General features: G+C 28.4%; 1 protein-coding gene across 3 annotated transcripts; it reads left to right on the forward strand.

The window, feature by feature from the left end:
- Positions 1-1,312: 1,312 nt before the first annotated feature.
- On the forward strand, positions 1,313-6,329 carry LOC122537610 (dynein assembly factor with WDR repeat domains 1-like). Of its 3 annotated transcripts, none has more exons than XM_043670907.1 (8): positions 1,313-1,591; positions 1,679-1,751; positions 2,569-2,772; positions 3,485-3,607; positions 3,903-4,087; positions 4,256-4,385; positions 5,256-5,554; positions 5,930-6,329. In XM_043670907.1, the coding sequence occupies exons 1-8, from the start codon at positions 1,552-1,554 to the stop codon at positions 6,124-6,126; spliced, it is 1,251 nt and encodes a 416-aa protein (XP_043526842.1). In that variant the 5' UTR covers positions 1,313-1,551; the 3' UTR covers positions 6,127-6,329. The 3 variants fall into 3 exon arrangements, with proteins under 3 accessions (XP_043526842.1, XP_043526844.1, XP_043526843.1); XM_043670909.1 differs by having other exon boundaries at positions 5,940-6,100; XM_043670908.1 differs by lacking the exon at positions 1,679-1,751.
- Positions 6,330-72,089: the final 65,760 nt, after the last annotated feature.

Consider the following 72,089-nt stretch of genomic DNA (forward strand, 5'->3'; position numbering starts at 1 on the left):
CAATTAAATTATTTCTACAATATTTCTAGACATTATTCAAAATTAATTTTCACAATTTTTATATTAAACGATTGAACAATTAAGTTAATCATTTCATTCAATAAGTCAAAGTCATTTCTCTTAAGTACATCGTTCAAGATTCTTATAAATTATTAGTTAAAAATTTTAAATAACACTTAGAAACATTACAGAAGAGAATTTATTATTTAATTGTTATAAATTATTAGAAATATTAGATAATGTTTAAATAATTTGTATATAAATAATTAGAATAGTAAGAAATGAGAATTTAAATAATTAGAATATTCAGAAATATTATTTAAGAATTTGCTTCTAAAATTTTCGTCGATGCGTACGCAACGAAAGTTTGATTTATACTGAGCTCTTATTTTCGTACCGATCGAAATTTACCTGGCCTCGTTAATCGGTCGACGAGAAACAGTTTATTAAAATTTCGTAGAAACGTATTTCTGGCTCGATCGCTATGAATGATCAACCAAAAGTTTTAAATAATCGTTGGAAATGTTATTAAAGAGTACTTATTGTTTAATTGTTACAAATAAATTATTAGAAATATTAGATAATTTTTAAACAAGTAGAATATTCAGAAATATTATTTAAAAACTCACTCATAAATTTTGGTCGATGTGCACACGACGAAAGTTCAATTGGTAATAAGTCTCCGTACACTTAATCTAATGTTTTGGTCGATAATGATCCGGAACAGTTGATAATTTTTTTTAGTATTTCAAAGAACTTTCTATTATGCTAATCAATAATTTAATAATTTTTACAATTCTATCGCAAAATTACACTTTCATGATATGTTACAATGTTAAATGTAATAATTTATTAATTTTTTATCGGCTGAAACTAAATTTAAATTTTGCACGACGTTAATTTTTAAGTTATAACTGCATTTATGTATGTCGTACGTTTAAATGGATATTGTAGTCGAATGGTCGAATATATGTTAAATTTTTCATCTCAATTTTCATCGATCTCTGTTTCAAATCGTTATATTCCTTCATTGATAAAGTACCACCACGTTCAATTCGGTAAATAATTGTCGAAACAGATCTGGAAACACTGTGTATATTTTTTGATTTTAATTCTCATCGCTAGTAGTGCTGTGGTGCATAATCTGTCTGAATCGGTACGACAGGACGTGACAGAAAAATGGTAATGAGGTTACGACAATCTCAAAATACATTGTACGCAATGTCACAAACATATGTCATATACCTCGTTTGTGCTTGCAGTTAGCGAGGGAATTTCACGAAAAGATTCCGGAAATCGACCAAACGTACCTTGGTAACAGAGGCGAGAGGTAACGCGATTCGGTTATTTCTGCAATTACGGCGAGAGAGGCAGTTAGACGCGGGCCACTGCATTGACAGCTGCGGGTAAAACTAACGTCCGCGTTTCGTGCGTAATTCACGTGCGTGCACGACATCCACAGTTTTATAATTAAATCAGTTACCGTGAAACAGCAGCGATAACCTAGCTGCCGTCTGAAACACTGGACGTCGCTGTAAATGCAATGTTCACATGAAGCTACTAAAGTTTTTGCTTCGTTACTTCCCGCCAGGTATACCAACCGAGCGACATCAAATTGCCACTTGAAATTAACGCCCTTTTGAAACCACCTTCTGTCTCTTTATCTGTCGTTTTCCAGGTCTCGCCTTGGAGTATACACAAGGTGGAGATGTCAAAACGAAGATGATCGATCTTCTCGATCTGTCTGCTGAGTAATTTACTCTTTTAATATATTTTCTTTCTTTTTTTTTTTGCTTCGTGCAAATTTTAGAAGTTTCCTCTTGCTTCTATATCTCTGTTGTCAGATTTGAATCGTCCTTTATCTGATAGTAGTAGCAGTCTGATTGTGACTATATACGTATATTTTTAAATGGACATTTCGAGAAATTGGGTGTTGAAATGTAGAGCATCTTTTCTTGGTAATTCATCTTTCATTGATACGTGACAATTTTCATAGAAACACATATTGTTACGTTGTATTTTAAAAAGTGGGGTAATATTCTATTAAATATTATAACAGTTTCAACTGGTACGAAGTAGTAATTTCAATTAAAAAGAAAAAGAATTTAAAGATAAAAATGATACTGCTTGAAACACCAAATTATAATACCTTGGTAAAATACTCAATGCTTCATCAACAAAGAAAATATATCAGATTCTGAAAAAAGGAACAAAAATATCAAAATTAACATCTCTTACTGAAGAAAAGTTTGTACAGCAATCCTTTAATTACCTTTAACATAGTATTTCGATATTACTTTTTATTTTATTCATGGGCAATCTGAAAAAAGGAAACAAGCGTTGAATTTCATTTTAAAATCCTTTCATTTGGAACGCAGTGAAGCGTAGAACACAGTCGAGGGAGAAGCATGTTATAATTAAATCTACAGTTCGTCGAATTATTATTAAAAAAAAAAAAAAAAGGAAAGAAGAGAGAGAAAAGGAAAACAGGGAAAAAAAGAAAGAAAGAGGAATAGGTGTATAATTACTTGGCAGGAAGTAAACGAGAGTGTACGTGTCGTTTTGCAGAACGGACATAAGAGCATTAGCGGAGAGCATAAAAGCGGCCGAGCCTGTAATAACCGAAAGTGTAATGGAGCAGTTAGTGGAGACCCTGCAGAAGCTGCAGGCCAAAGTTTGCGATACAAACGCGAAGCGCTACTACAAATACAAAACCTTGCAGACCCATCTTCTGCCCCTTACGAATATCGCGTTCGATAAATTAGGTAAAAGGTACTTCCCGTTGAAAATTGTTCGTGCGCAGTTGAAAATTTAATTACACCATTTATCGACTTTGCCACTCTGCTGCTCTGCTTTTGTAAGATTCTACTTGGAAGTCGATTGGCAAATTTTGAAACTGAAACAGGAAATGATATTTTTGAGAAAACAGAGAGAGAGCAAATATTCCACGTACATATGTATACATTGAAATTTGAATAAGTATAATGTTTTTGCCTTTGATGTCGGCCAATTTTAAGAAGAAATTATATTTTTTAGAAAACAGAGAGAGCAATTATGACATCTACGTGTACATCTGTGCTTTCCAACGTGGAGCCCATAGGGGGACAGTTTGATTTTCTGGGGGGTGAGGGGGGCAATTCGAGAATCAGTTATTAACAGTGAATTTCTTGTATTTCTTTAAATTTGACTTTCTAATTTTTTTTCTTTCATGCATGTCAGGTTCTTTGGAAGCTTGTTTAGACCAAGTTAATAGTCCTTCAGGCTTCCTCCACAAAAGTAAAAAATTCACTTTTTAAATAATAGGAATTATTGTGTCACAGGGGTGGGACTTAGGTTGGGCATGGCCAAAAAAAAAAAAAAGATTGGAAACCACTGATGTACATTTATATTGAAATATAGTAATTTAAATAGACATAAATATGAATAGAAAAATATGAATAGACATAATGTTTTTGTTATTAAAACTGTTAATAAACTTTTTTAGATGCTTGACAGGCAGCTATGACCGAACGTGTAAAGTTTGGGACATTGACAGTGGAACGGAGCTTCTTACTCTCGAAGGCCATAAGAATGTGGTCTACACCGTGTCCTTCAACAACCCAATCTCGTGCGTCTCGTTTGAGCATTACTCTTAACAATTCATCTGTATAGTGTGTCGTCGACCGGAAACCAGGGGGAACGCGAGAATAATCAAGTGTCTCTCGATTAAGAAAAGAAATTCCTTGTCTCTCACAAAGAACTGTGTGCTGAAAAAAAGTTGTATGATGTATAATTTAAAAACAGAAGTCACTGTCAGAGAAGAAATTTAATTACTCTAAAAAAATATTAAAAAAAATTTGTATTGATCATAATTTATTACCCTTGTTTTTAATTAATCCTTGATGTAATGCTTGTTTTTTCAGAGACAAAATAGTAACCGGTTCCTTTGATAAGACCGTTAAGGTCTGGTGTTCTCGAACAGGGCATTGCTTTCTAACTGTGTGGGGACACAACGCTGAAGTAGTTGTTGCTAGATTCTCGCCCAATTGTAACAGAATTGGAACAGGTTCTTTAGACATGACGTCGAAGATATTTGACTTAACAACAGGTATATTCATCACCCTCTGAATTTAGAAATAAAATTTTATCTTTAATCCTTAAAATAAATTGAAATCAGTTAAATTGTAAGAGTCAATGAATTAGAATTGTCGTCTTCCAAGTGTTTGATATTTTTACATAGAACGAGAAAATTAATTCAATTCTATTTCTGTCGTAGGTGAGGAATTAGGAACGTTAAGAGGCCACACGGCAGAAATAATTGCTCTACATTTTAATAATGATGGAAATCAAATGATAACTGGCTCCTTCGACAGTACTGTCAGTATTTGGGATGTGAGGACTTTCAGGTGAGTTCTGAAGAAGAAGAAAACAAATTAAAATGTGACAATTAGAATGTAACAAGAGAGCTATCAGTCATTTTTTCAAGGTAACTTAAAAAAAACTATTCTTTATAGTGAAGTATATACATGTAATAGTATTTTTAATTTTCAAAAAAGAGGTTTTTTTATTCGAATTTTGTTTATTTTCAAAAAATTTGACTAAAAATATCTGTAATATACATATATAATAGATACTCATATTGCCTAATGCAACAAATTCAAGTTAATATTAATGTAATTGATTTCTATTATTTCTGTTGTAATATGCCCATACATGATATTATAAAATTTCAAATTTGTAATGTACATATTTATATGTACATATAAGTATGCATTAATAATTATAAAATTCGTAAATGCATATTTACACGTATATTATAAATAATGTACATTTATATATACATATAAATATACATTCTGGATTATAATTATATATTATAATATATTATATAAATGTTATATATTACAATATTTATAATAATAAAATTTCAAATTTATTCCATATTTATTTATTTACTTACTACTGATTTCTATTATTTCTGTTGTAATATGCCTATATACGATATTATAAAATTTCAAATTTGCCTATATGTAATGTACATATTTATATATACTTATAAATATGCATTATACATTGTAATATTTATAATTATAAAATTTTTAAATGCATATTTACACGTACATTATAAATAATGTACATTTATATATACATATAAATATATATTCTGGATTATAAATATATATTATAATACATTATATAAATGTTGTATATTGTAATATTTATAATAATAGAATTTCAAATTTATTCCATGTTTATTTATTTACTTTCTTCTTCAGCCGCGCAAGCGTGTTAATTGGTCATCGGTCAGAGTTGTCCAACTGCGTCTACAACTTCGACTGTTCGTTGATCGGCTCGTCGTCCATGGACAAAACGGCCAAAGTTTGGGAGACGAGGATGAACTCTTGCCTGGCCACTCTCCGAGGACACGGCGACGAGGTCCTGGACCTGACCTTCGACAACAATGGGAAAAAGTTGGCGTCCGCCAGCAGCGACACCACCGCGCGAGTTTGGGATGTGACCAGCGACTTCCAGCAGTTAGCCTTGATGAAAGGTCATCGAGAAGAGGTCTCGAAAGGTGACTGTGTGCCTGCAATCAAATAATTCGATTCTGTTCTTCAGTTTCTTCAGAAAAAATGCAACTTTAAAAATATTAGATATTCGACTATAATAATCTATTTTATTGATATAAACAACTACTGTGATGTTTTTACTTTAGGATAAGTGTAAAGGATTTTACCAGTAGAATAATTCAGATGCATGTACTGTGTAAATTTTTCTATCTTCTGTCTTTTAAGTTGGAAACAAAATTTACTAGAAACAATAAATAACAATAATAGATAATAGTAATAACAAGAAGAGCAAAGTAATAATAATGAATAAGCAAAGGAATGAAAATAAAGTATGGAGAGTGTTTCTCAATTATTGGAAATTGACGACAAAATTGGCGCAGTCTGTTTCAGTCCAAATGGCCAGCATCTGCTAACGTCGTCCTTGGACAGAACGTCGAAATTATGGTCCTTGGAGAATGGATGCTGCGTACAGACACTGGATGGTCACACAGACGACGTCTTCAGTTGCGCGTTCTCGTACAACGGCGACACTATCATCACGGCGAGCAAAGATAATACTTGCACGATTTGGAGATGACTCGATTGGTTTCAGGTGTGTCCTTAGCTTTTGCTTGTCATCTTGTTCATTGCTTACGTTGTATACTTCTATGCAATTTAAACGAAGATTTGTTTCAAACGAAGCGAAATTGAATGTTCTTTTTTTTAAGATTCCGTTTATCTTCTGTAAATCACTTTCGACTAAAAAGAAAGTGATTGTACACTTTCGCCAGGATATCAAATTACTAGGTGTTGTTAAAGTTTTCTAGAAAATTTGATACAATTAAAATTAATGTTCAAAGAACTGGAATATCCATGAAATAAATTGTAACTTTCGTAATTTAGATCATCGTGGAACTTGACGTCGAAGCAAGGACAGTCAGAAATTATAAAATTGTAAAACTTTTGATAATCGTGAAATGTTAAGATTAATCATCCCACGAATTACACATGTTCATTCAATAATTTGTAAAATATTATCTTTTTCTTTGTCAATTTCGACGTACAAATTGCTAATTGTTAGTTCAGTGAAAGTGAGTTTTCTATGAATAACTTGCACAAAGACGTTTGGCACGAAATGAAAGTATAAGGAGAGCTTAAACTTATTAAATCGATTAATCCAGATATACATCATTATCCAATGTATAGTCTAATCCAGAGACTGGCGGCCAGCGGGCCCTTGCCTCTGCCTCTACTTTTCTCATCGCTGGCGCTACCCCCTCCACTGCGTTCCCCCTCCACATCGATCTCCCCACTACATTGAAATTTCCACGCCCCACTGACGCAGTGGAGGGGATAGCGATCAAGAAAGTGGGGACAAGGGCCGCCAGTTAGCCACCTCTAAGTCTAATCCTTCCACTCGTTGACACAATTACACAAGTACGTATTATCGATCAGCGCTAATGTATTACAAATTTCCATTAGGATTAATTAATAAAGGTTCAGACGTAGTAAGAAGTAATTGAATTAAATTAATTAAATAAAATGAAAAACATACTCAAGTTGAAAAGTATAAATGCACTAGCAGAATGCTCTGCTGAACGTGACAGCGTCAAGCAAGTGTCTTAGTTATTCTTGAGAAGATGGAGAAAGGTAATGGAAACGACGTAACGATCGTTGAAACAGAACTGTAATGTCACGAAATAGAAAACAATTGAAATATAAAATAAAACGTTACGACGATGAATGTGGTTCATATACGCATTGTACTGTATAATATTGTTCTCTTTCAATTCGAAGCGGATGTAATAACAATTGTAAATAAAATATCAAAGCGAAGGTTATTCGGTCGACGCGAGACGTCATGTGCGAATGAATTGTTTGCAATTTGTTGTTTAAATTAATCGAAACGTATGAAACGAAGGTTAATGCAACGCCGTGACGTTGATATTCGTTGGCAGTGTTCTTCAAAACGAAAGACTCAGCGAATTGGCGTTTCATAATGAAACGTGTGCCGGACACATTTAATTAAAAATCGCCTCTGGAATTGTACCGCGGCAATTAAAGCAGCATATCACGTTCGAAAAATTATGCAACTTTACACTCAGCATTACGAGCCGGAGCTCGCAGGAAGACAGTTTAATCTTTTTTGTAATTTGTTATTAACACGACATGAATAATCATGTTCTTCGTTTGTAAACGAATGTTCATGTATACTGTAAATATGAATGTTCATTTATACTATAAGTATAATCGGATCGTGGCCATTGTTTTTACTTTTGTGTTCGTCATTCTCTCGTTGTTCAAATGCGAAATAAGCAGCAGGCAGTGAAATTTTTGTTAAACGCTTAATTCCGTGTCGTTGTTTCGAAAGTGACTTCGAAATCAGCTACAGGAATTATGAAATTGTGTACAGACATAACTACTCGTAAAGAGATCAATTTATTATACATTATACAGGATGGGCCAAAAGTCACTTTCTACTAAAATAAGTCCGTAATATTTCTCAACGTTTGAAAGGAATAATTTTCAAAAGTTCCATTTGAAATTAATAGAATTTAGCTCTCTCTTGTATTTCGATTATTAAAAAAAGAAAAAAACTTTTCACACGCCTTGTACATTCGCGCGTTCAGTTCACGATTGACGCAGGTAGCTGTAAATTTACTGAGATTTGACGAGATCATCGTTGCGCAGAAACGCCGAATGCCTGGAAAGGATCGGCTCGAAAGTGGGAGAGACTGCCACGAAAGTGTCATTCCACGATTGTGTGTACTTACTTATGCGGACAGACCGGCTGCCACTGTCTCAGTTGTTGTTCCTTATCCAACTCGTCAACGAGAATCAACGAGAGTTCGAATCGATGTCAATTGAACGTGCCGAAAACAACGCCGTATCGCTCAGTTTTTTTACAAAATCTCTCAGTCGTTATCATTGAACAAGAAACTGGATAAACTGAAGGGACTGGAACGTCTGTGTTTTCGTTTCGGGTGATGAATTTTCGTTTTTTTTTTTTTTTTTTGCTCGAAGCAAAATGTAAAATGTGAAACAATAGATGTACATTAAAGTCAGTTACAGTGAAGAAGTAATACTTTTCGGGCAAACTATGACCCGATTTGTCGTGGACAGGCGAAACTTCTGTCTTATTGGTGAAAAAGAGTTTGTAGATAATGGTAATCGATTCGCCGTGTGACCCTCGCTCGAAATAACCAGTTTTGTGTGTAAAGAGATAGATACGCGTTTTAGTTACGTGCATGGTTCAAGGTTGAGCAATTTCATGTAAAAGTTTGCCGAAGATTGGAACGAGGAAACTGAGGGAACGAGTGGTAGACAAGTTCGAGGATAGATCACAGTGATTGGCGGACGTGAAGGTAAAGGTTTATCAACACACTGACAGAGCTAGTCACGAAAGCCCGTGCGTGTGCGTCGATTCGTAGAACTATTAAAATGGAAAGTTTCTATCTGTTATTCCAAGGAAGATTTTACAGTACAAAGTTCATTAGATATTAGAATATTTCACTATTGCACTGATGTACCATTTTTAAATTGCCCAATTGTTCGAAAACTGTCCATTTACAGAATTATTAAAATATAAAGTTTCTATTTATTATTCTAAGAGAGATTTTATAGAACAAAATTTATTAGATATTAGAATATTTCACTGATGTACCATTTTTAAATTGTCCAATTGTTCGAAAACTGTCCATTTATAGAATTATTAAAATATAAAGTTTCTATTTATTATTCTAAGAAATATTTTATAGTACAAAATTTATTAGATATTAGAATATTTCACTATTGCACTGATGTACCATTTTTAAATTGCCCAACTGTCCATTATTAATTCGAAGACTGTCCATTTATAGAATTATTAAAATACAAAGTTTCTATTTATTATTCTAAGAAAGATTTTATAGTACAAAGTTCATTAGATATTAGAATATTTCACTATGGCACTGATGTACCATTTTTAAATTGCCCAATTGTTCGAAAACTGTCCATTTATAGAATTATTAAAATATAAAGTTTCTATTTATTATTCTAAGAAAGATTTTATAGTACAAAATTTATTAGATATTAGAATATTTCACTATAGCACTGATGTACCATTTTTAAATTACTCAACTGTCCATTAATAATCAAATTATTAATTATTTAATAATCTAAATTTAGATAAAACGTGTATTACGTATTTCCGATTAAATACATAACGTAACGATAACAAACAATGATTCGTCGTAATTTAGAACAGCCAGTCTGATAAGGGGCCTGATCACGCGTGGAGTCGCCCACGCTCATTAATTAATTAATTCCTTTCATTCAAGTATCATCAAATATTACAATCGGGCTGCCAATTAAACTGCAGGTTAATTGCAGGTTAATTACACGCTCGACTAAAGTGATACAAATCACCGTGATTTCTGAAATACATTTGAAACACCAATCTTGCGTAATCGATAAACAACGATCTTCCCAGGTTAACAAATGTACAGGGTGGGCCAAAAGTTTCTTCCCACCTATTTTTTTTTTTTTTTTTTAATAAAACATAAGAGAGAATTTCCACCAATTTCATTAATTTCCAATTAAATTTAAGTTTGTTAATTTTTAATTTTTCTCGTACTCTGATCTGTAAGAAAAAAGAATTAATTTTTAAAAATTACGAATTTATTTTAGTAGTATGTGACTTTTTCAACAAAACATCAAAACACAAGACAGAACCAATTTCATTAATTTCAAATTAAATTTAAGTTTGTTAATTTTAAATTTTTCTTGTTCTCTGATCTGTAAAAAAAAAAACGAATTAATTTTTAAAAATTACGAATTTATTTTAGTAGGTAGTGACTTTTTCAACAAAACATCAAAACACAAGACAGAACCAATTTCATTAATTTCAAATTAAATTTAAGTTTGTTAATTTTTAATTTTTCTCGTACTCTGATCTGTAAGAAAAAGGAATTAATTTTAAAAAATTACGAATTTATTTTAGTAGGTAGTGACTTTTTCAATAAAACATCAAAACACAAGACAGAACCAATTTCATTAATTTCCAATTAAATTTAAGTTTGTTAATTTTAAATTTTTCCCCGTACTTTGATCTGTAAAGAAAAAAGAAAAAAAATTGATTTTTTAAAATGTTTCAAAATTTTTAATTTATTCTAGTAGGAAGTGATTTTCCGCTCGCTCTGTACATACGTAATAAGAAGTTTGTTTGGTTTGCTATTAAAAGAACTCATTCCACGAGTCGATATGGACGACAAACGATGCTTTAATTCACAATCTCGCTATTCCCACCAGCTGTATATAACGTTTCGAGGCAGACTGATAAAAAGGACAGCCGCGGGAAACCGGTTTTCTAGCCTTGCGCGTTTTCTCTGGAATTATGACACGGGGGGGCAAAGGAAATCTCTTTAGGCTCTCTTCAGTGTGTGCACGGTGTTCCACGGCTTGCAACCTGTTCGAATCGGTTTCAACGGCCTCGCTTTCGTCGATGCCTCTGACCAGCTCTGAACAATCGAAGAATGTTCTGGATCGAAGCGAGTAAAACACTGGGCGAGGCTTTAAGTTGACAATGTTTTATTATTTAGTTCAATTGGAAGAAAATGGAGGAATCGATCCTCGGCCCAAAGTGAATCGATCGTACCGCGAATTTAGAGTGAAAATCCTGACGACGTGCCAAGTTAAATTAGTTGGGGATGTCTGTTCCCGTCCTAGACCTTGAACCGAATAAACTTGAACCATCCAACTGTTGTTGGCTGCGATCGATGCCAGATCGGTATCGATTCGACGAGAGTTTGACGTCTGGATTCTGACGTCTCTGTGCTCCGTGGCTGTTACGCCTCTAATTAGCAATCTCGGCGGAGAGAAAAGGCAGAAGACACGGAACGGACGCGAATTAATTAACGAGCAATTCACGGTGGCGCTCGCGCGACGTGTAATTAAGAGTATCGCCTGTGAAAATTCCACACCGGCCACGCAATTTTGCGAAAATATCGCGCGAGTTTTGTTAGTTCTCTTTCTCTCTCTCTCTCTCTCTCTTTCTCCCCTTGTTCTGCCACTTTGCAATTAACTTTGAGATTGTTAATCAAGCAATTGATAATTACCAAGTTGGTGATAATTTGGAATAAATGTTGCGTTTGATTTGATGCTGTTTGATTTGCGGAAACCATTGTTGATTGCGGGGAACCGAAGAGAAAAATTGCGAGGTAAGGAGTTGCAGTGTTATTTTTGTTTCGTTTGGACTTTATCGATCGGACGATTAATCAATTTAATACCATAGGTAACATTCGTGTATCATTGAGGTCAAAGGAATCAGGTGAAAACGTATTAGATTTGATAGAGAGCTGTCTATATTATATAATTATAGATATAGTATAAATAGAGATATAGTATGTATAGAGATATAGCATAAAAATATTAATTGGATAGAATATCATTTGGAAGATGTAATATAAAAATAATTCAAGTTGGAAAGTTTGTTGTTGTTATTTGATAATAAATTTTTTAATTCAAACTGAAAAGTTTGCCGTTATTTGACAATAAATTTTATAATTCAAATTAGAGAGTTTATTGTTATAAGATGAGTAATTCAAAGTGGAGAGTTTATTGCTGACAATAAATTTTACAATATAATTTTATAATATAAAAGTTTATCGTTATAAGATGAATATTTCAAATTGGAAAGTTTGTTGTTATTTGACAATAAATTTTGTAATTCAAAATTGCAAAGGTTGTTGTTATTTGACAATAAACTTTATAATTCAAATTAGAGAGTTTATTGTTATAAGATGAGTAATTCAAAGTGGAAAGCTTATTGTTGACAATAAATTTTACAATATAATTTTATAATATAAAAGTTTATCTGTATAAGATGAATAATTCAAATTGGTAAGTTTGTTGTTATTTGACAATAAATTTTATAATTCAAATTAGAGAGTTTACTGTTATAAGATGAATAATTCAAAGTAGAAAGTTTATTCTTAACAATAAATTTTACAATATAATTTTATAATATAAAAGTTTATCTGTATAAGATGAATAATTCAAATTGGTAAGTTTGTTGTTATTTGACAATAAATTTTATAATTCAAATTAGAGAATTTACTGTTATAAGATGAATAATTCAAAGTAGAAAGTTTATTGTTAACAATAAATTTTACAATATAATTTTATAATATAAAAGTTTATCTGTATAAGATGAATAATTCAAATTTGTAAGTTTGTTGTTATTTGACAATGAATTTTATAATTCAAATTAGAGAGTTTACTGTTATAAGATGAGTAATTCAAAGTAGAAAGTTTATTCTTAACAATAAATTTTACAATATAATTTTATAATATAAAAGTTTATCTGTATAAGATGAATAATTCAAATTGGTAAGTTTGTTGTTATTTGACAATAAACTTTATAATTCAAGTTAGAGAGTTTACTGTTATAAGATGAGTAATTCAAAGTAGAAAGTTTATTCTTAACAATAAATTTTACAATATAATTTTATAATATAAAAGTTTATCTGTATAAGATGAATAATTCAAATTGGTAAGTTTGTTGTTATTTGACAATGAATTTTATAATTCAAATTAGAGAGTTTACTGTTATAAGATGAGTAATTCAAAGTAGAAAGTTTATTCTTAACAATAAATTTTACAATATAATTTTATAGTATAAAAGTTTATCTGTATAAGATGAATAATTCAAATTGGTAAGTTTGTTGTTATTTGACAATAAACTTTATAATTCAAGTTAGAGAGTTTACTGTTATAAAATGAATAATTCAAAGTAGAAAGTTTACTGTTGACAATAAATTTTATGATATAAAAGTTTATCGTTATAAGATGAATAATTCGAATTGGAAAGTTTATTATTTTTTGCCAAAAAAGAAAAAGAAGAACTGTCGAAATGAAAAATTTCGTCGACAGAGTTAAGTTTCTTGCGTGAGGTGCTTGACCATCGCACGTTTGGTAATCGTAAAAACATCAAAACGACAGGGTGGGGGACTTGCAATGGGTAACGATAAATAAAGTGTCCTGTCAGCAAGGCGGCGTACACGCTGCTTTTGCAACGTCGAATGGTGTTCCACGTTCGTGATAAAGCACGAATTCGCGCGACGCTTCCTTCGGTATAATAAAAAGAAAAAAAAGAAAAAAAGATAGAGAGAGAGAGAGAGAGAGAGAGAGAGAGAGAGAGAGAGGGAGACACAGACTGTCCTGAAACTAGTGGATGGCTTTATGCATTGAGAGACTCGTTTAACGCGCGCGGAGATAAAGCGGCTTCTCGGCAGTGTGATTCATAGGCTGGTGCATTTCTACGGTTGAAATTGTAAAAATAATTGGACTTCGGATAAATAGATAAATAGAGAATTTTGTATTTCTCGTAACATGTACGTAACATATACACTGTATAGTATGTAGATATACAGGATGATTCACGTAACTTGCATACCTGACAAATAACTTTCAAATTATGCGTTTAAATAAAAAATTGCTTAATACAAATGTTGTGTATGGTTTTAGGGGATGCAAAATATGGTGTATCAATTATACTTGCGTTGAGTGTGTGCCGAAATTTTCAAAGTCGTCTTCACTTTTTTTCTAACTGGACCACAATAGATACTTTTTTTCATCATAAATCGAGAGGACATTAAATTCCAAATAAAAAAGTATTAAGCCACATTGGTCCTAAATCTAATAGTTAAAGAGATATTTTAGGATAATTTGTCTCGTTGTATAATACAGTATGACTAACTATGATTACTATAGATTTATATATACTATAGATTTACATATACTATAGATTTATGATATATACTGTAGATATATTACTGATTACTAATATTAGATATACTATTAGTACTTATATGCTACAGGTATGTACCATAGATGCACTATAGATTAATAATATAGTATCTACGACCAACATACTATAGATTTATAATATGCTATCTACGACCAACGTAATATAGATTTGTAATATGGTATCTACGACCAACATATTATAGATTTGTAATAGAGTATCTAGGACCAACATACTATAGATTTTTAATAGAGTATCTACGACCAACATACTATAGATTTGTAATAGAGTATCTACGACCAACAAATTATATATTTCTAATATAGTATCTACGACCAACATATTATAGATTTGTAATAGAGTATCTAGGACCAACATACTATAGATTTGTAATAGAGTATCTACGACCAACATACTATAGATTTGTAATAGAGTATCTAGGACCAACATACTATAGATTTGTAATAGAGTATCTAGGACCAACATACTATAGATTTGTAATAGAGTATCTATGACAACATACTACAGATTTGTAATAGAGTATCTACGACCAACATACTATAGATTTACAATTTATAATATAGTATCTATGACCAACATACTATAGATTTATAACACAGTATCTACAACCAACACAGAGGACATAGTTTCATTATTCTTCAAGTTTATTGCAACATCAATTCAACAATTTGATTGTAATATTGCTACTTCTTATTTGTATCTATATTATACTACTTCTATGTATATTATACTATATACTATACCGTATTATACCATATTACAACGTAATATACCATACAAGCACCGTTCCAAATATTCTACGCAATGCATTTAACATATTATACAATGATTATACAAATTATGCAGCAGCACAACTTACTATGCCAAGTCACTATTGCCACATATAATCTATTGCAGCGTGTATACATAAATTGCTATATACAAGTCCAATAATGGTTGTGTCACGTGGTGTAACAGCGTTTAACTGCCGTGTCTAATCCTCGGATGCTTCAATTTGTCACATCGTCTCGGGACATTATTATAAATCAATATCTATCTTCGTGATACGTACAGTTAGGGTACGTAGTAGTATTAAATTCACCACCACGTAAAGGAAAATGGATCGACACGACTTACGGATCCGTTCAAAGCGTGTTGAAACCCCCCCCCCCCCCCACATTTTCTTTCTATGCATGGCGAAGCCAGCCAGGAAATAATAGTTTTTACGCGGCAGCTTCTGTGTAGCAGCGAAAATTTTCAATTTGCGTTCGTACGCAGCTGTCTAGATGGGAGAGTGATGGGGGAAGAAATAAAATCGTCGAAATTAAAAGCAGCCTCTGTTTCTCTCTACGATCTTTACGTTTCTCCCGGGGGCGTGGGGGGAAGGGGGGGGGGGAGAGGAGAAGAGAGGGAGGGAAAAGCAAGATATTGCGTTTCTGAGTGAGCTGTACGTTGCTCGTACGAAAAGTGCAATTAAGTTTATCGATTGTATGCATGCATTTGCGATCAGCAAACGGAACGCTGGCTGGTTCGTGTTGTTTTTAATATTGGCGCAATTACTCGGCACGTGTTTCATATTGCAATAATCGTGATGAACGTCTTGGTCTTGCGTTAGGTCCCCGGAGAAAGCGAAAGTTTCACATGCATGTGACATATAACTAGGAGGTGACTAACGTATGTACGTGTTATCTTCTTATTATCACAGTATCACTGTATTATCTTCTTTTGCCATTAATTGCACGTGTTTAGGAACCTATGTTCCTCATCTACGTAAAAACTTGCATTTTAAATATTGTCGCAGTAATAATTTCTGGAATTCGCGAGGCACGATGTTTATTTATTTATTGAACGATAAACTATTATATTTGTTGGCGATACTATCGAGTTTTTCTACCTTCTTTTCTCTGCCGTACCCCTTGATCAGGCTCTTCATTTATGAGCACTGATAACTGTTGCATCGATTATACGAGACGATATTTATTATTAAATAATAAACATTCTATTTATTATATTTTACGTACTAAATGTTTAATAGATGGTTCCCAATCAGCGGTTCTCAACCTGTGGTACCGCGTATCTCTGGGAATCAGTTGGGGGCTACGTGAAAAACAATATTGATAATGGCAGAAAGAAAGGAGTTAAAGCAAAAACACAAAAACAAAGTTAAACAGAGTTTCGACTTGCTTTAAACTTACGCTGTTTTTCTGTTGGTCCTGACGTTGCGTTAGACTGCTGTTATAAAAAATTAAGATGTAAAATTCGTTATAGAAAAGTAAAATGTAAAATTAAAAGTTAAAAGCCTACAAATGTCAATTTAGTTGATCTGAGTCGTTTAATTGTTTAACTGACCTGAGAAAATTAAAAGGGAAAAACTTTTTTGAAGAACTTTTTGCAAGTTTGATGAGAGGAGGAGGTACTCACAAATGAAGAGCCTAATCAGAGGGTACGGGAGAGAAAAATGGTTGGAAACCGTTATTATTATATTATTATTAATAATAATAATAATAATTATTATTATATTATATTAATAATAATTATTATTATATTATATTAATAATAATTATTATTATATTATATTATTACAGTTACTATTATCACATTATTATTAATAATTATTACATACTATTGTTATCAAACAATAAATATCATGTTTGTTTGACACCATGGACGTTAAAGTTTTTCGATATCGATGAAGAGCCTAATCAGAGGGTAGGGGAGAGAAAAATGGTTGGGAACCGTTATTATTATATTATTATTAATAATAATAATAATTATTATTATTACATTATTATATTATATTATTATAAATAATAATTATTATTATTATATTATTATATTATATTATTATAAATAATAATAATAATAATAATTATATTATATTATTACAGTTACTATTATCACATTATTAATAATTATTATATACTATTATTATTAAATAATAAATATCATGTTTGTTTGACACCATCGATGAAGAGCCTAATCAGAGGATACGGGAGAGAAAAATGGTTGGGAACCGTTATTATTATATTATTATTAATAATAATAATTATTATTATATTATTATTAATTATTATTGTTATGTTATTATTAATAATAATAATAATAATTATTGTATTATTACAATTACTATTATCATATTATTATTAATAATTAGTATATACTATTATTATTAAACAATAAACATCATGTTTGTTTGACACCATCGACGTTAAAGTTTTTCCACATCGATTCTACAGCGATATACGTATAATCAGATGCTTAGTATAATTATTTTTTTTTCGGACCATCCTCTGAGAAAGACACAAAAGGACAGTTTGCACCACGGGGAAACTCGGTGGCGGTACAGATTGCAAAAATCTTGGGTAACTAAAGTCTCCATTATCGTCTCGCAGAGTTGAGCAGAATAATGTGAATGGATCGTTCGTGCCGCGACCGTTTCGTGTTTCGAAATTCTTGCGAATACGTGCATACGTATGCATACGTGAAAAGTTTTCATCCGTCGTGCATTACGCTACCACTGACTTTCCATTACGTCACGGTCCTGTCCACATTTCTACAGTACATCACGGAACATTTTCATTAAACGAGAACACGAACGAAAACGTATAGATAATTGAAGAATAATCACTCAGTAGCGTGAAAAATATTCTGTTACGCTCGTCACTTTGTCGTTTGTCTTGGAGGAGCGCGAACGATTCAAGACGAAGCTTCGCCCGAAGACATTTCATACCCGGCTGCATAAATTCAACCGAAGCATCTATTACCTTGTTAGTTCGATTGTTGCCAGCCCCCCATTATCGTTCATTCGCACTTCTCAACGATTTGTCTTACCATTTGAGAATGCGTTGAATTTATTATTTGTTTCGTGGACGAGGCGATGCGAGAAAATAGCGAGATGACACTTGCGCTCTGAGGAACGAACTAGCCGTGATTCTAAAGTTGCTTGCATTGTTTTCTATTCTTTTTTTAGTTGGAATGACGACCGGGGTCGACAATCTGGCGTACGACGCTGCGGACAACACGGTGAGTGAACGTCAATAAAACTAATATTCTCGGAGAAGTAATAGGACTATTCCTATTTCTTCCTCGCGTCAACAAAGTTAAAACAGTTTCGAAATGTCGAAAATGTACTACTGTGCATTTTCTGTGAACATTGACAATTGAATTATTAGTCTGTTGTGGCTAGTTGCAAGAGTTTAGGTGAAAGTTTCTGCGGGCAAGCATCGTTTGGCTAGCTTTCGTTGATCGACTACAATTTTCGAGAATTTTTTTAAATAACATAGCAACATCTTCGATAGTGCTTTGCAATACATTGTTATTCGCTGTTATTGCATTAAGTGCACGGAGGAAAGACGTAAACGATGTATTTTTGAATAAATTCAAGATCAATCGTGTTAGATTACTTTAGGGTAACAAAAAAAAAAAAAAAAAAAAGAGAACATTCGACGTTGTTTTCAACTATATTTAACATCACTTTAATACAGGGTGAGCCAAAAGTTTCTTTGCACCTATTTTTGTAACCACTTGCGCTGATATACCGATTGCGGACCGTAACGAGTGACCAAACCGTCAACAATAATTCGTCGCTTTCTCTTTGAACTCGTCGGTGTGACGTCACTGGATAGAAAAATCATTGAGAAGTAATAAATTTATTATTTGTTTTGCCTATTTTGTTTTCACTTAAATATATTTACTTAAAATATTATTATATTTATATTATAATAATAAGTATATATCTACTTGGATATATTTTATATGTATTTATTTATTTAATTATATTACTTAAGTATATATTTACTTAAATATATTATTATATTAAGTATTTATTTACTTAAATACAATATTATTGTATTAAGTATTTATTCACTTAAATATAATATTATTATATTAAGTATATATTTACTTAAATATATTTTATGAGTATTTATTTGTTTAATTATATTACTTAAGTATATATTTACTTAAATATATTATTATATTTATATTATTATATTAAGTATATATTTACTTAAATACAATATTATTATATTAAGTATATATTTACTTAAATATAATATTATTATATTAAGTATATATTTACTTAAATATATTTTATAAGTATTTATTTATTTAATTATATTACTTAAGTATATATTTATTTAAATATAATATTATTATATTTACTTAAATATATTTTATGAGTATTTATTTACTTAATTATATTACTTAAGTATATATTTACTTAAATATAATATTATTATTTTAAGTATTTAATATTTAAAATATTACAATTTTGGAGAAAAAATTCTCAACGTGCGTAGCACGTCATTCCAGCATAAGAGGTTAACCAGTTGCTCTGACAACCGATTGCGGACCATAACGAGTGACCGAACCGTATACAATAATTCGTCGCTTTCTTTTTGAACTCGTCGGTATCACTGGATAGAAATCATTGAGAATTAATAAATTTATTATTTGTTTTGTCTGGGTTATGCTGAAATATACTTAGAACTGAGGAAATATTGCAATTTTGGGACAAAATGATTCTCGACGTGCGCGGCGTAAGAGGTTAACCACCTGCGCTTGCGGACCATAACGAGTGACCAAACCGTACTCAATAATTCGTCGCCTTCCTTTTGAACTCGTCGGTGTGACATCACTGGATAGAAATCGTTGAGAAGTAATAAATTTATTATTTTTTTTGCCTATTTAAATATACTTAAAACTGAGAAATATATTACAATTTTAGAACAAAAGAATTCTCGACGTGCGTGGCAAGAGGTTAATAAACCATCAAGGCACAAGAAAAGACCAATTTTATTAATTATTTCCAATTAAATTTAAAGTTCAAACGTAATGACTTGTTTACTATGTTTTAAAAATTTGTAAAAAAAGAAATTACGGACTCGTCACATAGATAGGAAGTGACTTTTGTCCCACCCTGTACATACAGACAGAAATATGCACAACAATGGAACATACGATGGAACATACATATTTTTTTTGCGTTTGAATTTTTTTTTTTTTTTTTAAACAAGTATAGAATTTAAGAAAATATATACACGCTTGTGCAAATTCGAACGAGGATCGGATGTAAATTTTTTGCGCAAGATAAAATGGGGAAATGGGTATAAGATATTGCAGTTGCTTATTCCCGCGGGATAGCCGATGAAAGGGCGCCGCGACGAGGTTACTTTGCCGGCGCAACTTCCGGTTTATCGACTGCGAGATTAGAGCCAACTTCACGCTGTTGTGCTCGGAATAGAAGAAAGAGGGGAGGAGAAGAAAAGAAAAAAGAAAAAAGAAAAAGAAAGAAGAAGTAACGTGTAAAAGCTGCTCCCCGTAGGCAGGTTGAAGGGAGTTTTAAAGTTGGCAACTTGGTTGAATCATTTTCACTGTAATCGCCAGAAACCACCACCCTTTGCTTCGAGTTTCAAACAGCCCCCGGTCCCCCTCCCACCGGGGAGTTATTTAATTTGCACGTTTGATCGTGAGCCTGTGTTTACGGTACGGTTTATTAGAATAGAAAATTGTTGCAAAGGGATGAATTTTCATCGCCTCATCCTCCTCCTTTCTTTCTTTTTCTTTTTTTCCTTTTTTTTTATCCCTCTTTGTGGGAAATTCCGTGGACTGTGCCTTCAGTTTCGTCGAATCGAGAAACCTTTGCTTTCACTTTGCAAAAGCGACGTGAGGGTTTTTCAAAAATTACAACTGTGGAAGTCTAATTTTTTACTGTGGAATAATAACTTTTTGAACAAACGCGTGCATGTACACAGGCTGGGCCAAAAGGACAAGTTCCTTCCCACCTGTTTCTTTTTCTCTTTTTCAACAAAATATCAAAACACGAGGAAGTATTAATTTTATTCATTTTTAAATTAAAGTTTTACTTTTAATCGGAGGTGATTTCTGACCCAACCCTGTACGCACATCTCGTAACAGCGGAATTTAAAGTTTCATTCGAACGTTCCCTGTTTATTTCGTTGTTCACTGTCTCGAATAACATTGTTTGAAAAATAACATGTTCAGAAGATGAATAATTTTAATATCAGCTACATTACAAATACGATTTTTAATTAAATTTATCAATCTCGTTGACAAAATGTGAGAAGAGTTTCATCAACAACAAGATAATTTAAATGTATCAATTTTCAATCGAGAGAAGCAAAGTCTGCCGATGTTACGTCTTTCGCAAGACGTCCGAGAAAGTCTCGGGGAAAAAGGGGACGCTGAGAAATCGAAAGATAAGAAGGGATCGACGACGATGTTTGCCGATGGAATATTGGCCGAGTGAAGGCGGTTTCGTACGGAAAGTCAGGCCGAATTCTTCGACGGCACGTGTGTATCCTGGGGAGAGCCTGGGCACAATACGTCGCGTGCAATGTAAACTCGTTCCGGTCTCGCGGAGGCCCTCTTTCATTCTCAACCGAGCTCACATCCCGATCGTGGTTTTCATTTAAAAGGGGCCCGCCCTCTCTGTGAAAGTGGTTCGCGCCATTTTTCGATACGTACCGGAAAACTGGCGAGCCTTTGTGAGAGGAAAAGGGCGAGAAGAGGTCGAGGTTGCCCTCCGTGGGAAATCTTGGTGTTATAAAACACATTGTTGACCGGATATTTTTTTCACACAGAAGCGTGATCGTCTCGTGTCACCGGCTGTTATTTCGTGATTGAGTACGAAAGTGAAACGGTCTAAATAAATTGCAATATACGTTACTTATACGGAAATTTAAATGAAACTTTGTATATCTTTTGTATATATTATAAAATAATATACAAAATAATATATAAATATATATATTATATTACAATAATAAAAACATATTATAAAATAATATATAATGTAATATATAAATATATATATAATATTATTAAAATGATATACAAAAATATACAAATATAATACAAAATAATATAAATAATATAAATGTAATACAAAATATTTTTATTATTAAAATAATATACAAAATAATATATAATATAATATATAAATATATATATTATATTATAATAACAAAAATATATTATAAAATAATATATATTATATTATAAAATATAATATATACAAATTGTAATATATTAAATATAATAAATTTATAATATATTTATAATATATTATATATTTGTACTATTATATATTTATATATTTATACTATTATATATTTATACTATATATTTAATATTACTATAAATTTAATATTGCACCAAAAAAATTACTTGCTAAATATATTTCACTTACTTAAAAAAAATTACTTAAAAAATATATTTTAGTAATTCTTTTTGGCGTGATAAAGCTGTATAGCAATCACTTGCGCGTAACACAACAGGTTTTGCAAATATATCTGGTTTCGCTGCGATTTCCTTTTGAAGAGTATACTCTACACGTTATAGTTGGATTCTTTTTTTTTTATACCAGTGCCTAGTTTTTCTAATACTGGTGGTCTTTTACTTCACCTGAAAAGGTGTATCAATTTTCTAGCACTAAAATTGCAATTAAAGCAAAATAACAACTCAAATATCAATAAAAGTAATTTTTAACTTTTTATAATAATAAAGTGAACACGGTTGAATGCGACGAAAGAAAGATCTCGCAATATCCTGCATTACCCTAAGTGTGAGAAATTAAAACAGCTAATGCAAGTCAACAATGTTAATTCCCTTTCAACCAGAGGAGGTTCTTCTTTACTTTAGCCTTATCGTTGTCAAAGAAAATCCCGTCAGGAAGAATTACTATTACAATCTGTCAGTCTTCGAATTTGCATCAGAAAAAGAAAGAAAGCGTTTTACCGAGAAGCTATTAATCGCTTATTCGCTGGCTCATTGCAATTATGATCGGTTTGCGGAGCGTGCGCGAGGCTGGTAATCGTTCATTTCCGTAGTTGCGGTGCCTGTGGTTGACGCGGGCTCGTTCGATCGAATTGCAATTTCCAGATGCAGTTTGCACGCTGCATTGCAACGCTGATCGAAAAACAGCTGTTGGAAAATCAACGACTGGCGAGTTTGCCATAATTCGGTTTCCGCTAATCGACGGATTTCAGAAAACAGACAACGTAGTTAGGAAGTCTGTTTGTCGCTTTCGTCGAACGTTGTTTCCATTGTTCGAAATCACAACTCGTTGCCTTTGAATTACGAAAATTGTACGAACGTTGGACGACATTCTGATAATTCTTAATAATTCTTAATAATCCTTAATAATTCTGATATTCTTATTTTCTTTCTGATTGTTAATACTTATTTTTCTGATAATTCTTACTTTCTTTCTGATTATTAATACTTATTTCTCTGATAATTCTTACTTCCTTTCTGATTATTAATACTTATTTCTCTGATAATTCTTACTTCCTTTCTGATTATTAATACTTATTTCTCTGATAATTCTTACTTCCTTTCTGATTATTAATACTTATTTCTCTGATAATTCTTACTTCCTTTCTGATTATTAATACTTATTTCTCTGATAATTCTTACTTCCTTTCTGATTATTAATACTTATTTCTCTGATAATTCTTACTTCCTTTCTGATTATTAATACTTATTTCTCAGATAATTCTTACTTCCTTTCTGATTATTAATACTTATTTCTCTGATAATTCTTACTTCCTTTCTGATTATTAATACTTATTTCTCTGATAATTCTTACTTCCTTTCTGACTATTAATACTTATTTCTCTGATAATTCTTACTTTCATTCTGACTATTAATACTTATTTCTCTGATAATTCTTACTTTCTTTCTGACTATTAATACTTATTTCTCTGATAATTCGTATTTTCTTTCGAATTATTCATACTTATTTTAATCGAACAAAGACGATCCACCATTAAAAAAGAAACTCACGCGCCTCACACCAAACAGATCTCCCACTCGAAACGCATCGAGCTAAATTTCCTTTGAACATGCGATATAAAACTGAACCTTGGGTGGGGGGGGGGGCGGGAAACACATACGAGGCGCATACGTTCACCGACGAGCCACAAATCACTCTCCATCTTCAATATCCCGGAACGAACGTCAAAAATACATCTCATGAAAACATATTCCCGCCATTCAATCTAACCGACTAACTCCGATAAATCCCATCAATCTTCCCTTTCCCCCGATCGCTCTGTCCGCTTAAAAGAATTAAAAAAAATTAAAAAAAAAAAAAAAAAAAAAAAAATAGAACAATAATTTTTAAATATTTCAAAAAAAAAAAAAATGAAATAAAACGTTGCTTTCACTGTTCTCCTCTTTTTGTTTCTATACTTTTGCACTAATCGTCCATTAATTATCAACAAATACACTTCGAACACAATCCTTGGATCATCGATCCTCACAAACATCCATTTCATTCGCCCATCTTGGCAGAGTTATTAACCTTCTCGTTTCGCGTGAGTCGAGCGAGAGAGGGGAGAATGTTTTTCTCTACGGTACTATTCGCTCTTATTGCCGGTGGAGGGGGAAGGGCGCGCGTGTGCCGCACCGAAACGATCTCGGTAAAAATATAAAGCGACGCAGATGTTCGCCGAAAGTGGCAAGAATTCGCAAGAAGAAGAAGTTTTCCTCTCCGGTTCGGCTTTTTCATTTACTTCTCAGTGAACTCGCGACACTTCTAATTTCTCTCCTCGGCCTGGTTTCCACGGTTTTCCTTGGCGCCGTTAGGTCGACGACCGTTTCTTTTCTTATCTTTTTTTTTTTTTTTTTACGAAGATCAGTGAAGTACACACAGCGAGGCACTTTAATGTCTCCGAGGACTGGTCTACATCCGTCGCGAATCGGGCGAACGAAGAAAAAGAAAGGGATTTCGTGTTTCACGATGAAAGAAAATATCGGCGCGTCATCTTACAATGATGTTATATATTTCAAGGATTAGAAGGGCTGTGGAAGTTTTTAATAAGTTCCAACACGCGTAGAACGTGGGACGGGAGATTTTTGAAAGAAGAGAAAACTCCAGAAGGAAGTTCTTGGAAGTGAATGTTTCAGCTTGAACGAAGTAAACAAAAGCGATGTAAAAATAGAAATTTTTAAAACATGTAACAGGAACGGATATTTGTACGTCGATATTGAAAAAGTTCTGGTAATTCAATGAATGGTATTACAATGATACTAAGTAGTTATTGTTGGACTGTGATGCAATCACTTCGTTTCTTTGTTCCTTTATGCAATCTCAAATTTCTCCAGAAGGAAATGTCATCTGAGTAGAATTCTGTTTCCGTTATTAAATACCATAACGAGTATATTTTATATTAGAAATATAAAATATTATTTTTATAAATATAAAATATTATATTTCATATTATATATATTATAAATATAAAATATTATATTTTATATTATATATATTATAAATATAAAATATTATATTTTATATTATATATATTATATATATATAATTTATATTATTTATATTATATTATATTATATAAGTATATTTTATATTATATATATTATATTATATTATATTATATTATAAGTATATTTTATATTATATATATTATTTATATTATATTATATATATTATATATATTGCTTATATTATATTATATATATTATATATATTATTTATATTATATTATATATATTATATATATTGTTTATATTATATTATATATATTATATATATTATTTATATTATATTATAAAATATTTTATATTATATTTTATATTATATTATATTATATTTCATATTATATTATACACTAGACATATTTCAGATATTTTCACAATATTTATACGCATACTGCAGATCTTAATGTTTCAAATTCTTTCCCATAAACGCATAATTCACATTTCGAACGTATCATTCGTTCGTGATGTTTATATACGTAATTCACAGTTTAAAGCTTGTTCCTCTTTGAAACGGATTTAAGAATCTACAAATGTCTAGAGTATCTAGATTTTCATTTTATTACTATATCTAGAATTTTATTTTATTTATAAAGTGTATGATTGTTGGTTTTGTAATTGCATTACGGGATGAAGTTCAATTTGAACTTTCAACAACATGATCGAAAGATCATTAGTTAATTGCAACTAATTTGCTTCAATCTAAAATCTAGAAGCTAACCGTTCGTTAGAAATAAGTTATTTGATATTATCGTGAATGTTTTAATAGCGAAGCATTTTTAAAACTGACTTTCAACGTTATAGAGCGATGATATAGAGGGTTGAAGACGTATCATCGATACTGTAAGTTATTCACGTCATCTATGACGCAATGTGACCTATACTTATTACACAGTTATTGTCATGGTGCACTCTTGTCATAAATCACTGAATATTTGTCAATGTCAAAGAAAATATTCGCCAAGGTGGATTTACGATAAAAATTTTAGAAACACAATCCGAACGAATGATTTAAACGAGTGTCTACTTCATTTTGTAAAATATTAAACATTAATATCGTAAAAGATCTGCTAAATACTTGACAAATAATTTCACCATGAAATATACAGGATCTGGCATTTACTGTTACACTGCGAATTTTTATACAAATTTATATTTTATTTATATTTTAAGGATAGAATTTCGAGAAATGCGTATAATTTATATGTAATTGATATGAACGATTATTTTATTAATTTGTATTATTTTATTATTTTACTATTTTAATTATTTTATTACTTTAATTTGTATTATTTTATTATTTTAATTTGTATTATTTTATTATTTTACTATTCTAATTATTTTATTATTTTAATTTGTATTATTTTATTATTTTACTACTTTAATTATTATTATTTTAATTTGTATTATTTTATTATTTTACTATTTTAATTATTTTATTATTTTAATTTGTATTATTTTATTATTTTACTATTTTAATTATTATTATTTTAATTTGTATTATTTTATTATTTTACTATTTTAATTATTTTATTATTTTACTATTTTAATTATTATTATTTTAATTTGTATTATTTTATTATTTTACTATTTTAATTATTTTATTATTTTACTATTTTAATTATTATTATTTTAATTTGTATTATTTTATTATTTTACTATTTTAATTATTTTATTATTTTACTATTTTAATTATTATTATTTTAATTTGTATTATTTTATTATTTTACTATTTTAATTATTTTATTATTTTAATTTGTATTATTTGTATTATTTTACTATTTTAATTATTTTATTATTTTAATTCGTATTATTTGTATTATTTGTATTATTTTATTATTTTATTATTTTATTATTTTAATTTATATTATTTGTATTATTTTATTATTTTAATTTGTATTATTTGTATTATTTTATTATTTTATTATTTTAATTTGTATTATTTGTATTATTTTATTATTTTATTATTTTAATTTGTATTATTTTATTATTTTACTGATTTGTATAACATTTAATATCATTAATATTTAACACAATAATAATAATTTAAAGGAATTATTATTTTAAAAAATCACAATCTAAGCTAATCGAAGCGTTACTACTTTAATAATAAAAAAATATAGCTCTTCTCTCGTAAAATTTTACTGCATGATATAATATATTGCATATCAGTATATATAATTTAATATAAATTTATTTATATATACATAATTTTAAATAAATATAATTTAATAAAGTTTTATAATAAAAATATATTTTAGTAACATTTAAAAATTATAATATATTAATAGTTGAAAGTAATGAAAACGTATTGTTTAAAAATAAATAAGTAAAATTAATTTTGTACCTTTTGTATCAGGGTTAATCAATTTATTTTAATAATTTTATTATCTCGAAAGTAAATGACCTAAATATATATATTATTTTTGTAAATAAATATATATTTAGAAATTAAATGTTTGTCGTACTTATATTAACATCTAGTCTTTTTTAAAAAAATGAATTGAATTTATACATAAACTCAAGCCACTTTCAAAATAAAGATCTTTTATCATTCTTTGACCAACTAATCTTCTCTGTACAAAATCTTAGCGATTTTAAATATATTAATTGCAATTTGTTTGATAAATGAAATCTAAAAATTTAGAAACAGCCAGCTTGATCCCTTTGGAAAATGGACTTATGCCACTTTCAAAATAAAGTTCAAGCGAATGCAGCTGTAATACCTTCGAGAGGAGAACATAATCTCTTCCTGACGTCAATCTGTTACGTAACGAGGAACTTGGAGCAGAAACACCATCTGCCCCTGAAACACAAAAATCTTCTTTCGAAGTTATCCACCCTCGAAAATTTCTCCGTCCCTTCATACATACGTATGAACCACATTCTTTTTACCCTTCGATTCGAATTCTACCCGAGAAGTCAGCAGCGGGTATCAAACGTACATACGAATTCGAGTTGAATTCGATATTTAAATTTCATTTCGTCGGTCTCGGACTCTGTACATAAGCATAAATATATATATCACCGAGCACACTTGAAATATATTTATTTCACACGAGTTTCTTTTGAATTCCGAAATGAATCTGAGTTTTCAATTCCATTTCATCGAACTTGGAATATTATTTGGAAATAAAAAAATATGTACTTGTACTACATTTATTTGGTAGAATTTCGTTTTAATAAGCACCAGAATGACGAAGCTGAATTAAAGCTCGATATCTGAGTTTTTATTTTATGGTTATTTCGAAAGTAAAAAATGTTTTAACGAGCTTGTTTCGAGCCTTGGGACACTGGAGTAAAATTCGATATATAAATTTCATTTCGTGTTATTTAGAAATAAAAACGTACCAGTGAGTACGCTTGTGATGTATTTATTTCACATCGCTTTGAAAGCTCTGAATAGCGCCTTCGATCGATCTGAGTTAAATTTGACATTTAAATTTCATCTGACCGATTTCAGACACTGTTTTGAAACTAAAAAATGCTTCAGCGCATAGACTTGAGACATGTTTATTTTATACACGTTTCGAACCGTACGAAACGTGTCACAGTCGATGTTTCTTGTTCTGAAAACTTTGATGACAGATTCGATTCGAACTCGCGAAGGAAAACATAATACTGAGCATTGCGACGAGGCAATCGCGATGTTAGAGTTTCGATAAATTCTGATTTCGAGGTTAGTGAAATATTTTCGAGTTTGGTCATTGAATCAAAACGTTCTTAACGGCGGTTTCAAATGGTATTGCTCATATTAATATTCGGACATTAATTATTTAAACTGATACAATTTCGTGAGACATGCATCAGCAAAGTTCATATCAAAGCTCGAAGACAGTATTCATTTTACTCTGAATAATTTACTATTCTTCATTTTACTCGCAAATATTTTTACATCGTACGGCGAATGGAAAAGCGAAGATACCTTTTTTTTATAATTAGTTAAATAATATATGAGTAATTATGATATGAATATATAAATAATTATATATGAATATATAAATAATTATATATTTTATCAAAATATATCCTTTTCAGACGTATTACTTTTGAAAAAAAAATTATTTATATGTTTACAAATAAATTATAAATTTATATATATATATTATTAAATTATTTATATATGTGTATTATTTTTATTATTAAATTATTTATATTTTTATAAATATATATATTTTTATAAATTTCTATATGTATTATTACTTTTGAAAAAAAATTATTTATATTTTTATAAATAAATTATAAATTTATATATATATTATTAAATTATTTATATATGTGTATTATTTTTATTAAATTTTATTAAATTATTTATATTTTTGTAAATATATATATTATTATAAATTTATATACGTATTATTACTTTTGAAAAAAAATTATTTATTATAAATTTATATATATATTATTACTTTTGGAAAAAAATTATTCATTATAAATTTATTATAAATTATTTATTATAATTATAAATTTATATACATATATTATTAAATTATTTATATTTTTATAAATATATTATTATAAATTTATATATATATTATTAAATGTATATATATACTATTAAATATATTATTATAAATTTATATATATATTATTAAATTATTTATGTATATATATATATATATATATATTATTATTATTATTACTCGACTAGTGTACGTAGAAACGTGGAAAAAATTTTTCCCCCCATTTGAAGCTTCCCATTTACAATAATCCCCATGGAACTCGAAGTACGATCGAACTCCGAATATTGAGACCCAGACGACGATAATTCAAGAAAGATGTTCTCAAAATTCAATAAAATGGCGGAAAAATATTCCACGTTGGAAATATTCACGCTTCGTAAAGGGGAAGCGTCGATTTTCTTCGTCTATTCTTCGAATTACGAAAAGAAATTTTTCAACAACCTCGCACAGCGTGGCAATTGCAATAAACATTCTCGGGATGAACTTTTCCACTCGCCGCGCGATGTGAAAATATATTAGAATGAAAGAAAGATGCGTTTCGAAAGTTTGGAGGCTGTAAAACGAAAAAGCTTTGTTGCGTGCACGATTTCATTTCGCGAGATTGCAACAGTTTTAAACATCTCTTCCGAATATTAACCGCTTCCAGTGAATGCTCGTTTAGATCAGCAAATTTGAAGGAAAATAGAAAAGTTTGGGACGAATCGAACGAGCTCTGCATACGTAGACTCTTGCTAATTCTCGTTCGGCTCACCTCTGCTTCGTCTCGCGAGGTTTCACCATGCTCGCCAGCAGGACAAATTTAATTTCCCCGCGCGGAGAATAAAACGCGCTCGCGGATTCTTCCGCCGTTTTTTAAAAAAAACCTCGTAAAGACCGCGACTCTTTTCTTTTCTTTCTTTTTCTTCCCTCCAAAGAGAGATCGTCGTAATACGCGACGCAGCGTTTTAACAGACATTCGTAACGATGACGCCCGCGAACGTATCGAATTCAATTCAGATTCTCCTCGATATTTCAATCGTTATCCTCGACATTTCGTTCGACAGGTTGTTCGAATTTCGACAATCTCCGGGGATCCGGAAATCTCTTTTTACATTTGAATCGGGCGCAAGTTTTATTTTACGTTAGACAGTATGTATGTGCAAAATTTATTTTATTATTATTATTATTATTATTATTATTATATATATATATATTTCTTTTTTATTTCTATATATATTTCTTTTATTACAAGGTATGCAATTGGTCACGTTAACCGCTAGTGCGCTGGCAACTGATTCGCGGACCTTAACGAGCGACCGAACCTGGTACAATAATTCGTCGCTTTCTTTTTGAACTGAAATCTTTGAAAATTTCTCTAATTTTATTTGTAACTTAGTACTTTAATACAGTTATTTATCTATAGTTCTATCTAGTAATAATTATTTAATTGTTATACAACTATTTATTCGGAATTTTTTGTGAAAATTTTCCGAAATGTTGTGCATGATCGATTAAATTAAAGACGTTTAATTAGTTGTTAAATTACTATACTGTTATTAATATTTATTATCACATGACGTTACGTTATGTGATAATAATTATTAATAACAGTATAGTAATTTAACGTAACGTTATTAATAATTATTATCACATAACGTAATAATATTATGATTAATGTTATGTGATAATAATTATTAATAACAGTATAGTAATTAACGTAACGTTAAAGATGATCAATTTAGGACTTTTCAAACAAATTTTACTGATCTGCACTTTAAATGATTCTTCGAATAAAATGTGAACCCATTATTCTATCAAAAACTTTCTCCTATTCTTTATATTTTAATTTCCCTGATAAAAATTTTTAACTTTAGTCATCAATAGTACTAACACTAATAGTTATTCAATTGCAGTTTGTCAATCGCATAGTTATTCAATCGCAAAATTCCATGCAATCGATTAAATCACAACATTGTGCTCCTTCTCGTCAAAAAATGTCTACCTGGTAAATTTTTCTACAAGTCAATTGAACCACTTGCGTCTGGCAACTGATTGCGAACCATAACGAGTGACCGTATACAATAATTCGTCGCTTTCTTCTGCTTTTGAATTTGTCGATACGATATCACTGGACAGAGATGATCAAGAAGTAATGTACCTGCCATTCGTTTTGCATTTAAATTCAATTGCAATTTCAAACAAAAAATTTTCGATGTGAATAGAAATGAGAGAAATTTAAATTTGAATAAAATATAATATAACAAAGTAAAATTGAAAATATGTAAAGTTAAAATCAGCATTAAAACTAATAATAATAATAATCTTAACAACATTTTTACATTATTTAAGTGTAATAATATTAATTTCCACATTGCCAGTGTTGAATTAAGTATTACAGTGCTTGGTTGGAAAAAATATTTTAATCATTGGATATTATGATGACTGTAGTAATTATTTATATACAGTAATTAGTAATTTATATATATATAAAATATAATATTATAATATTATATCTATACGTATTACATATACTTATATAAACGTGTACAGACATATACGCCTATGTATATATAATGTATAATATAATTATACTATAATTATTGTAACAATTATATAATACAAATATAACATAATATTACAATGATTACAACAATTATAATATAATTATATTATATATTGTAGTATTATGATTACATGTACATATTATGTATATACAAAAAGCGTGTATTATATATACATGTACATGTACATGTCCATACATAATATTTGGCGAATATGAACGAACACATGTTACTACTCATTCCGGAAATTAATTCCTCAGTATAACATTAACAAGATAAAATCCACTGTGCGAACTTACTTTACCTTTAGTCGAGGCGAACAATATTTCACCTCTTCTCTCTTTTTCATTCATTCTACACGCCAACGAGCGTTAAAAAGTTACACCCTCGATAAAATACGAGATCTCGCGTTCCTTTATGCTTTAAGTTTCTCTGTCTGCGGCTTTAAACCCTTTGCGCTGGCAACTGGTTGCGCGGACCATAACGAGCGACCGAACCGTATATACGACAATTCGTCGCTTTCTTTTCCTGTTGAACTCGTCGGCGACGATATCACTGGATAGAAATGATCAGGAAGTAATGTACTTATCGTTCGTTTTGCCTGTGTTACATTTAAATATACTTAAAACTGAGAAAATGTTGCAATTTGAGACGAAAACGTAGACAGTCATTCCAGCGCAAGAGGTTGAAATCATTCGTCCGCGATATCGATCCTCATACGTGTGAGGGCGTGTGAACCCACGTTTCCCTTACGAAAACAAAGAAAAAAAAAAAAAAAAAAAGAAAAGAACGAAAAGAAAGGAGAGAGAGAGAGAGAAAAAAGCTCGCGCGAACAATTAACAGCGTTTCGAGGTCAATCGCGAGAACCTTCAACTCCCTGGTCCCGGCTCGCCCCGGAGGCAAGTTCCCTTAGTCAGCTCGTCCCTTAATTGATCCTTCGATTCTCATCTCGGATTCCGAGCTGTCTACGGACAAAGGCCGGAGTCTGGGAAAGTTGCACGCCGGATGGCAGACTTTATTAACGCGGGCAAGGTGACGAGGCGTGCGGATAAACCCGTGTACAAAAGCGAGAGAAAAAACTGGGTCGTCGCCAAGTTGGGTGTGCGACACGGTCACGAATCTCGCGGATGCGCCTCGACCGGTGGAACAATTGCAACATTCGTGAAAACGAAACGGAAGCGAGATGGAGAGAAGCGGAGATGGTAATTATTTAGAGAGCGGATGCTTTTTCTCGATGTTGATAACCCTTTTTTTAAATATTATTTAATATTATTATTTTTAATATTATATATTAATAATATATATATTAAATATTATTATTTTTAATATTATATATTAATAATATATTATTATATAATATATATTAAATATTAATATTTTTAATATTATATATTAATAATATATTATTATATAATATATATTAGATATTAATATTTTTAATATTATTTAATATTATTTTTAATATTATATATCAATAATATATATATATTATTTAATATTATTTTTAATATTATATATTAATAATATATATTATTATATAATATTATTATTATATATTATATATTATATATTATATATTATATACTATTACATATTATTATTTTTAATATTATTAATATTTTTTTTAATTAATCTCCCGCAGAGATCATTATTTCGAATAATTTTCATCCACGGTGAATTTTTTTTTTTGTTAATGAACTTCGAATATTTGCTCGTGAAAAGTATTACGCGAATATCCGCGAGAAATATGCAAACATGCAGAGAGCATTGGGCAAATGTATTTTACAATTATACTCTACACGAATTGAATAAATTCATATCCAGCGGAAACTGTGTAAATTACAGGCGTTTTCCCGACATCCAATTGTTAATTGATAATTATTGTTTGCGTGTAAAAATTAATTTACACACTGTCATGGAAAAATGACATTATCGAACGTTAAGTACAGTGTTGATATTTCTATCACGTTTCTGATAAACGTTTCTCTGATTAGAAATCACATTTCGACTAATTCGTACTTTAATAATAAATATGACTATAATATAATAAGTCATATTTTAATAATAAATATGACTATAATATAATAAGTCATACTTTAATAATAAATATGACTATAATATAACAAGTCATATTTTAATAACAAATATGACTAACTTATATTTTAATCGTTCTGAAGTTTCAAAAATTAGCAGACATACTGAAAGCCACTTCGCAGAGCATTCGGCTACCTGATTATTATAATATTATTATTATAATATCGCAAAGTTTTGACATTTAACCATTTGCCTTATTGTGTCATCTACCATCTACCATAAATTATTTACGAAGCATCGTCACTTGAAATAAAATGATATAACATTGGAAATGATCAAACTCAAAATCTTGTTAATTATTAGACCTTTAATTTAATTTAATCATCAAAAATCATTAAAACGCTTCTGTTTCAAAATAACTACTTTCAAAATAACTAAAAAGAGAAAGACAGAGAGGGAGAGAGAAAAGTTTTGGCACATCGGCGCAGAATTTCGCGGATTCTCATTAAAAATTTCCCCGCGAAACGAACGATCAGAGCGTGATTTACATCCCGGTGTAATCCGTGCGTGTAATCGCGCTTGTCAGAGAGCCACATTTGTCAAGCCAGCCGAGATCTATCCACCTATCAGACTGATTGACGAACAAATCATTCCACCGATGATACCACCCCGGGACAGAGCCACCGTGGAATTTTATTTACGCGAGATATTCGAGAGCCGTAGACAGGTATGGATACGAGTAGATTATACGCGTGGTTATTTGTCCATCAGACGCAGCTTTCGGAATGCGAGGCACCCGTATGAAAGAAAATATTCCCTGGAATTTGACCTTTCGTCCGCGATGAGAATTTTTGGTCGGAAAATGCGGGAATTTACATACGAGGTGTTATGGACGGAAGGTATGTTTGTTTCAGCTTGTTGCTGGTGTATATTTATTGTTATAATAGATGTATATATATTTAATTTTAATATATATTTAATATACATTTATATAATATATGTGTATATATTTATATACGCGTATAATATATTTAATTTGTGTATTATAATATATTTAATATATATACATATATAATATAAGTGTATATATTTATATACGCGTATAATATATTTTTATTTGTATTATAATATATTTAATATATATACATATATACATAATATATGTATATATATTTATATACGCGTATAATATATTTAATTTGTGTATTATAATATATTTAATATATATACATATTTAATATACGTGTATACATTTAAATACGCGTATAATATATTTAATTTATGTATTATAATATATTTGTGTATTTAATATATATACATATATAATATATGTGCATATATTTATATATGTATATTATAATATATTTAATATAAATACATTCATATAATATATGTGTATATATTTATATATTTATATATGTGTATTATAATATACGTGCATATATTTATATATGTGTAGTATAATATATGTGTATTATAATATATGTGTATATATTTATATACAAATATATATATGTGATTATAATATAATAAATTATAATATAATAACAATATATAATAATAACAATATAATTAATGTGTATATATTTACATGTTTTTATATGCATATAAATATGTTTGCTGTTGGTGTATATTTATTGTTATAATATATGTATATATATTTATACATATTTATGTGTATATATAATTATATATATAATATATATTTAATAATAAGATAATATATAATAATATGATAACATATATTATATATTATATATCTAATAATAATATAATAATATATATTTATATGTATATCTATATAATATGAATATATATTTATATAATAATAACATTTAATCTTCGAAATTTTGGTCTCCAGAAATAGAAATGAATTTTCGTACGTTTAATCGTGTTAGTCATCGGAAACAATTTCCGCCGCTTTCGAAGAGGACAAGTCCCGCTAAAAATATTGAATTTTTTTTCAACGTTATCGCTCGGGAACGATCGGCCCCGGAAAATTCGAAGAAGATGAAAGCGAAGTTTAATTGAAAAGTAATCGAATATCGAATCGAGCCAACCGCTTATGGAAAAATAAGTTTCAATTCATATTTGAGAACGTTCGTAGTAACTTTGCAGTTCTTTCAAAAAACGATCAATAGAAACGATATAAGTTTCGAAATTTTTATACTGAAGAGCAATGACTGCAGATCTCGTGTGAAACATTGAGAAAAATGCAAGCAATGCACACAATACGAAAATATTCTGCACGATAAATGCATAAATTTAAAGTAATTATTAAATATCGTTTATTTGACTGTAAAAAGAAATTAATATTTAATAAAAAATGATAATAATGTTTCTTTAATAAAGAATACTTCCTATAAAAACATTTCACCACTCTGAAGAAATTGTTTTCAAAGCAATGTTAATTTACGTCAGCTTCAGTTACTCAAAATTAAATTGTTCAACTTTCATTCTTATAGTAACGTTTCATTTCCTGATTTCTATTCAATTATTCCACACTGTCGATTTCATTAATTATTTTCATCTGTCCTTTCAATTGTCAAACGAAATTCATCTCCTACATACTTCCAAAGTTCGCAATTTTTAAACATTTAAATATTCCTCGACATCGTAATAAAGTGATACCTAACCGTTCAATAAGAATTTGTACGAATATTCCTTTACACTTCGAAACAGCTGCGAATGAAAATTTGATCCCCAACGAAATCGCCAATTTCCAATTTCCATTTATATTTCGCGCGAGCCTTTATTGTTGATCGCCGATAGTTCTCGCGCGGGGAGCAATTATTAATTAATTTCAACGGTACGTCAGATTGTTATCGACTGTTATGAATGGCAAATAAAATTACGTAAAATCGAAAACGGTATGGTCGGAGGTAGTATAATATACGCGTCAACGTCGTTTTCCCCCGATTATTAATTGAGCGTCGTTTGTACATACCAGGAGAGAGGTTTGACAATCGAAATTCAGGCAGGATCGGAAAGTCTGTTGCGAAACTGTGAATATTACGCGAAACGTTAAAGCAAATCCTCTTAATTGTGTCAGTGTTTTGCCGAGAGGACAGTCGCAAACAAACGAAATCATTATGCAACGTGAGCAAACGTGAACGTGTAACATTATGACACGGTATCAACACGTTTGCAGCGGTTTGAAGAATCGCTCGTTGTTTCCGCCGGCGCGCAAGCAAAAAAAAAAAAAAAAAAAAAGGAAAAAATTCGCCGAGTCTTTTAATTTAATTTAATTTAATTTAAATCTCGTGCAACGAGAGAGGGAATTTCATTGAAACGAAATACTCGCACGTGCGAATTTCGTGGAAAATGTATTTTCATAAAATCGAATGAATGAAAGGGGGACAAAGAATTAATCGAGATTGAACTTCTGCGCGTTTTTGAATCGATGACGAGTTATCATTTTCTGTTTCGAAGAGGAAACATTTGTTGAAATTTGCAAATTTCTTCAAAATCAAATTAAGGAGGTTTAAAACTAATCTCAATTTTACTGGAATTGACGATTGCTAATTTTTTCACAAGCTTTTAGTAAAATCGAAAGATCTGAACTATCAAAGATGATTGCGTGTACACTGTGGATTTTTGTGGAATTTCGTATTTTCCAAAATACTAACAAACAGAACTTTGCTAAAAAAAATTTGTCTAAACATTATATTTTCGAAATTTTATATCTTTCTTTATCGTATAAATTTTGTGGAATATTGCACTTCCGAATTAACTATAAATGCATAAAATCCACGGTCTATACTATATTACAGTTATAGTTTAAGCTTCCTCCTTTTACTTTCTTCCCATATTATAACATCCTATCTTTTCAGGAATATTCCATGTACATGTTTTCCTTTTCATACTGCAAAAAATGTATATTTCTTATAATAAATAATAGAATAAATAGAATAAATAGAAATAATAATAATATAATAATATAATAATATAATAACATAATAATATAATAATATAATAATATAATAATATAATAATAATAGAATAATATAAACAGAATAAATTCTATTTATTTTCAGCTGGTACTCAGTGAACTTAGTATTCAACTACTTTGTTCCTCCAGTTATTAATAATAATTACCATTATTAATAGTAATTTATTATTTACTAATACGTACATGTGTTACAACTTTTAATTATCTTTCGTTAAAATTCTACAATCTCATTAAAAGCGTTTATAGTAAAATTCAATAATACAAAATACAAAATACAAATAAATACAAAATAATACAAAATACTGAAAATACATATAATACAATACATATAATACAAAATATTGAAAATTGTAAATGGTCCTTCGAATTTATTATCATCCTCAGTTATACATTTAAGTTAAATAAAGTAAAAAAAAAAAATACTTTAAAATTGATCAAAGTTTAATTTCGCGTACTTTATCTCTGTCGACGACAAAGTGCATGTGTATACGTCTTCAAGTAAGTCTTCAAGTCGTTATTAATCCTTCCTGAGAATAGAGGCAATCGTTTCAGGTCCAGATTTCCACCGAAAAGTCGAGCGACAGAAATCTTTCAAGAAATCTTCAACCACTTCGTGTCCCCGATCAAAGAACTGGCCTACATTCGGCTCGTTCACAGATTTTTAAGCTCGGAGTGTGCAAATCTGGCCACAGATTTACTCTCCGCGGCCTTCCGAAAGTCGTAAAGCCCTAAGTAGTGGAAGATACTCGCAAAGTCCGTGAACAAACGCTGAAAATCGTACAAGTTCCTCACCTTCAGAACACAACTCGTCACGTTACGAATTATACAGGGTGTTCATAAAGTCTCTTTACAACTTCAAAAATTTATTACAAAGGAAAGTGAAAAAACAGACGAGTGGTAATTATTGCAAAATGTGACGTATATATTCAAGTTTTCTCCTTGCCTCAGAAAATTGACGGAGAGTTGAAAAATTTGCGTGTAAAACGGCGACAACGTGCCATACTTCGATGTCACAAATTTTAATATTCTCTGAGTTATCATAGGTTCACTCTTAAATAGCTAAGAGGATGAGGAACTTGCCGCTGGACTGGAGTAATATGATAGACTTATGCACCGATCGAGGGTCTTCATCTCTGGCCACTCAACGATCGTTGAAATTCACCCTCTGATCCCTTGGAACTTCTGGTGATCGCGTATCGGAACTATGCAACGCACAGAGATCGCAGCACCGTTCTTAGGTCGTAGGATCGAAGCACTTAACCTTCCGGAAGTCAAAGGACAGCCAAGTCAAAGGTGAAGGCCGAGTCTTAGATCAGAATCTCCGAACTTACAACACGCAACTACGATTCCATGTGGTTCGCCTTGAAACGATTCCAGAAACAATCAATTTTCCATTTAAAATCGAGTCAATTTTATTTCGAGTTGTAGAACAATTCTATAATCTCTGCAGATTGTTAAACTCGTTTCGTTTTAGCATGATTTGACGTTAAATATGCTGAGACTTTATTATATGAATATAATATCGTTTTAACGTGACAATTTTTTTTTTTTCAAATGTACATTGAACATGAAAAAAAATGTGAATTGGCTAAAACTTCTTGCATTATTGTTACATGATTTATTATGGAAAATTGATACTATGCGCATCACTTTTTTCGTCTAATAAATTATTTATAGAAACACATCATTGTTTTTATAAAAGACATTCCGATATTTCTTTGATCCACTAAGATTACGAGTACCTATGCAAAAGATGCACGATTGAGATACAATTATGATGTAGGAAACAAATATTTGCAACTCTGATGGCATATCAATAATTTCAGAAATGTATGTTAGAGAAGAAAATATTAAGAATCTCATGAAATAACATTACATTTCATGAAAAAAGAAGAAAAAACTGTCAGATTGACACAAGAAACGAATGAAAGTTAAATACAACTTTCTGACGTCACTGCAAGATTAAATAAAATTAAAGTACTAGAACAATACGTCGCATTTTATATTCTGCAACTTTCATCTCAAACACTTCTTCATCTCATTTATATTTTTAATATAATATAACAGGGATCGAAAATATTCTACATGAAATTATAGATTATACAACTTTTTCGAAAAATCTCAAGTCTCGATGAGAATAAATAAATATTTTTGATAATAGAAGATTCAGATAGAATAGGAAATATAAAAATATTAATATAAGATAGAATAGGAAATATAAAAATATTAATATAAGTATAAATATAAATATATATATAAATATAGATATAAATATAAATATAAATATAATATAAATATAGATATAAATATAGATATAAATATAGATATAAATATAGATATAAATATAAATATAAATATAAATATAAATATAAATATAAATATAAATTATAAAATATAAAAATAAAAATTATATTTTGCAAAATATAAAAGTAAATGATTTTTAATTAAATGTTCCAAAATAGTTGGAACATTTATCATATAGATTTTAAAATATCTGTCCCATGAGAACGTTATTCAAAAGTGTTCTTAAGTATAATACTTCTTTCTATGAAAATTCCACAAAATATAGATATCATTTTATACAAAACATACAAGTTCTAGGATTTTTTTTAGAAATGAAAACGTACTTGTTAATTTTGACCAAACAATGAAATATAATAATATATAATATAATATAATATATAATAAATTATATAATATATAATAATATATATATAATAAATATATAATAAACCAGGCATACTGTAGAATCATTCTGACCTCATTTGTACCATGACTTATGGATCACTCGGTATTAGAAAAGTTTATCCTTTGCACTATGAGATCGCCTACCTTTCTTGACTGCTGCTACTTTTTCCCAAGAACTCCTGAACCACTTCTGTCTCGTATAGTTATAAAACTTTATCATAACTTCGCATAGATAATAAAACAAGTAAGAAAACAGTTCCGTTTCCGAGAAGTGTATGTGCGTGTAATTTCTCAGCAACGAAAACAGACAAACATTCGCACGCAATTGACATTGCCTTTCAGATTGTTTGGAAAGATCTCAGTTATTGTTGCTGTTGCATGTAATGTACGCTAAAGAAAAATAAATAACAACGAACTACGTATTCTGCGCTTCGTGTGCGTGTAATCGTTTTATTAATAAAAGGTGGAACTTTAAATAAAAGTCTTTAAGTAACATAAAAAAATTTAAATATTTAAATAACTAGATTTAAATATTTAATTTGAATATTTAAATAACTAAATTTAAATATTTAAATAACTGCGAGCAAATTTCTTGATATCTCGTTGTAAAAGAGCAGAAGGAATGAAATCAGAATTGATCGATGATCTAGAGGTTCATAATGTTGGAGAACAGATATAAGATCTCCAATGATGTGAAAGTTCAATATAGGCTCTTTAATTTTAAATACATTTCTTACATATTTATATATAATTAGTGCTATAGTAGTAACTATATAAATAGTATATAAATAGTACTATAGTAGTAATTCAAATACAGTATTATAGTACTATAGTAGTAATTCAAATACAGTACTATCGTACTATAGTAGTAATTCAAATACAGTATTATAGTACTATAGTAGTAACTCAAATACAGTACTATAGTACTATAGCAGTAACTCAAATACAGTCTTATATAAACTATACTCAAATACACTACTATACTTATATAAACTATACTTATACACTACTATACTATACTCAACTATACTCAACTATACTAAAATACACTACTATACTATAACTCAAATATAGTACTATAGTACTATAGTAGTAACTCAAATACAGTCTTATATAAACTATATAATTTAGTTTTAGAAATATATAGAGTACGATTTTTCAACTACTTTTGATTATTGCAAAAAAAAAAATGTTTAGAATAAAAATTAATCAGTTTTCAATGGACTAAAAAATTCTCGAAAAGAAAAAAAGAAATTGTTTTTTTTCAAAAAGTTCTCAAGGTGAAATTGAACTTTTAAATGGCATTCAATGATCTGCTACACTATGACCTTGACATGACCTTGGCTCGCGAAGTTTCATCTCGAATCAAAAAAAAATGTTGCCCGTGTCTTCCAAAATGTACAATTTAATGAAAAAATTTAAAGAAACCGAAGCATTTACAATACCAAGAGGAATTCTCAATGTAATGGCAACAGAAATAATAATTTAATCAATATCGTTATTTATTGTTATTTATTTATTTTTTCTTTTATCCATCGCAGAAACGATTGCAGTATAATTCGACATATAATTTTACTTTGCAGATATTCGTTGAATTATTCATACCAATTTCATTGACATATTCAAATACGAAACTGCATTATTATTTTAATATCCATTAATGACCGTGCTATTAATTTTAATATTTAATATACAAATGTGTCTAAAAAGGCAAATTAAATTCTTAGGGATAGTTGAAAAAGAGAGAGAGAGAGAGAGAGAAAAATGTGATGTCTATCGGATGCATATATTTAACGAGGTATGATAATACTCCATTAAACATCGCAAGGCAAAGCATCAGCCACGTCCATTCAATGGCTGGAGAAAATGGAACTGTCATTTTCTCTATTTCCTGGCGTCGTCCGACATTCTTTAATGTACTCGACAAGGGCCGTGCTTCGAGACACGTCACGACGAATCGTAATTCTTCTCCATGTGGAAATTAGGTGAACGTGTACTCCTTTGACCTCTCCCTACGTGACGATTATGTCAACGAGGAAACGAATGCGAGGAAAATTTTAATCTCGCCGTTCAAATCTCGTCCAACTTGGCGGGAAAAAAAAAAAAAAAAAAAACGCTGCATAGTTTCATAGTTTACAGGGAGGATGTATAGTACTTTTCACAATAGATTTGTTGTTTCTTTGTTCCTCTTTTTTTTTTTTTTTCGTCGAGATGCAAAGGAATGGAATGACATGTTAATCGATGCAATTCAATCGTGGTAAAAAAAGTATCAATCTGTGCATGTTGAGAAGTTTTAACCTTAATTCAGTAAAATTTAAAATAAGATGAAATAATTGTTGATAAATAAATAATAAATCTGAAGTGAAATCTGCAGTTAAACACGTTACTGTGGATTTTTAGGAAATTTTGCAATGCAAAATTGCGCAGAATGAAGTATTCGCGAAATACCCAAAGTAGAGCAGATCAATAATATTTCGTACGTAAAGACAGCGTCTATTTCCTTAACGATAGTTTGAAAAATATGAACTCCACCGTTTACGAATAATTTTTCCATGTACATAAATTAACAGAGGGCGTCTTTTTGTAGAGAATATCGTGCTGCACGGATTAATGAATCAAAAAATGCGTTGTTCCACTTGAAAAATAGAAGGTGACTTTCGTATCTCGATAAAAAAAGCAAAGTGGCTGAACGAATGATTATGATTAGATCATGCAACTCTCGTTCGTAACACAGCGAATAATTTATGAGTTACTTGAAGTTGTCACGCAGTGAAACTCACCCTGTATAATGAAGAACATAACCGATAAATATAGGATCCATGTAAATCAAGGATACTCGATTAGGGAATTAAGAAGAAAAAATGAACGCGGGCTTCTCGTCAATTATTATCTCATTAACTTTCATTGCAATTAAATATATTCAATTACAGTACATAATATATAATACATTACGTAAATAATGTAATATATATTATAATGATATAATATAATATATAAAAGAAATAAATTAAATTAAATTAATTTTATTTATAAATTAAATAATTATTTAATATTATATAAATATTATGTAATATTATATTAAATAATTATTTAATATTTATTATTTATAACTTTACAAATTAAAGTAAATAAATTAAAATATTATAATATAATAATAAATGAATTATAATATATTATAATATTATAATATAATAATAAAGAAATTATAATATACTATAAGAATAATTAATAAATAAATTATAATATATTATAATATAATAATAATTAATAAATAAATTAAAATATTATAGAAAATATTTTTATAATATATTTGTAAAATATATTATAATATAATTAATAAATAAATTAAAATATTACAGAAAATATTTTTATAATACATTTATAAAATATATTATAATATAATTAATAAATAAATTAAAATATTACAGAAATATTTTTATAATACATTTATAAAATATATTATAATATAATTAATAAATAAATTAAAATATTACAGAAAATATTTTTATGATATATTTATAAAATATTATAAAATATATTATAATATATAAAATAAATAAATTAAAATACCACTCAAACAAAAGATTAAATCATTTGTTGGATTTAGACTCAATCAGTAGGATTATTTTTCAAAATACAGAATGATTCATTACTTTAAATTCGAGAATTTCGACTAAATATAAATTTGGCCATTGATTAGTCTAGTTGTAAATGAAACTCCAACTATATGAATGCAATACTCGAGGTAAGATATAAAGAATCATAAAATTAGAAAAGAAAAAAAAAACACAAATATTCAAGAATAATTGAAGTTATGTCAAGTTCACGACACGAACGTGATTTCTCTGTTATTCTCGAGATTTAGGGTGGAGTTCGAGGTGATAAATCGTAATAAGCCGATTAGACCCGAAGCCAGAAGTAACCTAGCACTTCCAAATACAGGTCAAGCAATTAGCAATAGTTCATTTCGCATGAAATTCAAAATTCCAAAGTTCATAGTCACGCAGCGCGCAATTATGAACAAACATAATTACGTCACGTTGTACGCCTCTGTTCACATTCAACTTTTATATGAAAATTATATTCGTACGGTGAAACAATGTGCAACAACCGCACACACGTAACTATGACACTGAGGCTGATTAAATGATATTTTAGCATTAACTGAGCTTTCACTACATCTGTTGCGGGGATCTATTGTAAACAAACGATAATCCGTGCTTGTAATAACCACTGTTAATTTATGTTCTAACTTTACTGTTATAGATATTATATTTGCAATAGTCTCCATTTGTTATAGATATTATACTATTTCCAACTTTAGCTGGACACAAAATTTGTTAAATTATGTTCTAACTTTACTGTTATAGATATTATACTATTTGTTATAGTCCCCATTTGTTGTAGATATTATACTATTTCCAATTTTAGCTGGACACAAAATTTGTTAAATTATGTTCTAACTTTACTGTTATAGATATTATACTATTTGTTATAGTCTCCATTTGTTATAGATATTATACTGTTTTCAACTTTAGCTCGACACAAAATTTGTTAAATTATGTTCTAACTTTACTGTTATAAATATTATACTATTTGTTATAGTCTCCATTTGTTATAGATATTATACTATTTCCAACTTTAGCTGGACACAAAATTTGTTAAATTATGTTCTAACTTTACTGTTATAAATATTATACTATTTGTTATAGTCCCCATTTGTTATAGATATTATACTGTTTTCAACTTTAGCTCGACACAAAATTCGCAAGTTACCTTATTTGCGCGCCCACGGGCAGTAAGATTATTTTCGTAAAAATAAAAACTTTCGCAAAAACTTGGTGCAAAATTCTGTTCTGCGTGTTTAAGAACTGTTTTACTAATTTTCACAGTATACTTTGTTACACGTTTCGTTATTAGTTATTTTACTGTAACGCAGTTACCAAATCTTTATAAATATTTTAACCTCGCTCTCATTTCAGTATATTAGCTGTTTTATAATTATTATTTCTTTTTTGTTAGAAGAGCTTTGTTTACTTTTAATTAAATTTATTACTCGAACAATTACATGCTCTTCGTGATATCTATTTTGTGAATGATTATAAATACCGTCGAATTTAAAAATTTTTCGTGAATTAAAATTAGAAAATCTATCATCGTCATATATTTCATAAACAATTATAATTAAATATATCTATTTTATGAATAATTATAAATACCGTCGAATTTTAAAATTTTTCGTGAATTAAAATTGGAAAAACTATCATCGTCATATATTTTATAAACAGTTATAATTAAACATATCTATTTTAATTAAATATATTATCTATTTTAATCAAATATATCTATTTTATGAATAATTATAAATATCTTCGAATTTTAAAATTTCTTGCGAATTGAATTAAAAAAATCTATCGTCGTCATATATTTTATAAACAGTTACAATTAAACATATCTATTTTAATTAAATATATTTATTTTATGAATAATTATAAATACCTTCGAGTTCTAAAATTTCTTGTGAATTAAAATTAGAAAATCTATTATTGACATATATCTTATAAACAGTTACAATTAAATATATCTATTTTATGAATAATTATAAATACTTTCGAATTTTAAAATTTCTTGCGAATTGAAATAAAAAGAATCTATCGTCGTCATATATTTTATAAACAATTGTAATTAAACATATCTATTTTAATTAAATGTATTGTCTATCTATCTTATGTATAATTACAAATACCTTCGAACTTGAAAATTTCTTGCGAGTCAAAATTAAAAAAAATCTGTCATCGTCACATATTTTATAAACAATTATAAATAATTATATTTCGTAAATAATTATGAATAATTACATTTTGCGATTAATTGTAAATAATTATATCTCGTAAATAATTGTAAATACTTTCGAATCACGAGAATTTTTTGTAAACTGAAATAAAACTGAAAAAATTAGATCCACGATCTAATGAATGAACTCGAAACCAGCGATGCTGCGTCCAAATGATAATTTCTTCACCCCCCCCCCCCCCCTTAGTCAAGGACATACAGGAAGAACTTCCTCGTGAAGAAAATGACGCAGACTATCGCACAATGTTGCCCAATGTGCATATGTATGTGTGTCGGCGTGAAAATGCATTTTAAATCGCGCTTTAAATTAGCGGTTATTTCTTTGAAAAATCGACGACATCCGGACGTGCTGTTGCAACGGCTCGGATGTTTTCACGGATCACCTGCTCACGGGGAAAAAGAAGACGCGGGTCGTTCACTCACGCGAGCGAGCTTCGAACGCTCAAAGCAAATTAGCCTAGAAACTTTCGTTAGAGTTCTAACAAAGCTCTCTCCTTTCATGTACAGTCTGGTTGGGAAGTTACGAGAGTTTATAGCTTTCGAAATTGCAAACGTCCACTCGGTCACAGATCTACGTATGCATATGCATCTATCAAATTTCAAAACGAGAGCGAAGAGTGTAAGTTTTGAATATCAATTTTGTTAGTTGAAATTGAGTATTACAATAAATTGAAAATTATATACATAGTAGAATGAACGAAAGCTTGTTTTTGGTAATAATAAGAACACATTTTGCATTCCTTTATGTATCCATTTTAATTGATTTTAATTGACCTAGTAGATTTATTTGTTTTTTTCCTTATGTTTTCAAGGAAATTAAAATATATAAAATATATTTGAATATAATAAATGTACAATCGTGATTTTTTCTGAAGAACAGTTTAACATTAACTAATAATATTATTATAATATATTAATATAATATAAAATAATATTATCATAACATATTAATATAATATAAAATAATATTATCATAACATATTAATATAATATAAAATAATATTATCATAACATATTAATATAATATAAAATAATATTATCATAACATATTAATATAATATAAAATAATATTATCATAACATATTAATATAATATAAAATAATATTATTATAACATTATTAACTAATAATATTATTATAATATATTAATATAATATAAAATAATATTATCATAATATATTAATATAATATAAAATAATATTATTATAATATATTAATATAATATAAAATAATATTATTATAATATTATAAACTAATAATATTATTATATTAATATTAATATTATTATATTAATATAATATAAAAAGTTTAATATTAACTAATAAATGAATTACTGAGATAAGAGATTTTTACTCCTGAAATAATTCAAAATCTGGCGAATAATAAACTTCCACAATAACAAGTGGCTGTACACAATACATGTACATAAATTTTTGAATAGAAGATAGACGTTTCTCGTTAATTAAATTTGGTATATTTTCACTAAAATTGCTTTGAATTTAATTGACACAACAATGTACATATCTGTCACGTGCTTGAAACGTCTCTCAGAATTTATGATGTTCAATTAATTACTATATATAATTTTATGACAAGATGAAGTAGCGAAATTTAACAGAGTTGATCAAACATGATCCATCTATTCATAAAATGTTAAGTTAAAGTTGCAAAAAGAAAAAAAGAGAAAGAAAGAAAGAAAAACATCCGATGAGTCCTTTATCATTTCTATAATACTTGAAGACATGGTATTCAAAATCCCGAGAACGAAATATACTATTTATGACATATCTGGATTCTTTCTCCTCTGTGTGAACGACAAGATAGCAGAAAATTTTCGTGATCGTAAATTATGCATAAGGGGACGTGATTTATGGACCACGAAGAAACATGTGCGATAAAGCAGCCTGATGGAGTAGCTGTGCCACACACACACACACACACACACACACACACACACAACATGAATTTACAATTACACTTTTATTGCATTTGCGAACTTTTATTGCATTTTGATAAAAAATTTGCATGGATGGTAGAGATAAAAATGTACAAAATACTCGAAATACAGTGTGTTTTTGTAGCAATTTTTCGCGTGGTTCTATTTTTTCAACTGTATTTTCAAACGTGCGAGAATCTTCAATCTGTTAATAATCTTTCGTACAAAAAATTTCATTCGTGTCGATTTTATTTATTGGAACGATATTTTTAGTTATTTCCACTGCACGATTATTGAACTTTGATTATTAGTTCTGCACGACAAAAATTCGAGAAATATTTCATCGTCGATAAAATCATAAAAGAAGCATCTATGTTTTCAGAGACGTTCGAATTTTCGCAATTTTCTAGAATAAAAGTACGTGAAACTGTTTTTGTTAAAAAAGTTCGAAACTGTAAAATGTAGATTTTAAAACAAGACCAAGTAGATCAAATTATTCTTCTCCACGGAATTATTAACAGTTTCAAGTGTCGATAATTTTCCATCATTTCGTTCAATTGGTTCATATTGATTGTCAGCGATGATCAAAACTACACGCATGCTCTTTTGTGCGAACGAGTCACCAAAATTTATAAAGCTGGCGAAAATTATCGCCCCATTGACCCTTCGATCATGCATTGTCGCGATGATCGGCCACCGACAGTGAATGTAAGTGAAATGCGAACAGAGACTTGCGGAGCGTGAATACATCATAGCCTATTATCGAGAAAATTATATCTGTCTCCGCGTCTTTGATGGGAAATGTACAATGTGTCCGAGCTTTTCTAATACATTTCCAGATGTATCGAATAAAAGTAAGAAGAAAACGTTACACAGAATAAAAATGGTTAAAATGAAAACGTGAAGCAAAGGTGGATTTAGTTTTGTATTGTTTAATTTCGTTTCATGTTGTTTTATATCCAAAAACAACACTAAACAGAATATTATGTGAATAAAGATATAATGGAGTATTTTAAAGTTACAATAAAAAAAAAAAAAGGAAATAATGGCAGAACGTCAGTTTTGTATTGTTTAATTTAGTTGTATGTTGTTTTATATCCAAAACGACATTAAACAGAATATTATGTGAATAAAGATATAATGGAGTATTTTAAAGTTACAATAAAAAAATATGAAATAATGAAAGAACGTTAGTTTTGTATTGTATAATTTAGTTTTATGTTGTTTTATATCCAAAACAGAATATTGTATTGTTTAATTTAGTTTTATGTTGTTTTATATCAGAATATATTATAAACAGAATATTATGTGAATAAAGATACAATGGAGTATTTTAAAGTTACAATAAAAAAAAAAGGAAATAATGGCAGAACGTTAGTTTTGTATTGTTTAATTTAGTTGTATGTTGTTTTATATCCAAAACGACATTAAACAGAATATTATGTAAATAAAGATATAATGGAGTATTTTAAAGTTACAATAAAAAAATATGAAATAATGACAGAACGTTAGTTTTGTATTGTTTAATTTAGTTTTATGTTGTTTTATATCCAAAACAGAATATTATGTGAATAAAGATACAATGGAGTATTTTAAAGTTACAATAAAAAAATATGAAATAATGACAGAACGTTAGTTTTGTATTGCTTAATTTAGTTTTATGTTGTTTTATATCCAAAACAGAATATTATGTGAATAAAGATACAATGAAGTATTTTAAAGTTACAATAAAAAAATATGAAATAATGAAAGAACGTTAGTTTTGTATTGTTTAATTTAGTTTTATGTTATTTTATATCCAAAACAGAATATTATGTGAATAAAGATACAATGAAGTATTTTAAAGTTACGATAAAAAAATATGAAATAATGAAAGAACGTTAGTTTTGTATTGTTTAATTTAGTTTTATGTTGTTTTATATCCAAAACAGAATATTATGTGAATAAAGATATAATGGAGTATTTTAAAGTTACAATAAAAAAATATGAAATAATGACAGAACGTTTGTTTTGTATTGTTTAATTTAGTTTTATGTTGTTTTATATCCAACACGACATTAAACAGAATATTATGTAAATAAAGATATAATGGAGTATTAAAAAGTGACAATAAAAAAAAAATGAAATAATGACAGAACACTAGTTTTGTATTGTTTAATTTTATGTTGTTTTATGTCCAAAACGACATTAAACAGATATTATGTGATATTATGTGAATAAAGATATAATGGAGTATTTTAAAGTTACAATGAAATAATGGCACAACATTAATTTTATTAATTTTTAATTTAGTTTTATGTTGTTTTATATTCAAAACGAATGTTATGTTAATAAAGATATAATGGAGTATTTTAATGTTAGAATAAAAAAAAGAAGGAAATAATGGCAGAACGTTAGTTTTGTATTGTTCAATTTAGTTTTATGTTGTTTTATATCCAAAACGACATTAAACAGAATATTATGTGAATAAAGATATAATGGAATATTTTAATGTTACAATAAAAAAAAAACATGAAATAATGGCAGAACGTTAGTTTTGTATTGTTTAATTTAATTTTATATTATTTCATATCCAAAGCGGTATTGCTAAGTAAAAATAAGAAAAAGAAAATGAGAAAATAGAAAGTTACAGTAAAAATAATCATAAATTAATTTTAATAATAGTTTACATAATGATGAAATAATTGATTAGATGTCACGTCACTGCATGTTTACTTGTGTGCAACCTCGGGGCACAAAATTTACCGACAAAATTTGCCACAAATTAATAATAAGCTAATCATAAATTGACAAGTATAAAGAATTCATGACATGTTCACTGAAATTAAAGAAAATCAAAATAATGAATTTAGAGCAAAAATATGAAATGTGATAGTGGATAATGGTGAAATAATTGGGTTCTTAACACATTAAGTATTATATTATCGAATTTTTAGTCGGTAATAAGCTTGTTAAGCACAAATTAATCAATGCAATGAATTTATAATAATAACAATAGGAAATCAACAAGATATTTGTAAAACAACAAGTTCAATTTTTTTACATTTATAAATGAAATCGAATTAGTTTGCATTTTTATTATAATGTTCGTAATCATTGAAATAATCGACCTATGGCTTTTCATAGAAATCCCGTGGCTTCATTGGGGCGAATTTCTTTCTGATTTTAATGACTTTTCATAAAATATACTTTGCTCTACATTTACATATTCATGTATCTCGCCTCGATACAAGTTTTATTTTAGATAGATCTAAAGATAGGTTAGTGTCAGTGTTAATAAATCATTTATGAGCTCATTTTTACTTGAAATTTCTCTCTCACTTTTATTCAAAGAATATTCTAGAGAGAAAATCTTCGAAATTTCTAAAAAAAAAATATGTTCAACGATGACACGATCAGAATAGAGGAACGATAATTTTCAACGCCTTTTTAATTGTTATAATTATAAAAATCGAGAATTCTTGCTAAAGAATCTAATTTTCAATAAATCTTACATATTTATCAGCATTTATTGCATTACACTGAAGTACATATTTGACTCATTATATACTAATAATGATAAATCAAATATTCTGTATAATACATAGTGATGAAATTAATTTTTTTTTATCTCTCATTATTCTTATCACGCAACAAGATACAAAGCTGGGACAAAGTTACAAACAAAATGATTCCTTTTCGAATTTTCAGGATCACTGGTCATTTTTTTTAAATCACGATGATACATTAATAATAAAAGCATTAACAATAAACTAACTATGGATAAATAACTATACTAAAGTACAAAATTAGAAACAAAATTGGAGAAACTTTCGAACACTTTAGTTCAGAAAGAAAGCGACGAATTACTGTATACGGTTCGGTCACTCGTTATGGTCCGCAATCGGCTGTCAGGCGCAAACAGAGCGACATTTAAACGACAGAATTTGAATCACTACGAAAACGACGATACAAACGAGTAACGTACGACTTTATTCAGCTAGATTTCATAACTAATAAATCGTTTCTTAAAGACACGTTGGCGTGAATATTCTGCAAACAAATTGAAAATTAACAATTTACCCGACGAAAATACACGAAGTACGTAAAAGATGTTACACGTGTATATTTCAAAATGATTTGTAAAATTCGGCGATGCACACGTGTCGTATATTTCAGAAAAATGTCAACAGCCTTGGTCCACGTGCATTCGAGCGACGGTGTTTAGAGAAGACAGGCGACGCGTCGAAACGAAACAACCTGCAATCACCGGGTGTGTCATCGTAGTTAATCATCGTGAAAAGAGCCAGGGTGTCTGCACCTAAATTACGCGAGTCCTTGGCCGGCGAGGAAAGGCTGCGAAATGGATTTAACGACACGTCGAACACCGTTCGTCCATGGTGATTCGACCGAGCGCGACAGTTTCGCACATTTACGTGCGTCAAGCGTCGGGGTTTTAAACGGGGGTTGTAGGTGAACACACGCGTGTCATGTGCCCGTCGCGTCAACCATTTACCACCAAGGCATGTTGTATATATATATATATATATATATATATATATATATATATATATATATATATATATATATATACATAAATGGAACAGCGTCGTGGAAAATGGCCTCCGAGCAAAGTTCCACGGGAACAGATGGTGTTCATTAAACGATACTCCTACGTAGGCGAGGGCCGACACGCGTGATTCCACCTGTGCGTTCGACCAAATTAACCCGCCAGAAATCATCAGTTCGGACGGTGTAAAATATGCATCGCCGGGATAAAGCGACGCGTTAGATTAATTCGACGAGATTTATCGTCCGTTTGCTCGCACCGGGCGGCGTTTTCTCGAATTTAACATATGGTAGAAAATGAGAATTTGTTTATTCTCGTGATATAATTCAAGAAAGCAGACAGGGGTATTTCGCAGATGAAGTTCGCGAATTTTAGATTGTCGAGGAGTTTAAATTCTTTGAAGTAGGTGCGTAAATGTGACGCGCTTGGATTTATAGTAGAAAAAAAGGTTCGTTATTTTTATGTAATTTATTACATAAAATTTTGTAAGTTTGGTATATTTTAAACTGTTATGATTTGGTTGAATCTTTATATAATTTATTACACAAAATTTTGTAAGTTTGGTATATTTTAAACTGTTATAATTTCGTTGAATTTTTATATAATTTATTACATAAAATTTTGTAAGTTTGGTATATTTTAAACTGTTATAATTTCGTTGAATTTTTATATCATTTATTACATAAAATTTTGTAAGTTTGGTATATTTTAAACTGTTATAATTTCGTTGAATTTTTATATAATTTATTACATAAAATTTTGTAAGTTTGGTATATTTTAAACTGTTATAATTTCGTTGAATTTTTATATCATTTATTACATAAAATTTTGTAAGTTTGGTATATTTTAAACTGTTATAATTTCGTTGAATTTTTATATAATTTATTACATAAAATTTTGTAAGTTTGGTATATTTCAAACTGTCATAAATTATTATATAAAATTTTGTAAGTTTGGTATACTTTAAACTGTTTATAATTTCGTTGAACTTTATGTAATTTATTACATAAAATTTTGTAATTAATATTATTAATTTTATAATTATAATTAACAAATTTAAAATTTTATCATATAAAGTTGTATAATTTTATTTTTATATAATTCAAGGGACTAGTCTGAACTAGCTAAGGGTACGTAAAGTTTGCGAATTTTTGATGATAAATTACCAAGAAGTTTCAGTGAAAAGTGTAAACTTTCCGAGACAAGTATATAAATGTGGCATTCAGGTTCATCACCAGAAAAGAGTTCGTTATTTTTACGATATAATTCAAAGGAGCAGTTTTTAATTTAGTAAATTGTACAAAAAAAATAAGGTCTGCGAATTTTGTATGGATAATAAATTGCTGAACGAGAAATTAAAATTCTTTGAGGTAGATGCATAAATGTAACTTTCAGGTTTATACTTCAATGTCTTTTTTTCTTCGAATAAAATGTTACAAAAATTATTCGTTAGCTTTGAAATCCCGTTTTAATTACATCGTTCGAGAAAAGTGGAACATGTCAGGTAAATAATTTCTATTAATATGCGAATAGAAATTACATAAAATACAGCGTAACGAATTTTTAAAACTTTGAATTATTAAAGAAATGACTATAGTTTGAAGCGAAAATGTTTATAAGATATTATTAAGCTGCGAGCTTTCGTGTATTTTTTTTTTTTTTTTAATGCAACTGAAGAAATGGAATCTAAACAGAAATTTATTCCATCTAAAATTATTAAAAATTATTATCGAAGATTAAAAATCCACATAAATAATCTTATTAGCTCCAAATAAAATAAAACGTTTTCTTCATTGATTGTACAAACCAACTAATTATTACAAATCCAATTTAAAAATTTATGTAGGCCTCTCACAGACAGCGAAACACTTTTCAATATTATTTAGAATAAAAAATCGTTAATATGTTATTTTTTAAACGAATTTAAACATATAATTTATTATTTTTCTACAGTTTTTTTCGCAGACACTGAATCATTGGAAATTTCCTCTAACAAAATTTAAATCAAAATTAGATCACGAATTTATTATTTTTTAATAGTTCCTCTCTCTAAAGCATTGAAAATTCAGATCAAATTGTTAACTGATTATTTCTCTACAATTCGCTGATTCTAAATCATTAAAACTTGCTTTAATTTAAATTAAAAAAATTGTTTGTTGTTAATCACTAATGAATTTTTCTCACGCTGTAAGTAATTCTAATTAATTATATTATAACATATATTAATTATACTATAATTATATTTTATGATTAGTAATTATAATTAATTATATTATAATATATATTAATTATACTATAATTAAGAAACTTTTCGATTCGTTATTTCCTGTAACTTACACTCGTTAATTTCTGCTGTTACGAACTCAAAATTCTGTGCGATTAACCACGTTCAGAATAATCATATTACATAATAGAACGGATATCTCAATGCCTGCGAAGGTAGTTGTGCCTGTATAATAAGAGAAATGGGGGACGAAGTAAGTACAAGCTGAACAAGAATTGTTTGCACAATTCACGTTAACACATTGTTAGGGTGTCCTCGGAGTCCAGCTAGATTCTCGTTGCACAAGTTGTTACAATGAATCATTATAATCTCCCCTATCTTGCTTTATATCAAGCGAAACTTTACAACAAACTGTTACAAATAAGATCAAATATCTTCAAAACTATGCTTCCATCGATTTTCCAAACTCAAGATCCGAGAAAATAAATTTTCGTTTTATAAAGTATAAAATATGGGATAATAGTACTGAATATGAGACTATATTTTCCTTTGATTAAGTATCAATAATGGGAGGACAAGGTAATAATTTCTGTGTTATTTTACACATAGATTCCTAAGAAAATATAACGGTTTCGTAGATATTATTATTCAGAATTGAAAGAATACAAAATTGCGAGACTATTTATCATTAACACTACAATTAGTATAATACTTATATCAGAGAAATTAAATTGAATAAAATAGAAAAAGATTTTTAATACAAAGAGAACAAACTTTCGTCTAAATATTTAACGAAATATTTAACAAAATTTTTAACAAAATTATATAAAATATTAGAATATTAGAATATTAAAATATTAAAATATTAGAATATTAAAATATTAGAATATTAAAATATTAGAATATTAAAATATTAAAATATTAAAATATTAGAATATTAAAATATTAAAATATTAGAATATTAAAATATTAGAATACTAAAGTTTAATATTAAAATATTAAAATTATTAACAAAATTATATAAAATATTTAACAAAATTTAACAAAAAGTTATTCACATTTCTAAAAATTATTTTTATAATTTATATCTATAAAAAGAATTGATTATTTTGATCATTTTGGCTGTTCCAGTGTTAAAATCAGAAGTCAAACAACAGGCTGCAACTGATGCGTTATATATAAAGAACTATAGAACATCGGTAAGCTCACAATATTTATTATGCCTGTAACAACTTGATGAATTATATTTACTGTTCACAATTTAAGCCACACAGACGAAATAATATTAATTATCTTCATAATCGCGCGCTTTTGTTTTCTCATTGAATACAGTTATCTAAAGTCACAGGTATTAAGAACATCTTATGTTTGTTAATAATTCATTTGGAATTTTATTATTTTAATTAAAATCAATAGATATTATTAAAATTGGCAGTTAATTAAGAAACGAATGGAACAATGTTCAAATTTCCTTTGCAAATGATTATAAAAACTGGCGAAAGAAAAAACATTTGATTATGTTATTATTACTCAAATGATAATATCCACTGTAGACGATATTATCTTTTATTTTGATGGTTCTTCGCTGCAGTATCTCTGCCCGAAATGCAGAGAATTTTATTATTAAATAAATAATAAAGAACATCATTAAATAAATAATATCAATGGGTCTCGTACTAGACACGTTTCTTTACGACATGACATTACAAATTAACTAAAGTTTCTTCCATGGTCTCTTTAAACTGTCTCTTAAACGCAGAATTTTTCTCCTCCAAGAATTCTCAGAAATCTCTGCTGCATCTTCCTAAAACACGCGAACCGTTTTAATTAAACTTAATCAATTGATTGGCGACTGGTGTTGACTCGTCAATTCTGTTAATTAGTAATCACTTTAGCTTCTAACTTTCCTGCCCCCGTTCGACGATAAAAAGAGCAATAAAGAGTGAATTGCCTCAACGAAGGAAAGACGATTTTTCAACCAAACGGTTGTTTATACCATTTGTCTGGCACGCTCGGAATAATCCGAGTCGATGGTGTAATTTGTTATCGTCGGAACAAATGCCGCTGAAACGATGAATATTCATGGGAATTAGGGATCGTTCTAACTTCTCATTCTGTTTGTTTCAAATTCGATCGTTCGTGGGAAAGTTGCGTCGAATCGATCGATCTGCTGAGATCAACTTGTTGAACGTAAGACTAATATTTGTAAATAAATGAAACGTGAAAGGTTCGCCGGACCAAAGAGTTTCACTTTGAGATCAGCAGACCAGAGTGTTCGAATTTATTTTTTTTTTTTTTTTCTTTCCTATCAGAAACTGACAAACACTTCATTTTCTTTTTCTGTTGAATTAAAACTTGATTTGCTGTTTGAAATTGATTTAAATTTAATGACGAACTTTTACGTATCTTCAAGGAAAGAGTATTAATTGTGATCCTACAGAGAAGTAATAATTTTCTATTCAGATCTGCGTTAAAAATTTCAAAATTCGTGAAGAACCGCAACGAATCAACAATATAAGCTGCGACAAAATTGTCAATGACACGATAATTACATTCGAAATTGACAAATGGATTAGCAAACAATGAACCGTTATTAATTTGTTAATGACTGACTAATACAAAATCGATGTATGAATTACAATTGATACATAACCTTTGTGAAATTATTGTTGGAGTAATATGATGTTTGTATAATAGAATCGAAATTGAAGTGTTTTTCCCATTAAGTCTGTTTTCAAAATCAAAACATCGATATAAAATGACAGTTTTCAATCTTTGAATTAATTTTTCAGTACCAATGCAATTTGTTCTATTCATGTTCTACCTATTCTATTAATTTCAACGAGTCACATTATTATTATATCGTATCACGTTGAATATTTAAATTCTAGAATATCCAATTAATAGAGAGTCGTAAAAAACGTGTGATATATCCAAAGTAAATTACGCTAAATTTTTATTTAAATTGCATTTAGTGAAACGTGAATTCTTTAAATTGAATTAATTTCGTTTAAATGTAACTCTTTAGAAGAATTAATTAAATTCGCAATTTAATGATAAGTGTTCAAATATTTATACCAATTTTATATTAATATTATGCATCATATTCAACAGTATAGTCATGACAGTTAAATATCATTACTAGATAACAGTTGTTTACGCGTATTAATATTCTTCTGAATGTAATTTCAGTAACATAAACCGAACAGAGATTGGTTTCAATGATTAAATACATTATACAAACTTAAATATTAAATATTGAATATTACTAATAATAATAGTAATTATTTTATATACTACAAACATATCATAAATATCACGTATGTTTGGAGAATATTTACACTTTGAAGTGCTTATGAAAAATTTTTAAGTACCAAGATCCATAGGATGTACATGATATACGAAAATATACAAAATATTTCAAAATCATCATACTTAACAAGCGAGTCGAATCTCTGGCTAGTTCACTAGACTTTTAATCGTCGTCATAAAAATATAAATTTTCTGAAAAATCCGCAGTAAAAATATACACACAATATATTCATACAAAGTGTTTGTCTCCCTCTCATTTTCATTTATCCTAATTTCTTTTAAGTGTGACGATTGCCACGTTAGAGGAACGTTCCTCTGGCTGTATAAGTATATTTAAAAAAATATATTATATTAATATTTTTCTCTTTAGAATATTATAATAAATATTAATATAATATTATAATGTAATACAGTAATATTAATTGTAATATAATATAATATAATATAGTAAATATTAATATAATATTCTAAAATATATATTAAAAAAATATGTATAAATATATTTTAAAAAATGTAAAAAAAATATTATATTAATATTTTTCTCTTTAGAATATTATAGTAAATATAAATATAATATTATAATATAATATAATACAGTAATATTAATTGTAATATAATATAATATAATATAGTAAATATTAATATAATATTCTAGAATATATATTAAAAAAATATGTATAAATAAATTGAGAAAAATGTAAAAAAAATATATTAATATTTTTCTCTTTAGAATATTATAGTAAATATAAATATAATATTATAATATAATATAATACAGTAATATTAATTGTAACATAATATAGTAAATATTAATATAATTGTAACATAATATAGTAAATATTAATATAATTGTAACATAATATAGTAAATATTAATATAATTGTAACATAATATAGTAAATATTAATATAATATTCTAGAATATATATTGAAAAAATATGTATAAATATATTTTTGAAAATGTAAAAAAAATATTATATTAATATTTTTCTCTTTAGAATATTACAGTAAATATAAATATAATATTATAATATAATATAATACAGTAATATTAATTGTAACATAATATAATATAATATAGTAAATATTAATATGATATTCTAGAATATATATTAAAAACTATGTATAAATATATTGAGAAAAATGTAAAAAAAAATATATTATATTAATATTTTTCCCTTTAAAATATTACAGTAAATATAAATATAATATTATAATATAATATAATACAGTAATATTAATTGTAATATAATATAACATAGTAAATATTAATATAACAATCTAGAAAATATATTTAAAAAATATGTATAAATATATTTAAAAAAATGTAAAAAAGATATATCATATTAATATTTTTCTCTTTAGAACATTATAGTAAATATTAATATAATATTATAATATAATATACAGTAAATATACAGTAAAATATTAATATACAATAATATTAATTGCAATATAATATAATATAATAAATATTAATATAATATTCCAGAATATGAATTAAAAAAAAATATAGAAAAAAAAAACGGAACGTTTCATTACCGTTATAACGCGCCATGTCAATTTATCCGATCGATGCGAATTTTTTGTCTTTCTTTTCTCCTGTTACTCGCCCTCGGGCGCAATTCAAGTCGTTCTCGTTGCGATCGACCACTTGACGCAATAAAATACAACCCCTGGCCATTAAATTACGAACCGTCTCGGAATTTTCAACGTTCCAAGTGGTTTTTTAGCAAGATTGAACGAGATCTGAGTGAAATTTAATTCGGAAACTTCATTCGTTTCGTTGAGATCTACGAAACCGTTCAATATACGTATGATATATATTAATGATTCTAACACAATATTATTTAGTAATCACCTTTTCTTTAGTTAATGACGTTACAATTTACAGTGCGATATAACACAATCAGTATAAATATTTCCAGTTGCTTCATTTCTTTCAAACAGAAATTTTTTTGTTTAGTGTGCATCGAATTCTTCCATCGGTCTATGTAAAAATGTTTTGAAAGAATAACACGGTGGAGAAATGATTAATTTGATAGATATTTTAATTTTAACCTGGTTAAATTTAAATATCTGACATATTGTAGATATTTTGTATCTAACACTCCTTTATGTGTATATTTTATATTTTTTTAATATGTTTCACTGTTCGTAATAAATGCATAAGTATCCGCTGTTTGATTATAAGAAACAAGCGAGAAAGAAAATTAGAAATAAAACGTAAACACGATAAAGCCGCGTATTCAGAATATTCCAGAAAGGAGGCGTGTTGTAACAAAAGTGTAGATAGGAGGTGTAAACCGTTCACTTTTCATTTATATACAATGTACACGTACACGTACACTCTAATACTAAATAGAACATTACTATTCATGAAGAACAATGCAGGAGTGCATCGTAATGTTAAAAATTTCAATTTTATACATTTTATAAACTCTGGCTGGCGAGCAAATTTTTGGAATTCCATTTCGCAACTGCGGTGCAAAAATAGTTTCGACGATGTAGAATAATTAAAAAAAAAAAAGAATCCATGGAGAATCAACATTTCGTTCGCAATTCATTCCCCTCTTTTAATTATTCACAAATCGTGAAACAGAATTCCAACAAATTGTTCGATATGTTTTCAAACCTTCCAATTTTGGTGAAAACGGTGAAGTAAAAAGTTTCTAATTCATCAGGGCTATAGAGGAAAAATAAACGTAATGAATATAATGCCTCGCTTCTTCCAAGAAAAAAAAAAAAAAAGAAGTAGAAAGGGAAGAAAAATTGGATTAATTATCTCGTGGAACGATTAACTGCTGGTTAAATCTGTTTGGTTTTTAACGCGCAGGGGATTAAGGTGGAAAACGCGATGAAATTCAATAATTGGAGCGAAATAGATGGCTAAAATACACGGCGCGAGTTGACGAGATTACCGATCCGAAATATACACGTAATTCCGTGAAATGGTCATCTCCTTGATTGCTTATTTCTTCGGTAAATAGTTGGCTAGTTGCTAGCTTGCACACAACGCCACTAGCTATTTGCAGCAAATTTGTCGATGTAAACTTCTCCGGCTTGGTTAACTGCTTGCATCAGCACGTACACGAAGGTATCTAGCAACTTGGTTCGAACCCACGGCGTTGCCTGAATCTACCATAATTATGCGTTTTTCTCGATCAACTATATCAGAGAAACATCCATTTTTCAAATGAACAAGGAAGGTGCAATTTCTCTTGATCCCTTCCATTAAAAAAATAAATTCTGACTTTTACGTTCTTTCCTTTCCTTTTCGCGAACGTTCGAAGAGAGAGAGATTGCTTCATTCTCTGTTCCCTTCACACGAAGAACAATTATTTTCTTATTTCTCGAACAATTTCTATCAACCCCTTGCGCCGGGGAACTGATTGCGGACCATAACGAGCGACCGAGCCCGTAATTAATTAATTTGTCGCTTTCTTTTTCTTTTGAACTCGTCGGCACGATATCGCTGGATAGAAATTATTGAGAAGTAATAAGTTATTCGTTTTGTCTGGATTATGCTTAAATATATACTCGAAACTGAGGAAACATTGCAATTTTGGGACAAAAGATTCTCGACGAAGCATAATGTCACAAGTCGTACAATATCCCCGTTAATCATGCGTTTTCTTTTTTTTCAATTAATCGTACAAGAGAAAATTCTTCTCTAATATTCTCTGTTTCTCAAATGAGAAAACATTATATTTTCTATTTTTTCGAGAATGAAATGGAAAAGGTACAAGTTTGAAATTTCCCAAGAGGCACTCTTTAATAACTTAATTATCTTTGCGAAAGTTTCGCGAATTTCGAAGACACTCGCGACTTTGGGAAGTGAAATCATCGTCGAAATAATACATCGAGACAGAAGTAGTTTCAAGATGCGAAACGATATGGAATCGTTTCTAATAGACTTCCTTCCGAAGGAAGTCTCAAGATGTAGAAGAGATACTACGGCTTTCTGGAATTTATATCCTCGCAAGTGGATTTAATCGAAGATCTCTCTTTTCTGATACGATCGTTCCATTACAGAATATATACACACATACATACATACATACACATACAGATTAGCAACTACTTTGATCCGTTTTCACATAAATCTTTCACGCTTCTCGAACAATGTATATTCCATTTGGTTTCCACCATAGGTCTCCTCACTTTTCAGAGCCCTTTTCTTTATAGCGTCGCAAAGACGATTGTTATCATTGAAAGATGGACTTCAATTCTGTAATTTGATCGAATCTATCATTCGTAGGCATGACAGTATTAACAAAGTCCAATATTTATTGAATTTTGAGCAATCTGTATTGTAATTTTATTCAATCTCAGTTGTATTCTGTCGCAAATTACGTAATTTCTACTTCCATACTGAAACTGTAATGAAAGATAAATTGTGTAATGAAACGTAATGAATCACAGGATTATGCAGAATTTTATAATCAGTAATATAATATAATTATATGTATAATTATAATATACTAAATATAATATTATATAATCATAATATATTAAATATAATATAATATAATCATAATATATTAAATATAATATAATATAATCATAATATATTAAATATAATATAATATAATCATAATATATTAAATATAATATAATATAATCATAATATATTAAATATAATACAATATAATTATAATATATTAAATATAATATAATCATGTGTATAATTATAGTATATTAAACATAATATAATATAATTACATGTATAATTATGATATATCAAATATAACATAATATAATTACATGTATGAGTATAATATTTATAATAATTTATAATAAGTAATGTAATGTAATTATAATAACTAATATGTATAATCTTAGATAGAGAATAAAGTTTTAACAGTTATATAAGTACAATCAATTAACATACAGTTCTACGATTTTTTTTGAACACAATAATCTATCGTAATCAATCAAAAATCACTCGACCTCAAGCACGTTTTACTTATTTCCTCGAAAAAAGGATTACATTCTTAACAAATTACTCGTGCAAACTCCCTCAAGCTTGAAAGATCATTCGAGATTCATTAAGGGCTACGACACAATATTTCACTCTCCCGTTAAGTCAAAAAAACAATTTCTAGAAAGCCAACTGTCTGTGCGAAGGTTAAGAATAATTACGAGAAAATAAATTTATCTCGGCTGACAGAGTTGGAAAAAGATTTCTCTCAGTGATATATATATATATGTATATATATATACAGAGACAATGCTGATATCATCAATCAGAATCTTTATCTCTATCGGGAGATAAAGATTCTGATTGTCGTATAGCGAGAGAAGAAGAAGAAAGAAAAAACAGGGAAAATCAGGGCAAGTTGAAGAAGAACACAAGTCCAAAATCATTTTCGAAAAATATTAAAATTGAAATGTAAATGCGTAAAGTATATGTATTCGCTGGAATGAGAAATACCAGCAAAAAGAAAAAAAAAAAAAAAGAAATGTATAATCTGTATGATTGTACATGGTACATAATTTTATGCGCAATTTGTACATAATTATATTAATGCTGTGATTCGTGAATGTTTATATTTCAATTTTACAATTTCAGCAAAACCGAGAAAAGGATTTATAATACTTTGAGAAGACGTTCAACACGAAATTTATAATAGCATACAACATATTAGTGAGAATTTTTTTTTATATTTCGTTTAAATATTTTTTTCAAATTTTGAGAAATGTAAGTAGCTCGAAAATAGCCAAAATAATATACAATGATATTAAAATAATTTATAATTATATATAATTTCTTTCTTTATAATTTATATATTAACTGTTATATTTATTATTGTACTTGTGTATTGTAATTGTGTATCGTTTACATCGTTTAATAAATGTAGAGAAATATAATTCTACAATAAACTGATAGTGTCTTTTTGTGTGTCTTGCAATTTAAACACATTACTAGTAAATCGTGTTTGTGCCTAATTGGTGATAATAATTAAAAAGAAAATTCAAAATGCGATGTATTCTTAAAGACTTTTATTTTATTAAAATTCTCATATTTTCATTGCTAAATTTCAACATCCACTATAAATTTTTATATTCCAATTTTATCTTCTTTTTGACGAACGAAGAGAATTTTTAAATAGATGTTTAATATGAAAACACGAGATATTTTCCAACGTTTTAAAAACACGGGAAAATATGTGTTTGAAAAAACAGAAAAATACAGAGTTGCTCTGAAGAAACACTGAAGTTAAAATAGTAAATTTACTTTAGTAATTGGTTCTTTTTCTAAACAATTGTTATTTTAAATATATTTAAAGCACATTGAGGTACTACATATACATGTAGTATTATACTAGTATCTATGTAATAATGGTATTTATACTGCACTATTATTTTATTCAATTATTCAAATAAAAAGTGTGTTGATTTCAGGAACAGTACAAATTCAAGGACTTTATTTGAACTATTAAAAAAAAAATTGTAAATGAGGTTCAAGCCAAACGTTGTATTATTAATATATTATAAATTATTGTTATAACAATAATAAATTATAATATGTTAATTAAGTTTTATTACGATTATTATTAATATTATATTATATTATATTATATTATATTATATTATATTATATCATATTATATTATATTATATCATATCATATTATATTATATTTTCTATTATATTATTTTATTATATTAATTTTTCATAAACATAAAGAAATGGAACAGAAAATTGTTCCATACTTTACTACATTCTTTCACCTATTATGTGCAACTTTACATCTTCGAATTTTCCATAAAAATGCATAAAAATCATATATATAAATTATTATATTACACTAATATATTTTATTATAATATAATTTAAACACATAAATCTTATATACTATAATAAAATATTTCCTATTATATTTAAATATATATGTGCAAGTAACGTAAATTTATATATATATGTATATATTAATTAACATTTGTTACATTTATATATTTATTAAACAATATATATTGTTTCCACAGCGGTTGGTAAAGCGTTTACTATCATTATTATTCATTTAATGTGTGTAGTATTTGGACACACATTCGAATCCGAATGAAAGTCCTGTTCTCCAAAAAAACAAAAAGGAAAAAAGGTCAACAAATGTGACGACGAGTCTCAAGTAGACTTTTTCCTCGACGCCCTGCGACCGTGACGATGCTGCAACAACGGCAATTAGGGTTAGCCCGTCTCGTCGGTAACGCTCGGGAAAGAAAGTAGAACGAGCCAAGAGCCGGCAATTCGTTTCTCGCGTCTCTCCCTCGGGAGTGGCGGCACGGCTTTCAGAAATACGCTCCGTTAAGAATAATACGCGCGACATTAACTATGTACACCGAACGTCGGTGCCATTGTCACGTAAAATATTACTGCGGGAATCACGCATCCATACGCAGAAGGAATTTAACGTAGGCGCGATGAAAAGTAATAAAGTTTCTGCATCGTAGGGTGCGAGAGAAATTTCCGGAAGCAGTAATAAAACGTTCGTGAAATGGAATTTGTTCTTCATTCACTTTGTTCTGGATAATTTGAAATGAAAAATATATACGAACGTGTTGTTCCTTTGATGGAAATCGAATTGGGGGAAATTTGATTGTTTGTAAGTGTTTAGAAGCTAGAAGTTTAGAGAAAATGCGACAACGTTTTTTATAAGATGATTTGTTTTAGCAAAGTTTTAGTCAGTTTCTGTGTAGTAAAATATAGAAGGGTATTAATTATAATTCTACATAGGAGAAACAATTTTCTGCTCTATTTCTTTATGTTTAAGAAAAATTAATATAATAAAATAATATAATAGAAAATATAATATAATATAATATAAATATAATATGATATAATATAATATAATATAATATGATATAATATAATATAATATAATATAATATAAACTACGAATTCCAGCCTTCAGATACTAATTCTGGTATCTTCAAAAATATAAATCAACAAGCTATCAATATTAAGTTGATATGATTATTAATGTTAATTATAATTTTGAATCGAGAGTTTAATTTGACGAGGCCGCCTGATTTATAATTAATTACGCGTTCCTTCTTTTATTTGTTAAATTTCTTACATCCAAGTTTTTAAATATTCACATTGTGAATTATGAACATTTGCATAAAGAAATTTTAAACCCCTGTAATAGTTAATTACATTTTCAAAACTTTGATTTTCTGTTTCGTACTTCTACCTTCATTTGATATTTCTACTTTGATTTAAAAAATATTTATATTGTAAATTATGAACATTTAATCATCGCCCACAATTTTGGAAAATTCTATAATTTAGCAATCAGTTTCATACTTGGAAAGATCAACTTCTTTTATTTAGCTGAGATGTTAAATATGTATGTATGTGCACATCTTTATGCTTTATTGAACATTTAAAACATTATTGTCCACAAATATTATAATATAGTATTATACATTATAATATATAATAGTAAAAATATAATATAATGTATAATATTATAATATATTATAATATATTATAATATATTATAATATTATATATAATATATAATGTATGTTATATATTAAATAATATTATATATTATAATATGCATATGTAATAGTGTATAAATATAATATAACGTATAATATTATAGTATATTATAATATTATATATAATGTATGTTATATATTATATAATATTATATATTATAATATGCATATATAATAGTGTATAAATATAATATATGATATATAATAGTATATAGTATAATATAACGTATAATAAATATAATACAATATATAATATACATTAAATACGTCAATATGCATATATGTTTTATTTAAAGGACAATTTCTCAATAATACGAATTATAATTATTGAATTTTAAAATATAACCTAACAAATTGTTTATTGACGTGCTTTTCGTTTCAAATTTACCTATACGTTTCGTCAAAGAGGAAGATACTTAAAGGGACGAAATAAAATGAAAAACAGGTTCGAACTTCAAAAATATAAAATCGTAGGATGCATAAAATGTAAACTCGCTGGTCGGCATTTCTCGATACACGGGAATACGTTCGGGGTAACGTTGTGAACAGTATGAAAACGATGGACAGTGTTCAAGGGTATTACGTTCGAGATACACTTCGCCAAGGGGCTACTTGGACGTTTGCTGGGACAAGCGTTCAACGTTTGACAAAATCATTATGTGAAACGTCTTTGTGTTGCCTTCAACATCCGTGGCAGTTTCGCTTTCTTCGTGAAAAATGAGGAAGCTCTGCTCAGGGTGTAGTAAAGGCCACAAACCAATTCAAACCGAATCTCTGTTCTTTTTCTTTCCATCCCGTGTATCTGCCGCGACGAGACAACGTGGCCGATTTATACGTCTATCGATCACCCATTGTAAGAACGATACCAATTCCGATAGAAATATTCCATCATTCCACAAGTGACATAATATTTTGTACGACGAATTATAAAAATGTAAAATTGAAAATTAAAAGAAATGAATGAATTTGGAAAAAGTCGAAATAAATATTTTTCTCATTTAAAAAATAATCTTTATTCTGATATATTTCATAATCTTAAATTTAATTTAAATATTTAATATTTATTTTATATTTCTTTTAAGACTATATTTAATTTAAGATTATTAATTTAAGATTAAATTTAAATATTTAATATTTCTTTTAAGACTATATTTAATTATTAATTTAAGATTATTAATTTAAGATTTAATTTAAAAATTAAAAGTTTCTAAATAGTTATTTTCTTCAAAAGAATAGAGAGTCGAAATAGTTATTTTTCTCATTTAGAAAATGATCTTTATTTTGATTATCTGATTTATTATCAGTCTAACTTATCTAATCTCTTTGATTTAAAATTATTAATTTAAAAATTAAAGGTTTCTAAATAGTTATTTTCTTCAAAAGAATAGAGACTCGAAATAGTTATTTTTCTCATTTAAAAAATGATCTTTATTTCGTTCATTTAATTTATTATTCATTTAATTTACCTAATCTGTTTATCTTCGTTGTTACTTCTTAATTCCTTGCTCAACCAATCAAGAACCGAGCAATAATTTTTAATATGATACATAGCAATTAATTTCAAATTTTATAAATGAATAAATCCTTCAATTTCTATCTTTCACATTCATATTCAAACGTTTCCAATTAACAGAAGCCACCAATTCACCAATTCTCGAGATGTTATACACACCGTGATGATACCACTTCCGGACCGGAAATTTATCCAACGCAAACCGATAACCAAGAAAATAACCGATGAATTTTAAAGAAGCACCGGATTAGATAAATTAATCTCCGGCCACCAACGAATTAGAATCATGCTCCCGACAAGATATTCCACTTGGACCTTTTTGCGAATGAAACCTAACCACCTTTCGCCTTGTGATCTTTTAACCTCTCGCGCCGGAATGCCACGCACGTCGAGAATTTTTTTCGTCCCAAAATTGCAATATTTCCTGAGTTTCAAGCGTATTTAAATATAACCCAGGCGAAACAATTACTTCTCAATAATTTCTATCCAGAGATATACCGACGAATTCACAAAGAAAGCAGCGAATTATTGCGTGTTTGTTTGGTCACTCGTTATGGTCCGCAGTCAGCTGCCAGCGCAAGTGGTTATAACGCGAAATTTGCACGAACTTTGAAACAGAATTGTGTACTAACAATAAATTTATTATTGTTACTTAATATCTATTATTCCTACTTGTTATTTATTATTATTACTTATTATTATTATTATTACTGTTGTTGTATTATTATGTTTATTATTATTACTTATTACTATTATTATTATTATTATTACTGTTATTTATTATTATCTATTATTTTTACTTATTATCTATTATTATTACTTCTCAATAATTTCTATCCAGTGATATACCGACGAATTCACAAAGAAAGCGGCGAATTATTGCGTGTTGGTTTGGTCACTCGTTATGGTCCGCAGTCAGCTGCCAGCGCAAGTGGTTATAACGCGAAATTTGCACAAACTTTGAAACAGAATTGTGTACTAACAATAAATTTATTATTGTTATTTAATATCTATTATTCCTACTTGTTATTTATTATTATTACTTATTATTATTATTATTATTATTACTGTTCTTGTATTATTATGTTTATTATTATTACTTATTATTATTATTATTATTATTATTATTGTTATTATTATTATTATTATTATTATTATTACTGTTATTTATTATTATCTATTATTTTTACTTATTATCTATTATTATTACTTCTCAATAATTTCTATCCAGTGATATACCGACGAATTCACAAAGAAAGCGGCGAATTATTGCGTGTTGGTTTGGTCACTCGTTATGGTTCGCAGTCAGCTGCCAGCGCAAGTGGTTATAACGCGAAATTTGCACGAACTTTGATACAGAATTGTGCACTAACAATAAATTTACTATTGTTACATATTATCTATTATTATTACTTGTTATTTATTATCATTATTTCTCATATAATTTCTATCCAATGATATACCGACGAATTCAAAAAGAAAGCGGCGAATTATTCGCGTGTTGGTTTGGTCACTCGTTACGGTCCGCAATCAGTTGCAAGCGCAAATGGTTAATGAACAGCGAGGCGACAGCTGAAATTTCTCAGAAGGATATCGGTCATTTTAGAAAAATATACGCAAAAAATATTCGTGGTTACCAAAGGTTCCCTAAATGTAATACCTAACTTTTCTACTTTCTTCATAAATGCATGAAAACCCGCAGACCAACGATGTAATGTTACTTCCGACGTATGTAGGTGGTTGTTCTAACAACGTTAGAAAACAAATTTGACGAGCTCCCAAGTGGAGAGAAAAATTTGGAACTGACGTGTGTGTGTGTGTGTGTGTGTGTGTGTGTGTGTGTGTGTGTAAAACTGTTAAAACGGCTGGATCGCAACAGTGGCACGAGACAGAAGAGATTGGCACCGAAACGAACGCTGGTGTCAAAAAATTTTCGTGACAGCTGTCGGACAAGCGAGAGACAGATGTACATACGAGAAATGTTCGGTTCCAAACTGCAATGCAAATCTGAGAAACCGATTTCCTATTTCCACGGAAAAGATAATCCAGATTAGATACCCTTTCCATATCAGGATTATTCCTATCGGAACGAAATATGTATGTATGCGTTATACTTTTCGAATACGATGATTGACAATCCATCTCTTTCCGAAATTGCAATATACAGGGTAACAATAATAATCCTCGGTTGAAATTAGGAGATAAAAATACGAATATTTATATTTATATTATATGATACTATATACTTATTAATTATGTATAAATGTTATATTAATTATATATGACAAAGTTTTTAATAATATATATTGAAAATATAAATATATATTGAAAATATTAAACATGTTATATATTAATATAAAATACAATATTATATATTGTAATGTATTAATATTAAAATTATTTTTAATATTATATATTAAATTTAATTATACTTTCTGTTTTTTAATTATTTATGTATTTTATCCAATTAATTTAATTATATTTTACTAAAATTAAAACATAAATATTAAATATATTATATATTAATATATTTAATACATAAAATATATAAATATATTATATTTAAATATAAAATATATTATATATTAATATAAAATATAATACTATGTATTAAATTTTATTATATTTTTTAACCATTTATATATTTTATATAATTTAATTATATGTCGTAAACATCAAAATATAAATGTTAAATATATCACAAAAATAAAGATACTAAATGGGAATGAAATGGATGGGTCAAAATTAATCATGTACTCACGATTATTTTTTAATTAAATACTCCTTTTCCTTCTTATTTATTTTTACTCTTTCCTAACTTACTTTCTCACTTTGTCCTCTCTATTTCAAACTTTTCTTTTCATCCTTTCTCCTTCCTGTTCACTTCCTATAAAAGTTAACAGATT

The sequence above is a fragment of the Frieseomelitta varia genome, unplaced genomic scaffold, assembly GCF_011392965.1.
Source record: "Frieseomelitta varia isolate USP_RPSP 00005682 unplaced genomic scaffold, Fvar_1.2 scaffold_921, whole genome shotgun sequence".
NCBI lineage: Eukaryota > Metazoa > Arthropoda > Insecta > Hymenoptera > Apidae > Frieseomelitta > Frieseomelitta varia.

Coding starts and splice junctions, on each gene's coding strand:
- LOC122537610 (XM_043670907.1), top strand. CDS start 1,552: ATGAAGCTACTAAAGTTTTTGCTTCGTTACTTCCCGCCAG. Junction 1,752..2,568: donor CTTCTCGATCTGTCTGCTGA/GTAATTTACTCT, acceptor GTCGTTTTGCAG/AACGGACATAAGAGCATTAG. Junction 4,088..4,255: donor GATATTTGACTTAACAACAG/GTATATTCATCA, acceptor TTTCTGTCGTAG/GTGAGGAATTAGGAACGTTA.